The sequence below is a fragment of the Rutidosis leptorrhynchoides genome, chromosome 8 (genome assembly GCF_046630445.1).
Source record: "Rutidosis leptorrhynchoides isolate AG116_Rl617_1_P2 chromosome 8, CSIRO_AGI_Rlap_v1, whole genome shotgun sequence".
In the NCBI taxonomy this organism is placed as follows: domain Eukaryota; kingdom Viridiplantae; phylum Streptophyta; class Magnoliopsida; order Asterales; family Asteraceae; genus Rutidosis; species Rutidosis leptorrhynchoides.
This window is the reverse complement of record NC_092340.1, coordinates 321,022,487-321,094,575: the sequence shown is the minus strand read 5'-3', so window position 1 is coordinate 321,094,575 and position 72,089 is coordinate 321,022,487.

The window sequence follows — 72,089 nt, the reverse complement described above, 5'->3', positions numbered from 1 at the left end:
TTGAAAGAAGTGAAAGTAGAGATCGTTTATTACAAAAATGCAATTCGCATTATATGTGACGATCCGGAAATTTCCGACCAAATTTAAACTTTAATCTTTATATTATTCAGACACGATAAGCAAAGTTTGTTAAGTTAAATCTCAAGAATTTTAAACTGTGTTCATACATTCATTATAACCTCGACCAAATTCCGACGATTCACGAACCGTTATATATAAATAGATATGTATATGTATATATATATTATAACTTGAGAATATTAATAAAGTATTAAACGTATAATACTTTACACGAACGTATTTGTTTCAATATGATTTTCGACGAAAAAAAAATATATTAAATGATTGAATTATCAGAAACATTGAATTATGATTACAAGTCTCTGTTGAGAGGTCCACTATGATTTGAGAAAATCTATTTCTCTTAACGATATTCAGAATAATTTGTAAAGCTATTTATAAATAAAAACAAAAAGTGTCATTTACGAAAGTTAGACAAAAGTTAGTGGAGAATTGGTTTCCATAATATTCTATTAATCTATTTTCAAACGTACAAAGACGTTTTCAGTTTAAAAAGAACTTTATTATTAAAACGTATATAACTCTTATAAATATCTAGAATCACTTTTGACAACTCATTACTTAACCAGTATAATAAATATAACGATATTTATATTTTATTTCATTAAATATATATAACGATTTAAATTAATATTATATATATTTATACGCGTATTATACATACATAGTTTTTTATACTTTTACTATACTTTAACTTTACCTTTACTTTAACTTTAATAATTCACTTTAATAATTCATACTTTAATAATTCACTTTAATAATTCATACTTTAATAATTCATACTTTAATAATTCACTTTAATAATTCATACTTTAATAATTCACTTTTATAATTCAAAAATCTATTATAAATAGAATTCAATAGGTTTCATTATTTCATAGAAACTTGAAAATATATTTCTCTAAACTCTCTCAATTGATATATATATATATATATATATATATATATATATATATATATATATATATATATATATATATATATATATATATATATATATATATATATATATATATATATATATATATATATATATATATATATATATATATATATATATATATATATATATATATATATTTGTTCTGTATTATTTCAAGATATTATTAGTATACATAAAATATTACGACGGAGTGCTGTCCGAGTGATTTCAAAATAGTTTTTTTGAATGAGTCGAAGCTAAGGAAATTATGGGTTATAGCTATGGAGGTGATGGGTATGGTTCATGGGTATGCTCGTGAGGTCAATCTAGTGTTTATCATCTCCGTTGCGTCTACGTACTTTCCTGCAATATTGAATCTCAATATTGATACGTTCGTGAATCCGAGGCCAACCTTGCACTTATTAAATGACGTTATATGTATTTTTACTACGAAATACAGTATTGTGAGTTTCATTTGCTCCCTTTTATCTATATTTTTGGGACTGAGAATACATGCGCTGTTTTTATAAATGTTTTACGAAATAGGAACAAGTACTAAAACTAATTCTACGTGGGTTTAAACCAGAAATATACCCTTAGCTTGGTAACATTAAACTACTTGTCTATGTACGGTAGGCGCGAATCCTAAAGATAGATCTATTGGGTCTGACAAACCCCATCCTGACTATGGGATGCTTTAGTACTTCGAGGTTATTTTAAACACACCTGATCTGGTGTACTTCAGAGGGTAAAACATGAACATTAAGGCTTGTTACCGGGTGCCTACAACTTATAGAATACTTTTATACACTTGCGAGTGTACATATATTTATAAACGAAAATCTTGTGGTCTATTAATATATTGAAATGATTGTTATGATAAACCTGTGAACTCACCAACCTTTTGGTTGACACTTTAAAGCATTTTATTCTCAGGTATTAAAGAAATCTTCCGCTGTGCATTAGCTCATTTTAAGGATATTACTTGGAGTCATTCATGGCATATTTTGAAAGACGTTGCATTCGAGTCATTGAGTTCATCAAGATTATTATTAAGCCAATTATAGTTGGATGTATTATGAAATGGTGTGCATGCCGTCAACTTTCGTTGTAAAGAAAGTTTGTCTTTTAAAAACGAATGCAATGTTTGTAAAATGTATCATATAGAGGTCAAATACCTCCCGATGTAATCAACTATTGTGAATCGTTTATAATGTATATGAACGGGTCCTTTCAGTTGGTATCAGAGCGGTGGTCTTAACGAACCAGGTCTGCATTAGTGTGTCTAACTGATAGTCGTTAGGATGCATTAGTGAGTCTGGACTTCGACCGTGTCTGCATTTCAAAAGTTTTGCTCATCATTCTTGTCGGAAATTACCTGCTTATCATTCTTAGTCTAGACACATTTTATTGCATTGATTGCATGAATAGTGTATAGATAAAATTCATATCTTAGCGTATCTGCTAATTCATATCTTAGCGTATCTATTACTGTAAACTTTGCCTGACATATTCCGTAAATTCCTCCGTAATCTACGAAACCTTTTGCTCTATATAATTAGAATACCACCCGATAGCCGGAAAATCATTTCATATCGAAAAATTCTTTATTCAATCGTACGAAATGGAATTCGTCATTATTTCAAGTCCCTCGGATTCCGAAATAGAATCCCACTCAAGTTTCAAAAGCAGTGTGACTGGAATGGATCAACCAATTAGTCATCATCTATTCTGGATGAATTGGGGATGGGTTCGTAGCCTCCTTAATCATTGGAGACAAGAAGAAGGTGACCCCTTCCATCCACCACATTGCCCTCTTGGCGAAGAACCTGAAGCACTTACCGGCGAACCTATCCGAAACACCATTTTCTCTCTTATTTATAGAGTCTCTCGTCACGATTACATACTACATCATATTCTAGATTTTATTTATCCGCTCGTCCGAACCGACAATCACCCCGGTGTAATAGAAGAAGTCAACGAGCTTCGCGCTCGGGTAGTGGCTTTGGAGAATATGGTGCAAAGGTTACAAACACCGGCAGCAGCACCAGCAGCATAAACAGTACCACCATCAGCAACACCAACAGTACCATCACCACCACCAACAACAACATCCACATCCCACACCGCAACATCACAATATGTATCTCAAACATCAACGTCATACGCCCTGTAAATATCCAGGAATATCAACAACAACAAACGATGAAGTATTAATTCATAAACTTCATTGAAGAGATATCTCTGCGGCAGTTATGTAATCTCCAAAATCTTAGAGATTATTTAATTCTGACCGTAAATCGGATGAATGAACGGAGATGGTAGAGTAGAAACTTTGATCGAAAATGGTGTATGATTTACAAGCTAGAATTGTTTTACCAACAGCATCAACAGGACCGTAGCATCATCAACACAGTCAGTGCCGTCAGTATCGTCAGAATCAACAGCACCTGTAACATCACAAACTCTGTCAGTTCAAGAATCATTGTGGACATCATTACGAATCAACAACAAATATATTGTATCAACGAGTTATGAAGTATTAACTCATTTCCAATCGAAAGATTTATATATATATATTATATGTATAAATTTTTAAACCATAATAAATCTTCCCGTACTAAGCTATTATGTGTGAATCTTAACTACTCAGTTAATTCATATTACAAATATGCAATGATGTACGTCCTTCGTCCGCAACTTAACCATCGTTAATTACAATCTCTGTCTCAATTCAATAAAAAAATCCAATTTATAATAAATCAAGTGTATTATTCGAATATATGTTTGATTTTACGCTTTCATCATCGATGTACTCGAAACTTTTCAAATAACATCATTCGTACCTTGCGAAGTTCACAAGAATTTCACGAAAACCAACAAATAACAAAGTAATGATTCATAATTTCAATATTATTGAAGAAATACTTATGCAATTTATAAAGTTTTAGGGATTACTCAATTCTAGTTCCAACCATAAAACAAATGAGTTTAATTTAATATTAACTCATTAAATCTATATTACATCTAAAGAAAATATACACATATATTTTCATAAAGACTATAATAAACTTCTTTTGTACAAAATATTAATTGTGAATTTTTTTTTAACGGGTAGGTAATACCCGAGAGATATATAAATTCACAATTAATATATTACATTTTTCGAAACTGATTCAGCAATCATCAACTATACTCCCTACTTTCACAACAATATCCATTCTTTCATATAAATCAAAACAATCATACTCATTCAAATTTAATTACATATTCTGATTTTGAAATCGCATAATTCAATTCGAAATATAACCAGTATCATCACTCTTAGATTCCTATATCTTTCAAAGCTATACTTTGACTTCAAAACTGTGTTAGAACATCATATGTATTAACGATTACAATATGTGCTCAAACCCTTCGAAATTCCTGAAGACACTTCAACTAAGGAACAATCGAGATGATGATCCAACCACATGTTACCCACAGTTATACACCTGAAAAACTCTCAAAACCCAAGTCATAGTTCGACACGTATCCGTGTTAGACCCTTTGGCATTTACTAGCTAAAATAACTTTTCAATTCCGTTTCAAAATAGACAGTTTTGTCACAGCTCCAGCAAGTCATCTTCGACTTCTCAATCAAAACAGTCTTATTATAACCTCGATAGATACGTTGCCCTTTCGCCAACATTACCGGGGAATCATTTATATTCACCACATTAGCAATAAACTTACCAACAACTTCATTGATCTTTGACTTTCCAAAAAAAATCATTATAATTATCGAAACCCTATCATATACTCATTCATACCTTATAACAAGAATTGCCATACCAATTATTGAGAATCAGCAATCAGTATTTTGAAACCTCGCAGCATGTCTACATCAACAATTACATATACACACAACATCTACCTCCAAGACTTACATTCTTTGAATGAGAAATTTCTGAAAAACACCCTAAACTGCGAACCAGTTCTCGAAATTTTGAAAAATGCTGATGAAGCAGCAAAAACTGTAAACGACCTTAACAGTAAAAAGTTGGATGATAAAGGATAGTATATTGGCAAAGCTCAGAAAAAGAGAAGCTTTGGAACTGGAAAATGGATTGAGCAAAGTATGAATGAGGCTGTGGACAAATCACAAAGGCTGAACCTGCCTTCAAAGAATCCAAATGATTCAGTACTTGCTGAAGTCATTAACGAATACCTTGCTCCTGACTCTAAACCATTGCGGACAATATCCCTCATCATCCTCTGATATTAGACATTCTAAGATATCATCGTATCTTTCATTATAAATATCATCCATACTTCTGAAGATATTTTTATAATTATTCTTATCTGAAATCATTTACCTCTTCGCGCTATCTGTATTATATCATAAAAGAAACTATTTTAGTTTCTAAATTCTGAAACATTCGAGTTTAAAATAGGAATATTCTTGAAGAAGTGTTGGGAGCTGAAGCATGAGTTAGTATAATATAATGACACTTGATCAACGTGATTATATTACAGTAATTCATGCTGAGTTTCTAAATGAAACATGATGATTCACAGATCATAACGTCATCATGCGCTATGTTACACGACTCTTGTATTCTCTTTGATATCTAAATATCAAGAAAATATTTCTTGATGATTCGGCCTTTTCCGAGGTATTCTGGTAATTTGACAAGTCAAGATCGTGTCATTACAATTTCCTTCCTAGAACATTAACAATGTTCATTCCGAAATTTATATCTGCGAATTCTGGACCATTACAAGCGGTGCTTAATCGCAAGAAGAAGAAACGGAAGGACAAAGCTCCGAACTAGAAATGGGAGTATAAATCATAGAAAATAGAAGAGAGCATTAACTGTGGATGACAATGATTATAGAAGAAGCAAGGACTTTGAAATATAAGGGAAGATATAAAACCCAACAACAACCCAGAAATCACAAACCGTATATATCAATGCATATAGCAATATAAAGACACGGGAGAACTAAAAACACTATAAAACCAAGAGTATAGTAGAAGTAAATAGATTCTTCCGGAGGCAGATGAAAAAGAAGAGCGACATATATGAAAGTGAGGAGTATATCAAGAATCAGTACTGGATGAAGCATATTGACAAATACTTTAAAATATGAGTTGAGAAGGTGTGAGTTGTAAGAAAACAAATGAGGTGGATTTATAGTGAAATATCCGACAGAGAAATCAAAATGGATTATCGCATTAATTCGAAGAGGATCATAATTTCCTTAATCGCCGAATAATCAAATCCAATATAGATTACAAAGATTTTCTTTTCGGAGATCAATCGTGATGACGTCAAAAGATACGACGAATCACTATTATCTTATTTCATTCATTTACGATAACTTCACTCATACGCTTCGAGTAATCGAATTATTTTATCCATTCTTATTGAACATGATAAAACTCTATAATCGTTATAATAACATTCTCATTGTTAGTCATGACGACCTCTATCAAATTTCGGGGACGAAATTTCTTTAACGGGTAGGTACTGTGACGACCCGGAAATTTCCGACCAAATTTAAACTTTAATCTTTATATTATTCAGACACGATAAGCAAAGTTTGTTAAGTTAAATCTCAAGAATTTTAAGCTGTGTTCATACATTCATTATAACCTCGACCAAATTCCGACGATTCACGAACCATTATATATAAATAGATATGTATATGTATATATATATTATAACTTGAGAATATTAATAAAGTATTAAACGTATAATACTTTACACGAACGTATTTGTGTCAATATGATTTTCGACGAAAAAAAAATATATTAAATGATTGAATTATCAGAAACATTGAATTATGATTACAAATCTCTGTTGAGAGGTCCACTATGATTTGAGAAAATTTATTTCTCTTAACGATATTCAGAATAATTTGTAAAGCTATTTATAAATAAAAACAAAAAGTGTCATTTACGAAAGTTAGACAAAAGTTAGTGGAGAATTGGTTTCCATAATATTCTATTAATCTATTTTCAAACGCACAAAGACGTTTTCAGTTTAAAAAGAACTTTATTATTAAAACGTATATAACTTTTATAAATATCTAGAATCACTTTTGACAACTCATTACTTAACCAGTATAATAAATATAACGATATTTATATTTTATTTCATTAAATATATATAACGATTTAAATTAATATTATATATATTTATACGCGTATTATACATACATAGTTTTTTATACTTTTACTATAATTTAACTTTACCTTTACTTTACTTTTACTTTACTTTAATTTTAATAATTCACTTTAATAATTCATACTTTAATAATTCACTTTAATAATTCATACTTTAATAATTCACTTTAATAATTCATACTTTAATAATTCATACTTTAATAATTCACTTTAATAATTCATACTTTAATAATTCACTTTTATAATTCAAAAATCTATTATAAATAGAATTCAATAGGTCTCATTATTTCATAGAAACTTGAAAATATATTTCTCTAAACTCTCTCAATTGATATATATATATATATATATATATATATATATATATATATATATATATATATATATATATATATATATATATATATATATATATATATATATATATATATATTTGCTCTGTATTATTTCAAGATATTATTAGTATACATAAAATATTACGACGGAGTGTTGTCCGAGTGATTTCAAAATAGTTTTTTTGAATGAGTCGAAGCTAAGGAAATTATGGGTTATAGCTATGGAGGTGATGGGTATAGTTCATGGGTATGCTCGTGAGGTCAATCTAGTGTTTATCATCTCCGTTGCGTCTACGTACTTTCCTGCAATATTGAATCTCAATATTGATACGTTCGTGAATCCGAGGCCAACCTTGCACTTATTAAATGACGTTATATGTATTTTTACTACGAAATACAGTATTGTGAGTTTCATTTGCTCCCTTTTATCTATATTTTTGGGACTGAGAATACATGCGCTGTTTTTATAAATGTTTTACGAAATAGGCACAAGTACTAAAACTAATTCTACGTGGGTTTAAACCAGAAATATACCCTTAGCTTGGTAACATTAAACTACTTGTCTATGTACGGTAGGCGCGAATCCTAAAGATAGATCTATTGGGTCTGACAAACCCCATTCTGACTATGGGATGCTTTAGTACTTCGAGGTTATTTTAAACACACCTGATCTGGTGTACTTCAGAGGGTAAAACATGAACGTTAAGGCTTGTTACCGGGTACCTACAACTTATAGAATACTTTTATACACTAGCGAGTGTACATATATTTATAAACGGAAATCTTGTGGTCTATTAATATATTGAAATGATTGTTATGATAAACCTGTGAACTCACCAACCTTTTGGTTGACACTTTAAAGCATGTTTATTCTCAGGTATTAAAGAAATCTTCCGCTGTGCATTAGCTCATTTTAAGGATATTACTTGGAGTCATTCATGGCATATTTTGAAAGACGTTGCATTCGAGTCATTGAGTTCATCAAGATTATTATTAAGCCAATTATAGTTGGATGTATTATGAAATGGTGTGCATGCCGTCAACTTTCGTTGTAAAGAAAGTTTGTCTTTTAAAAACGAATGCAATGTTTGTAAAATGTATCATATAGAGGTCAAATACCTCGCGATGTAATCAACTATTATGAATCGTTTATAATGTATATGAACGGGTCCTTTCATTATACGAGAAAAAGGAAAACCCTTAATGGTGTACGGAGAAAAGGGCAACACGAAGCTACATCTTATTAGTAATTTGAAGGCACAAAAACTAATAAGAAAAGGTTGCTATGCTGTTCTAGCACACATCGAGAAAGTACAAACTGAAGAAAAGAGCATCAATGATGTTCCCATCGCAAAAGAATTTCCCGATGTATTTCCGAAAGAATTACCGGGATTACCCCCACATCGATCCGTTGAATTTCAAATAGATCTTGTACCAGGAGCTGCACCAATAGCTCGTGCTCCTTACAGACTCGCACCTAGCGAGATGAAAGAACTGCAAAATCAATTACAAGAACTTTTAGAACGTGGTTTCATTCGACCAAGTACATCACCGTGGGGAGCTCCTGTTTTGTTTGTCAAGAAGAAAGATGGTACATTCAGATTGTGTATCAACTACCGAGAGTTGAACAAACTTACCATCAAGAACCGCTACCCACTACCGAGAATCGATGACTTATTTGATCAACTACAAGGCTCGTCTGTTTATTCAAAGATTGACTTACGTTCCGGGTATCATCAAATGCGGGTAAAAGAAGATGATATTCCAAAGACTGCTTTTAGGACGCGTTATGGTCATTACGAGTTTATGGTTATGCCGTTTGGATTGACTAATGCACCAGCTGTGTTCATGGACCTTATGAATCGAGTGTGTGGGCTATATCTTGACAAGTTTATCATTGTTTTCATTGATGACATACTTATTTACTCAAAGAATGACCAAGAACACAGTGAACATTTGAGAAAGGTGTTAGAAGTATTGAGGAAGGAAGAATTGTACGCAAAGTTTTCAAAGTGTGCATTTTGGTTGGAAGAAGTTCAATTCCTCGGTCACATAGTGAACAAAGAAGGTATTAAGGTGGATCCAGCAAAGATAGAAACTGTTGAAAAGTGGGAAACCCCGAAAACTCCGAAACACATACGCCAGTTTTTAGGACTAGCTGGTTACTACAGAAGGTTCATCCAAGACTTTTCCAGAATAGAAAAACCCTTGACTGCATTAACGCATAAAGGTAATAAATTTGAATGGAAGGATGAACAAGAGAAAGCGTTTCAGTTATTGAAGAAAAAGCTAACTACGGCACCTATATTGTCATTGCCTGAAGGGAATGATGATTTTGTGATTTATTGTGATGCATCAAAGCAAGGTCTCGGTTGTGTATTAATGCAACGAACGAAGGTGATTGCTTATGCGTCTAGACAATTGAAGATTCACGAACAAAATTATACGACGCATGATTTGGAATTAGCCACGGTTGTTTTTACATTAAAGACTTGGAGGCACTACTTATATGGGGTCAAAAGTATTATATATACCGACCACAAAAGTCTTCAACACATATTTAATCAGAAACAACTGAATATGAGGCAGCCTAGGTGGATTCAATTGTTGAATGATTACGACTTTGAGATTCGTTACCACCCGGGGAAGGCAAATGTGGTAGCCGACGCCTTGAGCAGGAAGGACAGAGAACCCATTCGAGTAAAATCTATGAATATAATGATTCACAATAACCTTACTACTCAAATAAAGGAGGTGCAACAAGGAGTTTTAAAAGAGGGAAATTTAAAGGATGAAATACCCAAAGGATCGGAGAAGCATCTTAATATTCGGGAAGACGGAACCCGGTATAGGGCTGAAAGGATTTGGGTACCAAAATTTGGAGATATGAGAGAAATGGTACTTAGAGAAGCTCATAAAACCAGATACTCAATACATCCTGGAACGGGGAAGATGTACAAGGATCTCAAGAAACATTTTTGGTGGCCGGGTATGAAAGCCGATGTTGCTAAATACGTAGGAGAATGTTTGACGTGTTCTAAGGTCAAAGCTGAGCATCAGAAACCATCAGGTCTAATTCAACAACCCGAAATCCCAGAATGGAAATGGGAAAACATTACCATGGATTTCATCACTAAATTGTCAAGGACTGCAAGTGGTTTTGATACTATTTTGGTAATAGTTGATCGTCTCACCAAATCAGCACACTTCCTGCCAATAAGAGAAGATGACAAGATAGAGAAGTTAGCACGACTGTATTTGAAGGAAGTCGTCTCCAGACATGGAATACCAATCTCTATTATCTCTGATAGGGATGGCAGATTTATTTCAAGATTCTGGCAGACATTACAGCAAGCATTAGGAACTCGTCTAGACATGAGTACTGCCTATCATCCACAAACTGATAGGCAGAGCGAAAGGACGATATAAACGCTTGAAGACATGCTACGAGCATGTGTTATTGATTTCGGAAACAGTTGGGATCGACATCTACCGTTAGCAGAATTTTCCTACAACAACAGCTACCATTTAAGCATTGAGATGGCGCCGTTTGAAGCACTTTATGGTAGAAAGTGCAGGTCTCCAATTTGTTAGAGTGAAGTGGGGGATAGACAGATTACGGGTCCGGAGATAATACAAGAAACTACCGAGAAGATCATCCAAATTCAACAACGGTTGAAAACCGTCCAAAGTCGACAAAAGAGCTATGCTGACATTAAAAGAAAAGATATAGAATTTGAAATTGGAGAGATGGTCATGCTTAAAGTTGCACCTTGGAAAGGTGTTGTTCGATTTGGTAAATGAGGGAAATTAAATCCAAGGTATATTGGACCATTCAAGATTATTGATCGTGTCGGACCAGTAGCTTACCGACTTCAGTTACCTCAACAACTCGCGGCTGTACATAACACTTTCCAAGTCTCGAATTTGAAGAAATGTTTTGCTAAAGAAGATCTCACTATTCTGTTAGATGAAATCCAAATCAACGAAAAACTTCAATTTATCGAAGAACCCGTCGAAATAATGGATCGTGAGGTTAAAAGACTTAAGCAAAACAAGATACCAATTGTTAAGGTTCGATGGAATGCTCTTAGAGGACCCGAGTTCACCTGGGAACAAGAAGATCAGATGAAGAAGAAATACCCGCATTTATTTCCAGAAGATACGTCAACACCTCCAACTGCTTAAAATTTCGGGACGAAATTTATTTAACGGGTAGGTACTGTAGTGACCCGAACTTTTCCATGTTTATATATATATATATATATATATATATATATATATATATATATATATATATATATATATATATATATATATATATATATATATATATATATATATATATATATTAAATGAAATTGTTATTTTACATGATCAAGTGTTTCCTACATGTTAAGCAATCAAACTTGTTAAGACTTGATTAATTGAAATAGGTTTCATATAGACAATTGACCACCCAAGTTGACCGGTGATTCACGAACGTTAAAACTTGTAAAAACTATATGATGACATATATATGGTTATATATATAGTTAACATGCTATTATGATAAGTAAACATATCATTAAGTATATTAACAATGAACTACATATGTAAAAACAAGACTACTAACTTAATGATTTTGAAACGAGACATATTTGTAACGATTATCGTTGTAACGACATTTAATGTATATATATCATATTAAGAGATATTCGTACATCATAATATCATGATAATATAATAATTTAAAATCTATTTTGATATTATAAACATTGGGTTAACAACATTTAACAAGATCGTTAACCTAAAGGTTTCAAAACAACACTTACATATAACGACTAACGATGACTTAACGACTCAGTTAAAATGTATATACATGTAGTGTTTTAATATGTATTCATACACTTTTAAAAGACTTCAAGACACTTATCAAAATACTTCTACTTAACAAAAATGCTTACAATTACATCCTCGTTCAGTTTCATCAACAATTCTACTCGTATGCACCCGTATTCGTACTCGTACAATACACAGCTTTTAGATGTATGTACTATTGGTATATACACTCCAATGACCAGCTCTTAGCAGCCCATGTGATTCACCTAACACATGTGGGAACCATCATTTGGCAACTAGCATGAAATATCTCATAAAATTACAAAAATATGAGTAATCATTCATGACTTATTTACATGAAAACAAAATTACATATCCTTTATATCTAATCCATATACCAACAACCAAAAACACCTACAAACACTTTCATTCTTCAATTTTCTTCATCTAATTGATCTCTCTCAAGTTCTATCTTCAAGTTCTAAGTGTTCTTCATAAATTCTACAAGTTCTAGTTTCATAAAATCAAGAATACTTCCAAGTTTGCTAGCTTACTTCCAATCTTGTAGAGTGATCATCCAACCTCAAGAAATCTTTTTTATTTACAGTAAGATATCTTTCTAATACAAGGTAATACTCATATTCAAACTTTGATTCAATTTCTATAACTATAACAATCTTATTTCGAGTGGAAATCTTACTTGAACTTGTTTTTCGTGTCATGATTCTGCTTCAAGAACTTTCAAGCCATCCAAGGATCCTTTGAAGATAGATCCATTTTTCTCATTTCCAGTAGCTTTATCCAGAAAACTTGAGGTAGTAATGATGTTCATAACATCATTCGATTCATACATATAAAGCTATCTTATTCGAAGGTTTAAACTTGTAATCACTAGAACATAGTTTAGTTAATTCTAAACTTGTTCGCAAACAAAAGTTAATCCTTCTAACTTGACTTTTAAAATCAACTAAACACATGTTCTATATCTATATGATATGCTAACTTAATGATTTAAAACCTGGAAACACGAAGAACACTGTAAAACCGGACATACGCCGTCGTAGTAACACCGCGGGCTGTTTTGGGTTAGTTAATTAAAAACTATGATAAACCTTGATTTAAAAGTTGTTCTTATGGAAAAATGATTTTTCTTTTGAACATGAAACTATATCCAAAAATCATGGTTAAACTCAAAGTGGAAGTTTGTTTTCTAAAATGGTCATCTAGACGTCGTTCTTTCGACTGAAATGACTACCTTTACAAAAATGACTTCTAACTTATATTTCTGACTATAAACCTATATTTTTTCTGTTTAGATTCATAAAATAAAGTTCAATATGAAACCATAGCAATTTGATTCACTCAAAACGGATTTAAAATGAAGAAGTTATGGGTAAAACAAGATTGGATAATTTTTCTTGTTGTAGCAACGTGAAAATTGGTAACAAATCTATATTAATCATATCCTAGCTAACTTATATTGTATTATACATATATTCTAATATATTATGTAATCTTGGGATACCATAGACACGTATGCAAATGTTTTGACATATCATATCGACCCATGTGTATATATTATTTGGAACAACCATAGACACTCTATATGCAGTAATGTGGGAGTTAGCTATACAGGGTTGAGGTTGATTCCAAAAATATATATACTTTGAGTTATGATCTAGCCTAAGACGTGTATACACTGGGTCGTGGATTGATTCAAGATAATATATATCAATTTTTTTCTGTACATCTAACTTTGGGCAACTAGTTGTAGGTTACTAACGAGGACAGCTAACTTAATGAACTTAAAACATCAAAATGTATTAAAAGTGTTGTAAATATATTTTGAACATACTTTGATATATATGTACATATTTGTTATAGGTTCGTGAATCGACCAGTGGCCAAGTCTTACTTCCCAACGAAGTAAAAATCTGTGAAAGTGAGTTATAGTCCCACTTTTAAAATCTAATATTTTTTGGATGAGAATACATGCAGGTTTTATAAATGATTTACAAAATAGACACAAGTACGTGAAACTACATTCTATGGTTGAATTATCGAAATCGAATATGCCCCTTTTTATTAAGTCTGGTAATCTAAGAATTAGGGAACAGACACCCTAATTGATACGAATCCTAAAGATAGATCTATTGGGCCTAACAAACCCCATCCAAAGTACCGGATGCTTTAGTACTTCGAAATTTATATCATATCCGAAGGGTGTCCCGGAATGATGGGGATATTCTTATATATGCATCTTGTTAATGTCGGTTACCAGGTGTTCACCATATGAATGATTTTTATCTCTATGTATGGGATGTATATTGAAATATGAAATCTTGTGGTCTATTGTTACGATTTGATATATATAGGTTAAACCTATAACTCACCAACATTTTTGTTGACGTTTTAAGCATGTTTATTCTCAGGTGATTATTAAGAGCTTCCGCTGTCGCATACTTAAATAAGGATAAGATTTGGAGTCCATGCTTGTATGATATTGTGTAAAAACTGCATTCAAGAAACTTATTTCGTTGTAACATATTTGTATTGTAAACCATTATGTAATAGTCGTGTGTAAATAGGATATTTTAGACTATCATTATTTGATATTCTACGTAAAGCTTTTTAAACCTTTATTGATGAAATAAAGGTTATGGTTTGTTTTAAAATGAATGCAGTCTTTGAAAAACGTCTCATATAGAGGTCAAAACCTCGCAACAAAATCAATTAATATGGAACGTTTTTAATCAATAAGAACGGGACATTTCATCATTGCTGGACACCGTCAAGCCATTTTGGACGCCGTCCAGATGAACTGCAAAGGGCTGTCCAACTTTGTAAATTTTCGTTTAATTCTAACTATCCTACGCACCTCCGATTAACATGTAACTTATTCTAACATGCTCATATATGATTATGAAACTTAGAAAAATTGTTCGAGACCCGACCCGAACGTGTTGACTTTTTTGTTGACTTTGACCAAAGTCCACTTTTTGTCCAACTTAACCAAATACTTAAGCAATCGTTCTAACGTGCTTTTATACTTGTATCTTGCATGAAACTTGACAACTTGACTCACATGTTATATAATCGAGTCGTAACGAGCCATATGACTAATTGAACACATTTCGGCCGACCTTGTGTCGTAACCGGTAATTGATACGACTTATTTGTTTAGGTCAAGGCTAAGCAACTTTTATTTGCACAATGTTTAATTTCAAGTACTTTGGCATGCAACTACGGTGAGATCATAGTCCCATCTTTTCAACAACTTTTATACTTTTAAAACATGGGATGAGAAACATATACGGTTTATACTTTTATACTTTGAACACAAATATGAAAGCAAAGATACATACGATTTAGAACATAAATCCTCAAGTCCAATTATCATTAGTTACACTTATAGGGTGTAAGCGAGAACTTATGTTGTGTGGTCATACGGGTTTGATAAACCCTCATTCGGACGGTTCGCTACCGTTAGCAGATGAAACGTATTTTTGGTATATAGTGTAGGTTCTAACACTATTATGCAGAGGTAAGATTCAGTTAAGCTTTGGTAATTGGGTGCTCGTGATACCAACAACATCTTTTGAGATGTATACGCTTGGTACTAAATCTTGTGGTTCAAAAACATACTTTATAAATACACCTATGATTTCACCAACGTTTTTCGTTGACAGTTTTCTATATGTTTTCTCATGTTCATACTTGGCTACTTGATACATGCTTCCGCATACTTTGAATACTTGCTTGGGGTCAAGCATACATGCATACGCTAGTGATAGCACCTTTGGATTCAAACTCAAAGCGTACATACTTACGCTATTTATAGCAACCGTGATTTTCAAACTTATTATATCGCAAGATATTTCACAACAACAACAACAACAAAACCCAATACCACATAAGTGGTGTATGGGGGAGGTGAGATGTAGACAATCCTTCCCCTATCCGAGAATAAAGACAAGTCATTTCTCCACCCAAAGTGGAAACACTCTCAAACGCAGAGAAAGGCATCCCTGTCTCTATCCGACGGATAGAGAGATTGCTTCCGAGTAGACCTCCGGCCAATAAGTAGGAAAAATTTTTAAAAAAATAAAATTAAATTAAAAATAAAATTGAGACGCCATGAAAATGGTAAAATCAAATTTCCATGGGTTTTAAATCCTGCCTGAAATTTAATTTAGGCTCTAAGAGTCAGTCAAGTCGCCAATAAATCGACGCTTGCTGTCGACTCAATAACTAGAGCCGTTAATGTTGTTGTTATTGTTGTTGTTGTTGTTGTTGTTGTTGTTGTTGTTGTTGTTGTTGTTGTTGTTGTTGTTGTTGTTGTTGATATTTCAATTATACTTTATTACTTTTGTAAACTTAAACTTGTTGTCGAACCGTTTGGTAAACTAAACTTTGCAGTCTTGTACGTTTCAAATGAACGCGACATAATTTTGGTCAAACACGTCTCATGTAGGGACTATGACCACGTAACGGGACCTAAGTTAACGACGCCGTCAATGACGATTTAGCTGGGTCGTTACAGTTGGTATCAGAGCGTTGGTTGTAGGGATCTAGGATATGCATTAGTGTGTCTGGCAGGATCGTTAGGACGCATTAGTGAATCTAGACTACAACCCGATAGTTAGCCATTGCATTCTGACATACATTTGCTATAGATAGCACTTACTTGACTACTTGTGCATTAATACTTGAAACTTTCTACAGTGAACTTCTTAATTGTACCTAATTCTCATGCGAAACCGTATTCTGCCGTTTTCTAGTAAAACACGTAAACTCAAGATTCATACGCGTAAGGATGACGCAACTTCATTCGTTAAACTAGTTTGGAAATTCTATCTTCCCATGCTATTCGCCGTCGTCCCGGCTTACTACCTACCAGTGTGGTAAAACTTTCACGACCATTGCGGTCACTACTCACTATTCACTACTGACATTTTACTAGTGCTCCTCACTATATATCACTATTCGTTACTCCTGTCACTACTATTGAAGAGTATCGTCAACACTACCTATCACTACTGTTGTGTACTACTCGTTACCATGATTCATTACTCTCTTTATACCTGGGATACCACTAATCGACTTTAAATGTTTTGACATGAACAATAGGTTATACATTTCCCGCAGGAAATACATTCTCAAGAGATTGCACTAGCTCTATCGATTAAATACGAGTCTCGTTAAAGATGTCGTTGCACCTTGTTCATTTGCAATCTCCACGATTACACAAACTTAACCATATGGAGAGGTGCTGGAATGGAGGTATGAACTAACAAAATATAACGACACTTGATCGACGTAGTTATTGTGACGACCCGGAAATTTCCGACCAAATTTAAACTTAATCTTTACATGTTGTTGACACGATAAGAAAAGTCTGTTAGGTTGAGTCTCAAAAAATTTGAACTGTTTCATATATTCTATGACCTTCGACTATTCCCGATGATTCACGAACCACTATCTGTAAATAAATACATATATATTTAAATAAATATATAAATTTGAAATAGAAACTTATATGATTTAATTCATATGTGTAAATAAAATAATATATGATATTACTATATATATATATATATATATATATATATATATATATATATTGAATATATATATATATATGAAAAGTATATTGAATATATATATATATACGTATATATATATATATATATATATATATATATATATATATATATATATGATTTAGAATTTATTTAATAAACGCTCGTAGTACACGTTTGTCATCTTGATAGTTATTAATTAAGTTAAAAACGAACTTATGTGATTTTAAAATAAACAGTGATCCGAAAATGAGTTATATGAATTTAAGGCTTATTAAAAATATATTTATGAACTAAGTATTGAAATTTGAAACTTTTTATATTTTATTTGGGGTTGGGAGTGAATAATTAATGAAATTTTTATTTAATAGATAAGGATGGAATTTTATACCATAATGACCAAAATAAATAAATATAGTATATAAAAATTTGGGATTTTTCGGAGTACTTTTAATTCGCAACTAATTAACACTGAAGCATGAAATCCAGTCCGTGAAATGAATAGTAAACGACGGCTAATATATTCACACGTTTTTATTTTTATATTATTATATATATTTTTGATTGCAACTGATTCAGTGATTTGAGGAACTATGATTAGATATTACTGTACTTAATTGATTAAATCCATTAGATAATTGTGCATAAAGTGATCACTGTTTTCCTTTTCTGATTCCATCAATCTATCTATTTCTTTATATATATATGATATAATGGATATCCATACACATCCTTATAGGTCCACAACCCACCATCACAAACACACCTTTCCTTCCTTCCTTCTAATTGCTTCTATCGACACCATTAACAACATGCACATAATATTTTTTTTATTCAAATGACAACAACCGCCACCATTACTATCGTGAATAACCACCATATCGGCCACCACCTGCATTTAAACTACCATATTCACCACCACCTTTCTTTTATCCTGTTTCCGTCGACCCAAATTCACCACCACAATCCATCATAAATTTTCTCTTGTTTCTTCATAAACTCACATATACACTAACAACGTACCACCATCAAAACCCATTTATGAACAACAAACCTTCTTTGTTAGACAGGTTACGAACCACAGTTAAAAAGATTACAATTCTTGAGAGTTACAACATAAACCGATGGTAACTTGCTTGGTATATCATTGGTGGTCGTGCTTTGAGTAGTAGATGATTGTGTATTAATGAAAGATTTGGTTTAACGTCAATTATTTCATCACCTTTGGACCACCATGTCATCGAATAACAATCCTCATTGAACACCCCATAGAACACACTCTTCTCCTTCATCAATAATCACCATCAAAAACCAACCATCACTACACCCATTTATATAGTTGTGATTCCCGAGTACCACCACCAAACTCGATCGAACAAATAGCATAAACAATTCAATGCTACTGCTTGCATACTGTTTCTGTTTTGCTCAAAACCCACTTGTGGCTACTCATCTACTTTACATCAATTATTGTCAAACCTTGCTTGCTTCTTCTACTCTTCCGATTCTAAAACAGCAACATAATAACGATAATAAGATAATAACGTAGATGATGATACAGTCAATAATGAACTGTGATCGTGATTATAGATTATTAGGATGATGATGATGTTTTTCTAAGAAGATAAACAGTGATTAGAATGATGGGTGATGATTCTGATCGAACTAGATGATCACGATTATGTTGTTAATAGGATCACGATGATATTAAAGGTTGAAGTATGATGATAATGGTGGATATGGCTACCCCACTTCTCAAACCCTTTTTCGTTTCATTTTTTTTAAACCGAACCTTTTTCTAATCTGTTGTATGGATCTTATTCGATTGGGGCTAGTTTGAGTGTTGGGTCGTATTATATTTGTTGTGCCGTGATCCAAGTGTTGTTGGGCTACTAGGATGATTGATATTATGATAATGAAACCGAAAACGGTTAAGAAATTTAGTTTGGGTATAAAATCATATAGGAAGTAACAGTGGAGTGGTTTGGTGTTGCCTGTGTTAGGCGAGAGGTCACAGGTTCAATCCTGATCTGTGGCATATTTTTTTAGAAAAGAAGAAGGAGAAATAGAAATAGAAGGAACGGTTTAATCATGTTTGGGTTATGATTAAATACAGGATAACATAATCAGACGAGTGGTAGAGGGTGTGGCTGGTGAGCGAGAGATCTCGAGTTCGAGCCCGGTTCTGGGCATTTTTTTAGAAAAGCTTTGGAAGGTAGTTTTCTTTATTAAAATTATTATTATTATTATTATTATTATTATTATTATTATTATTATTATTATTATTATTATTATTATTATTATTATTATTATTATTATTTTTATTATTATTATTATTATTATTAGTAATATAGGTGTTATTATTATTATTACTAATAAATGTATTAGTAATTATTATTTTTATCCTTATTATTATTATTAAGTATTAGTATTATAATTAGTATTATTATTATCAAGTAATATGGATATCATCATTATTTTTATTACTATTATTTTTGTGAATATTACTAATATTATTAATATTATAACTATTATTATTATTATTATTATTATTATTATTATTATTATTATTATTATTATTATTATTATTATTATTATTATTATCATTATTATTAGTAGTAACAATATTTTTATTATTATTTTTAACATTATTATTTTTAACATTATTATTATTATTATCTTTATTTTAGTATTATTATAATTATTAATTTTACAAACAAAAGAGATCTATATATAAATAAAAATATATTACGTACTATATTTTGATATAAAATGTTATTAACTAAATTACATATAGTGTATAAATGTATTTTAATATATTATAAGTAATAATAGAAACATATATATATATAAATATAAATACTAAATTTTAATACATTATATATACATAACATTAAGTTATAATATATTATACCAATATATAATTTTGTTCGATTACAATTATATGTGTTAATATATATATAAATGATATAGGTTTGTGAATCCGAGGCCAACCCTGCATTGTTCAGTTCCGTCATATGCATATTTTTATTACAAAATATCGTATTGTGAGTTCATTTGATTCCCTTTTACTCTTTAAATTTTTGGGACTGAGAATACATGCGTTACTTTTACAATTGCTTTATTAAATGCTTTTGAAATATATTTTTGAACTGCGAATACATGAAATGCTTTTATAAATGTTTGACGAGATAGACACAAGCAAAACATTTCTCGAATGAATTATTATGCAGACAGAAGTTCTGTGGATTATTATTGAATTATGTGGACATGATAATTTCCACCAATTGATGTGAATATTTTTTCCCTGATTATTATTGCTTGGTAACCTAAGAATTAGAATCGAGTATGGCTCTAATTCACGCGAATCCTAAAGGTAGCTACCGGCTTTAACAGCCCTTCCCAGAATGTTCACTAGACGGAAGAGCTAGTGGGCGTGGTGTTTAGTACTTCGAAGTTTATATATTATTACAGACGAGAGGTTTTTTTTATTTTGGGGATATTATTGATGCGCATTATATGTTAAGGTTGGTTACCAAGCCAAGCTATGAAAGCAAAGTGAATGTTATGTATCGAGAGAATGATTTTTATACACAGGTTATGTGTATTATTTTTGTGCACGAGATATGTGTACGGTTATTAAAAATCACGAGGCAACCTACGGGGGAGAAAAGGATACGAACCTACTCTGCCTAGCATTATGAAAAATGGTTTTGTACACGAGCTTTGTGTATTGTGTTTAAATCTTGTGGTCTATCAAAATAATGAATTTTATTGTTTATGATAAACTTATGAACTCACCAACCTTTTGGTTGACACTTGAAGGCATGTTTATTCTCATGTATGAAAGAAATCTTCCGTTGTGCATTTGCTCATTTTAGAGATATTACTTGGAGTCATTCATGATATATTTTAAAAGACGTTGCATTCGAGTCATTGAGTTCATCAAGAATATTATTAAGTCATTTATAGTGGGATATATTATGAAATGGTATGCATGCTGTCAACTTTCGATGTAAAGAAAGTTTGTCTTTCAAAAGCGAATGCAATGTTTGTAAAATGTATCATTTAGAGGTCAAATACCTCGCAATGAAATCAACTATTGTGAATCGTTTATAATCGATATGAACGGGGCATTTCAGTTATATTGCGATAAGTCATACCAAAGTCCCAATGGCTCAAAATGATGGTGAGTAAAGAATTCAAAATCTATTTAATACCTCTAGACCTAGAAAACTTTGATGTAATTATTGGTATGGATTGGTTAGCCAAGAAAAAATCCAACATTCCTTGTGATCTCAAAAACCATTCGTATCCCTAGCGAGAACGGAAAACCCTTGATCGCTTATGGTAAAAAGAGTTGCACCGAGCTCAACCTCAGTTCGTGCCTCAATGTTGAAAAGTATTTTCGTAAAGGTTGTTTTACAATTCTAGCTAATGTTAAGAAAGTTGAAACCGATGAAAAGCGTATCGAAGATGTACTGGTTGTTAGTGACTTTTCCGATGTTTTCCCCGAGGAATTTTCGGGACTTCCACCTCATAGGCTGTTGAATTCCAAATCGATCTTGTACCAGGAGCCGCACCTGTAGCACTTGCATCGTATAGACTCGCTCCATCCGAAATGCATAAATTGTAAAGTCAACTCCAGGAACTACTTGATCGTAGTTTTATCCAACCTAGCTGTTGAAATGTCCCGTTCATATCGATTATAAACATTCCATATTAATTGATTTCGTTGCGAGATTTTTGACCTCTATATGAGACGTTTTTCAAAGACTGCATTCGATTTTTAAAACAAACCATAACCTTTATTTTATCGATAAAGGTTTAAAAATATTACGACGATTATCAAATAATGATAATCTAAAATATAGTGTTTTCACACGATTATTACATAATGGTTTACAATAATATTATACATTGATAATGCTAAAAACGAACATATATTTTATAGCATTATTCCTCAAGAAAGACAAGCTTTTGGTTGCAATTGTTCTATTTACAAGTGATATTCGTTTAAATAATAAAAGGTGAAGACAAAAGACAGATTCGACGAATTGAAGACGCAAACGACCAAAAATCTCAAAAGTACAAAATACAATCAAAGAGGTTCCAATTATTGATAAGAAACGTCTCGAAATTACAAGAGTACAAGATTCAAAACGCAAAGTACAAGATATTAAATTATACGCAAGGACGTTCGAAAATCCGGAACCGGGACATGAGTCAACTCTCAACGCTCGACGCAACGGACTAAAAATTACAAGTCAACTATGCACATAAATATAATATAATATTTAAATAATTCTTATAATTATTTAATATATTATATTATTTATAAAACCGTCGGCAGAAGAAAACAACCAAATATGAGCCTCCCCAGCTGGCCATGCGATCGCATGGCCTGGAAGGTATAAATCCATGCGATCGCATGAGCCCCAGTTCCAGCCCACATGCCTATAAAAATCGAGCTTTGGTGCACCACAAATCCATCTATCTTTCTCTTTTCTCCATTCATACGATATATTTATATTTATAATTTATATTTTAATTTTAATTTTAATTTTAATTATAATTCTAATAATAAGGGTATGTTAGCGAATATTGTAAGGGTGTAAGTCGAAATTCTGTCCGTGTAACGCTACGCTATTTTTAATCATTGTAAGTTATTTTCAACCTTTTTACATTAATGTCTCGTAGCTAAGTAATTATTATGCTTATTTAATCCGAAGTAATCATGATGTTGGGCTAATTACTAAAATTGGGTAATTGGGCTTTGTATCATAATTGGGGTTTGGACAAAAGAACGACACTTGTGGAAATTAGACTATGGGCTATTAATGGGCTTTATATTTGTTTAACTAAATGATAGTTTGTTAATGTTAATATAAAGATTTACAATTGGGCATCCCTATAAATTACCATATACACTCAATCGGACACGATGGGCGGGGTATTTATATGTACGAATAATCGTTCATTTAACCGGACACGGAAATGGATTAATAGCCACTAGAATAATTAAAACAGGGGTGAAATTATGTACAAGGACACTTGGTATAATTGATAACAAAATATTAAAATCTTGGGTTACACTCAGTCGACATCCTGGTGTAATTATTAAACAAAGTATTAAAATCTTGTTACAGTTTAAGTTCGCAATTAGTTGGAATATTTAACTTCGGGTATAAGGATAATTTGACGAGGACACTCGCACTTTATATTTATGACTGATGGACTGTTATGGACAAAAACCAGACGGACATATTAAATAATCCAGGACAAAGGACAATTAACCCATGGGCATAAAACTAAAATCAACACGTCAAACATCATGATTACGGAAGTTTAAATAAGCATAATTCTTTTATTTCATATTTAATTTCCTTTATTTTATATTTAATTGCACTTCTAATTATCGCATTTTTATTGTTATTGTATTTAATTGCACTTTTAATTATCGTACTTTTTAATTATCGCAAGTTTATTTTATCGCACTTTTATTATTCGCAATTTCATTATCGTTATTTACTTTATGCTTTAATTTAAGTCTTGTATTTATTTTTAATATTTTACATTTGGTTTTAACTGCGACTAAAGTTTTAAAATCGACAAACCGGTCATTAAACGGTAAAAACCCCCCATTTATAATAATAATATTACTTATATATATATTTGTATTTTTATAAAAGTAAACTAATATAGCGTTAAGCTTTGTTTAAAAAGATTCCCTGTGGAACGAACCGGACTTACTAAAAACTACACTACTGTACGATTAGGTACACTGCCTATAAGTGTTGTAGCAAGGTTTAAGTATATCCATTCTATAAATAAATAAATATCTTGTGTAAAATTGTATCGTATTTAATAGTATTTTCTGTAAAAATATAAGCTATTTTATATACTACTCTGCTAAAATATCAAGTAGATTTGGCGCCGCTGCCGGGGAACATCATTCTAGCTTAAAAGCCGGAAGCGCAACGCTAATATAAAAAAAAAAGATTTTTATTTTTAGTACGCTTTTGTAAAAATACGTTTTAAATATTCAAAAATATTAAAAGAAAAACAAAAATATAAATATTTTTTTTAAGAGTTTGGTAAATATTTAAGTTTTATAAAGTTTCTTTATTTCTATTTTTTTTAGTTTGTAAAAATTTAAGTTTTATTTAATTTATAAATATATTTTATATTTTACAGCAAAAACAGAAAAAAAAAAAATTTATTAATTCGGCCTGTACTGTAGCAGCCCACTCTGTGGCCCGAAACCCTAGCCCATGCGATTGCATGGCTGGGCAACTGAGGACTCATGCGATCGCATGAGCCCATCTGACACGCCCTACTGAACATGCCGACAGCATTAATTACGGAATATTATTAATTATTATTAATATTAAACCCTAATTAGGTTTAGTTATTATATTAATTAATTTTAGATATTAATTAATTTGTATTTTTAGTTTAATTAGTTTATTTAAATTGTAAAATTAATAGTTTTTTAAAATAAATAATATAAAAATAATATTTTTATAAAAATTGTACTTTTTACAACTTTTTATATATTTTTATATTTTTTTTCCTTTTTAATCGTTTTAGCGTAATATTTGTATTTTTAGCTCATATTTAGTTTTAATTCATAAGTTTTTGCCATAATTATTTTTATTTCTAGATTTTTAGGCTTTGCCGTAGAATTCCTTAAGTTTTTTTTTTTAGACTAAGATTTTGAAGGTATTTCATATGCCTGAGAGACATAATTAATTAATGTGGCCAATATGTTATGATCCAAGTCGGGTCATACCCAATAACAAACCGTCAACACTTTTATGTATTTGTTTTAATGAGTGGATCTTTAAAATGAATACTTGACACTTAGACTTTAGAAATTGGTTTTCTAAAGATGAAATGCAAGAAATAATTATTTGGATGATTATAAGTACAAGTTTAATTATTAATGATTAAACTTATATGTGTGTTATAATTTTATAAAGTGGTTTATAAAATTATACATACATATATATATATATATATATACACATGTGCAAGTAATATATTTAACCTTATAAGTGGTTTATGAAGGTTAAAACATGTACATGTATTTATATTAATAATGTGCAAGTAACATGGGGTTTTAACTAGACAAGTTTATAAAATGGAAAACAAACAAAAAAAAAACAAAAAAAGGGGGGGAAGGTGGCGGTTTTGGGGACTCCAAGAGAGCCTCCCCATGCTTGCCTTTTGTTATTACTACACTCCACCTACTTGCACATTCCAACACACAACATTATTACTTGCAAAATTTGAAATCAAAACTCTCTCCTTGTTCATCCTTTGGCCGAAATTTTGGGGAGGAAGAAAGGGATTCTTCAATTGATTTTTCCTTGCATTTGGTGTCTTAAATCCTAACCAAAGAAGGGTGTTGATACATAAAGGTTTGTGGGTATCAAAGGCTTGAGGTTTCAAGTGAGAAACTAGCTAGTTCATCATCTTCATCTTGCTTCTTCAACCTCCATTATAGAAGAAGGTATAAACACCCTTAACTAGCATTTTTAATTTTGAGCATATTTTCTAGATTTTATTTATCATGGAATTCATGTTTAAAAGGTTAAACACATATATATAAGTTTTTCATGCTATCAAATGCTTCCGCTTTAAATCTAATAACATGCATGTTTATAAAACTTGTTTATGTGATGAATTCCATCAATGGTATCTAGAGCCAAAGTCTTGTTAATATGCTTCTTGTATATGGCTTGGAAACCCATTTACTTTACAATCTACTAACATGCATAAAAGTAGAATGTAAAAAATTATGGGTTTTGGTGGGTGTGGGTTCTTGGCCGAAAATATGGGGTCCCAAAAGTGGGTTTGGGACTTCAAGTTTGGTCAAGATTTGTTGTATGATATTGTTCACAATCAAGCCTAGACCATGTGGTTGGATGTTTGAATGATTTGGTTATTATTCATGGTTGTAATATTCATTCATTTGGTTTGTAATAATTTGTAATTATTTTGTAATTTGGTGTTGTAATTTTTTCTATTTTGGCATGTAAAAATAGAATAGGTTGTAATTTCCTTTTCTAGAAAAATGTAGTAGGTTATTTTTTTTGTAAAAAGAAATGAAGATGCATGAAGATGAAGGAAGAACACAAGATGGAGCATTTGGATGCAAGGTTAAGTGGGAGATTTTGAAAAATCTCTTACTTTGTGTTTAACCCTTTACCGGTGACATTTGTTTTGGCTCAACAAATGTCCACCATATTGGCTCTTGATTGTGAACAATTTTGTTATGCTTGCATGTTTGTTTACTATGTTTGTATGTTTGGTTGCTACAACTATATCACATGTTAACAACTTTCAAAATACATTATAAATGGTTATAATAAAACATAACACAACGACACTAATAATTGGTTATTAGAACTAAATAAAATGGTTTATTTTAAAAGGTAATAAATTGGTTTATGACTAGTAATTGGTTTTACTAAAAGGACATGAAAATAGGTTTTTCATAATATACTACACACCAAATGCATGTTGGTGTATAGTATTTTGTTTTCTAAAACTAGAATGTAGAAAACTTAAAATCCCTTTATCTATAACAAGGTAAACAAGTTAAACGCCATCCTTTTGTGGAAACACTTAGACATATTAAGAAACTCTTGACGGGATAAAGGTCACCTAACCGTCATGAGCGGACTAATATGAATAAGGTAAATTTCGCACACTAGTGGGATAAAGGTCACCTAACCACTTGTTTGTTAATTTTACATGTTAACACAAGTAGGACGACTTGATTTGGGAATCATGAACTTAGGGTTACCGAAGCATGAGGAACAAATAGGCGTTGATGGGATTAATATGCCATGCAAAAGGATTGCATGATCCCATAACTTAGAAGTTGCAAAAGGATTGCAATTGTCATGTAAATGACTACCTAGCTAAATCAAATGACGGGATAAAGGTCACCTAACCGAAATTTGATTTACCGTTGGATTCTAAGATTTAATTAAACAATTATAATATAAAAGGGTATTGTTTATTAAATTTAAAATCAATACTTAAATGAACTTTGTTAATTTTGTAGATGGCCGCTAATAACAACAACAACATGCAAAACGCACCACTTAACATGAACAACCTATCGTTATGGTCTCTCCTCGAGAAAGACAAACTCAACCATACCAACTTTATGGATTGGTTCCGCAATCTTCGGATTGTCCTCAAACAAGAGGATAAAGCGTATGTACTTGAGGACCCCATTCCCGATCAACCGGATGAGAATGATGCGGAGGCAATGGCCTCTTACGATAAGTATTGCCACGACTCCCTTCAAGTCTCATGCTTAATGCTTGGGACTATGATACCCGAACTCCAAAAGGATTTCGAGCACCATAGTGCATACGACATGATAACGCAATTGAAGGAGATGTTCCTTCAACAAGCGTGTGTCGAGCGCTTCGAAACGGTTCGGGCGCTACATGCTTGTCGTATGGACGATACCCAATCGGTTTCATCTTATGTACTTAAGATGAAAAGCCTTATCGATCGTGCTAACCGTCTTAACCTAAACATATCTAATGAGTTAGCCACCGATCTTATCCTTAACTCCCTATCAAAAAGGTTTGATCAATTTGTAATTAATTACAATATGAATGGGATGGATAAGAGCATAGGTGAGCTTCACGGTATGCTTAGAACGGTGGAAACTAGCATGGGTAAAAGGGCTTTACCCGTGTTAGCAATCGATCAAGGTGGATCCAAAGGTAACACCTCTAAGCCTAAGGTGGCTAAGAGAAAAGGACCCGCCCATCAAGGCAAAGGGAAGGGGAAGATGGTTACCCCAACCATCAACAAGGCTAAGAAGCAAAAGGTAGCCGAGAAGGCAAACCCCAAGGAAGACCCATGTTTCGGTTGCGGTGAGATGGGTTATTGGAAACGATACTGTCCGGTCTACCTTAAGGAGTTGAAGGACAAGAGGGATGCAGGGCAAACCTCAGGTAATATATATATATGGTATATATAGAGCTTAGTATTACTTCTTCTAATACATGGGTATTAGACACTGGATGTGGAACTCATATTTGCAATTCTTTGCAGGGGTTCAAAAGAAGTGATCATAAGGCGAGAACATCAAGTCTCTATATGGGCAATGGTGCAAAGGTGCATGTTAAAGCTCAAGGAGATTTTATTTTGAAGCTTCCAAGCGGATTGGAACTTATTTTAGAAAATGTTTTGTATGCTCCGGATTTGTGTAGAAACATTATTTCTATTTCTCGCTTAAAACAATGTGGTTACGTTGTTAATTTTATTGATGATGATATTCATGTTTCTAAAGATAATGTATTCTATTTCAAGGCTTCGCCTTCAAATGGAATTTATGAATTGGTTCATGATGACGCATCATCGAGCTCTATATACCATACTAGCACCAAGAAACTCAAAAGGGATTTGAGTGATTCCTATTTATGGCATTGTCACCTTGGTCACATAAACAAGAACCGAATGCATACACTTCAAAAGAATGGACTTTTGAAATCAAATGAAATGGATTCGTTTGATGTATGTGAATCTTGTTTACAAGGCAAGATGACTAAAGCACCTTTCAAAGGGACTTATGAAAGGGCTAAAGATTTATTGGGATTAATACATTCGGATGTATGTGGACCCTTTAAACCCATGACTAGGAATGGTGAAAGATACTTTGTTACTTTCATTGATGACTTTAGTCGTTTCGGATATGTCTACTTATTAAGACACAAGGACGAAACGTTTGAAGCACTCAAAGAATATCAAAACGAAGTACAAAATCAACTCAATAGGATAATTAAGGTACTTCGTACCGATAGAGGAGGTGAATACCTAAGCGATGCCTTCCAAGATCATCTTAGGAGTTGTGGGATTATCTCACAACTTACTCCACCCGGAACACCCCAACTTAATGGAGTTTCCGAAAGGAGGAACCGAACCCTAATGGATATGGTTCGATCTATGATGGCAAGAAGCTCGTTACCTCTATCATTTTGGGGTTATTGTCTAAGCTCCGCGGCTCGTATTTTAAATATGACCCCAACCAAGAAAGTGGAACGAACTCCTCATGAGATGTGGTTTGGAAAACCACCTTCTCTTTCATACTTAAAAGTATGGGGATGTGAAGCTTATCCTAAGCGTTATGTAGCTAATAAGCTACATGCTCGATCCACAAAGTGTATCTTCATAGGATATCCCAAAGATGACATGGGATATTACTTCTATGATCCATCCGAGCAAACGGTATTTGTTGCTCGAAAAGCGGAATTCCTTGAAACCAAATTCCTTATGGAAGGTGATGGTGAAAGGAAGATAGATCTTGTAGAGGTACAAGATCAAGCCGATGATACACAATTGGTTGGCACTAGTACTCAACATGAGGATGTTGAAAATGCTCAAGTGGATGATCAAGGTACACAAGACGTTCGAAGATCTAGTAGGATTAGTAATCCTCCCGAGAGATATGGGTTTCTCGTGGATGGTTGCTATACGGTTGATTTGGATGAACCGACAAACTACAAAGATGCTTTATCAAGGATTGATAAAGATAAATGGCAGGAAGCCATGAACGCCGAGATGCAATCCATGTATGAAAACCAAGTTTGGGAACTTGTTGTGCAACCTCCTAGCTCTAAGCTAGTTGATTGCAAATGGCTTTTCAAGAAGAAAACCGACATACATGGAAACTTGGATACATACAAAGCTAGACTTGTAGCAAAAGGTTTCACTCAAACTCAAGGGGTTGACTATGATGAAACTTTCTCGCCAGTGGCAATGCTAAAGTCTATTAGGATATTATTTGCCATTGCTGCTCACTATGACTATGAAATATGGCAAATGGATGTCAAAACCGCTTTCCTAAATGGATATCTTGAGGAAGATGTCTATATGGTACAGCCCGAAGGTTTTGTTGATCCGAAAAATCCTAAAAAGGTATGCAAGTTAAAGAAATCAATCTACGGATTGAAACAAGCATCTAGAATGTGGAATCATCGTTTTAATGAAGAGGCAAAGAAATTTGGCTTCATTAAAAATGGTGATGAAGCTTGTGTATACAAGAAGGCTAGTGGGAGCTCTATAATGTTCCTTGTGCTATATGTGGATGATATTTATTGTTTGGTAATGATATTACCACAATGCAAGAAGTCAAAACTTGGCTAAAGAGTTGCTTCTCCATTAAGGATCTTGGAGAAGCACAATACATATTGGGGATTGGGATCTATAGGAATAGATCTAAGAGATTGATAGGTTTAAGTCAAAGTACATACATTGATAAAATCTTGAAAAGGTTCAAGATGGAAAACTCTAAGAAAGGTTTGGTACCTATTCAAAAGGGAACCGTTCTCAGTTCATCCCAGTGTCCTACCACGAAAGATGAACAAGAGAGAATGAAGAAAGTCCCATACGCATCTGCTATTGGGTCTATCATGTATGCAATGATATGTACTAGACCGGATGTGTCATGCGCTTTAAGCTTGACAAGTAGAAACCAGAATAACCCAGGAAATAGTCATTGGACTGCGGTTAAATGTATATTGAAATACCTTAGAAGGACTAAGGATATGTTTCTAATATATGGGTCTGGTGAGGAGGAACTCGCTGTAAAAGGTTACGTGGATGCGAGTTTCCAAACTGATCGAGATGACTCTCGATCACAATCCGTTTATGTCTTCATGTTAAATGGTGGTGCAGTCTCTTGGAAGAGCTCAAAACAGGAAGTTGTTGCGTTATCCACTACAGAGTCGGAGTACATTGCCGCCTCATTGGCAGCCCAGGAAGCTGCATGGATGAAGAAATTCATCGACGACTTAGGAGTGGTCCCTTCCATTCAGGACCCTCTTGAGATCTTTTGTGACAACGAGGGTGCGATTGCTCAAATCAAGGAACCTCGTGCTCATCAAAAGACTCGTCACATTGAGCGGAGATTCAACTACATTAGGGATGAGGTTGAAAAGGGAAAGATATGTATTCACAAAGTTCACACAGATCATAATGTTGCGGATCCACTCACGAAGCTTTTACATGGGCCAAAACATGAGGGACATGTTTGTGCATTAGGGCTTCGATATTCTAGTGATTGGAAATGATCTATTTTATGTATTGTAACGGAACGAATTAGTTCAAACTCATTAATATAATTATGGTATTAATTTATTTATGAGTCATGTTCCAATTTTGCATATTTTATCCATGAATAAACTATTATTCTGAATTCCGTAGTTGATCACATTTGTGGGAACAAGTGTGAGGTCTAGACTATTATGAACTTGGATTGGTTAGCATTCAAATGGTGAATGTGGGGAAAGGTTGCGACCAAGGTTCATAGATATTTGTGGGACACAAATATTGGAAGACCCGCTCTCAAGATTTACTATATGGAGCCTTTTGGTTGATCACATGTAATCTTGAGTAAAGGAGAATATCATTATATCCTCTTACCTGAGACACATATTGGGTTCAGATATTCACCAAATATTGTGCCTTGATTCTTTCCTTTGCTATTCTGAAAAGGTAGCTCATAAGGGAGGCTTCAGGTATGGTACAAGGTGTAGTGTCTGGAACGTATGTAGTCAAGATGGAATTTGTCCCTCTTATTCGTTGAGAGTCGGATGTCTAAGGCCTGATAAAGTTAAATCTATATGAGAGTGATCATTCTATGTCTCTTGGATTTAACATGACATCTAGGACGAAAGGATATATTGAAAGATTCACCTAAATCATATTCGAGATGGGAACTCGAAAGGGATGATGTTATTGAATGGCACCAAGTCATAACACATTGGGGGTGATGGACGGTCGTTAGGTGGTATCCGTCACTTGCATTAATTCCTTATGTTTCTCGTGCAAGTGGGAGATTGAAGGTATTTCATATGCCCGAGAGACATAATTAATTAATGTGGCCAATATGTTATGATCCAAGTCGGGTCATACCCAATAACAAACCGTCAACACTTTTATGTATTTGTTTTAATGAGTGGATCTTTAAAATGAATACTTGACACTTAGACTTTAGAAATTGGTTTTCTAAAGATGAAATGCAAGAAATAATTATTTGGATGATTATAAGTACAAGTTTAATTATTAATGATTAAACTTATATGTGTGTTATAATTTTATAAAGTGGTTTATAAAATTATACATATATATATATATATATACATGTGCAAGTAATATATTTAACCTTATAAGTGGTTTATGAAGGTTAAAACATGTACATGTATTTATATTAATAATGTGCAAGTAACATGGGGTTTTAACTAGACAAGTTTATAAAATGGAAAACAAACAAAAAAAAGGGGGGGAAGGTGGCGGTTTTGGGGACTCCAAGAGAGCCTCCCCATGCTTGCCTTTTTTTATTACTACACTCCACCTACTTGCACATTCCAACACACAACATTATTACTTGCAAAATTTGAAATCAAAACTCTCTCCTTGTTCATCCTTTGGCCGAAATTTTGGGGAGGAAGAAAGGGATTCTTCAATTGATTTTTGCTTGCATTTGGTGTCTTAAATCCTAACCAAAGAAGGGTGTTGATACATAAAGGTTTGTGGGTATCAAAGGCTTGAGGTTTCAAGTGAGAAACTAGCTAGTTCATCATCTTCATCTTGCTTCTTCAACCTCCATTATAGAAGAAGGTATAAACACCCTTAACTAGCATTTTTACTTTTGAGCATATTTTCTAGACTTTATTTATCATGGAATTCATGTTTAAAAGGTTAAACACATATATATAAGTTTTTCATGCTATCAAATGCTTCCGCTGTAAATCTAATAACATGCATGTTTATAAAACTTGTTTATATGATGAATTCCATCAGATTTAAGTGCTTTAGAATTTTGCGACGCCTTTTTAAGTTTTAGTTTCTTTTTAAGTTAATTCCATTTGGGATTTAGTTTTTCCTGTAAGCTTTAATATTTTTAGACACCTTTTACAATGTATCAATTATCATTCCAATTAGTAATCTCAATTTGCGATTATAATTTTAAGTTAGTTGTAGTAATAAGGTTAGGTTAGTCAAGTACTTTTAAGTTTTATAAGTTTCTTTAATTTTTCCATCACCTTTTATTTTTCAACCATTTTTCTTTTTCGACATTTTTCCGACGAACTCTTTTTCTTTCTTATTTCTCGTTATTCTAGTTTTAGGACATAGATTTTTGTTCTACTCCTTATCTAAATTTCTTAAAATTACGAAAATTTATTTTAAGTGGTTAAATTGATAGACATCAAAATTTTCTGGTTCGTAGTAATAGTTGGATTTGTACGTGGACCGGGTTATTGGAGCCAAACAGTCCTCAATTATATTGAGACCAAACGAATCATGCCCCTCTGCTGCATCTTTTGGCTATTCGAAACGTGGGCAAAATCAGAAAAGTCTATTGATTGGATAACTTATTATAATTTTTCTTTCCTTTTTAAAACTAATAGGATATTCAGTGAATGCACCGAGCAAGACGTTCACCACCTTTTGTACGTTCACCACCTGTAACTAGATCAAGACATTTAGCAAATATAACCGCCGTTGATTTCTCTTTAGAATCGTCATCCAGTCGACCAAGTACTTCAGTTCAAATTTCCGATAATCCATTTTTTGAACCCGACCTCACAATTGAGAATCCGGAGAATATTCAGGAACAGTTCGTAGATCCTGAACCACTAAACTTTCCCCCGGAAGCACCAATCATTCAAACAGAGATTGTTGAGGAACGAACCATTAAATCAGAATCCTCTAGTGATTCCGATTCAACAAATTCAATTATGGAGAATCTGGAACCTTTAAGTATGGAAGACCGAATGAGAGCTAAACGCACTGGCCAAGGTCACGCAATTACTCATCCAGACATTAATGCGCCAGATTATGAAATCAAAGGACAAATTCTACACATGGTGACTAATCAATGCAAATTTAGTGGTGCGCCGAAGGAAGATCCAAATGAACATCTACGTACCTTTAATAGGATCTGCACACTATTTAAAATTCCTAGAAGTGGAGGATGAACAGATATATCTCATGTTATTTCCCTGGACTTTAAAGGGAGAAGCCAAAGATTGGTTGGAATCGTTACCTGAAGGGGTGATTGATACATGGGATGTTTTAGTTGACAAATTTCTTAAACAATTCTTTCCTGCATCTAAAGCCGTAAGACTTCAAGCAGAAATTGTTACGTTTACACGGAAGCCAAATGAAACTCTATATGAGGCATGGACAAGATATGGAAAGTTGTTAAGAGGATGTCCGCAACATGGTTTAGACACCTGTCAAATAGTACAAATATTCTACCAAGGATGCGACATCACTACAAGGAAAGACATAGATATAGCAGCTGGTGGTTCTATTATGAAGAAAACCGAAACTGATGCTTACAAAATTATTGATAACACTGCTTCCCACTCACATGAGTGGCACCAAGAAAAAGATATCATTAGATCATCTAAAGCAGCTAGAGCCGATTCTAGCCATGACTTACATTCCATTTCCGCAAAGATAGATGTTGTGGAGAGACGAATGGAAAAGATGACTAAAGATATTCACTCAATACGAATTAGTTGTGAGCAGTGTGGAGGACCACATTTGACAAAAGATTGTCTCAGTATTGAATTAACAATGGAACAAAGAGAGAATATTTCATACATAAACCAAAGGCCTGGAAATAATTATCAGAATAATTATCAACCGCCAAGACCGATTTACAATCAAAACCAGAATTATAACCGAAATATTCCATACAACAACCAACAAGGTCCTAGCAATCAACAAGTATCCAATAATAATTACAATCAGCAAAGACCGAATTTTCAAAACAAACCACCACAACAAACCGATGATAAAAAGCCGAATTTAGAAGATATGATGACGAAGCTAGTTGAAACTCAAACGCAGTTTTTCACCTCTCAGAAACAAACCAATGAACAAAATGCTCAAGCATTTAGAAATCAACAAGCTTCTATTCAAAATCTGGAACAAGAAGTAAGTAACCTAGCAAGGTTAATAGGTGAAAGAAAACCGGGAAGTCTACCTAGTGATACAAATGCTAACCCCCGGAATGAAACAGCTAAAGCCATTACCACAAGAAGTAGTACAACACTTAAACCACCGGAAATACCTGTAACTTCTGATGAAACTATTCCTACTCCACAAGAACCACAACCTGATCAAAATAAGGAAAAAGAACCGGCAGTTGAAAAGGTTAATGAAGATAACACAGTTAAGGATAAACCTTATGTTAAACCATACCAACCACCACTTCCTTACCCAAGTAAAATGAAGAAAGAGAAACTTGAAGCCGAGCAATCCAAATTCTTGGATATGTTTAAACAGATAAATGTAAATCTTCCTTTCATTGATGTGATTTCAGGAATGCCTAGATATGCTAAATTCTTGAAAGATCTAATCTCAAATAGAAAGAAAATGGAAGAGCTCTCGGCTGTTACTATGAATGCTAATTGTTCAGCAGTGCTGTTGAATAAGATACCAGAAAAATTATCTGATCCAGAAAGTTTCACAATTCCATGTTTTCTGGGTAGTCTTAGTTCAATAGAAGCATTGGCAGACTTAGGTGCTAGTATAAATTTAATGTCGTATTCACTATACACTAAACTAGACCTTGGAGAATTGAAACCAACCAGAATAAGCATACAACTAGCCGATAGATCAATAAAATATCCTAGAGGGATAATGGAGAACATGCTAGTTAAAGTTGGTACTTTAGTATTTCCAGTAGATTTTGTTGTTTTGGACATGGAAGAAGATTCTCAAGTTCCTCTCATATTAGGAAGACCATTCTTAAACACGGCTAAAGCAATGATAGACGTGTTCGGTAAGAAATTGACCCTAAGTATAGAGGATGAGAGTGTTACCTTTTCAGTTGATAGAGCAATGCAACAACCACAATCTGCAGATGATACATGTTATTATATTCAAACTATAGATGCACATGCAGAATTATTAGAAGAATTTCCAGAATTACAAGGAACAGGAGAATGTTCTTTAGGAGAAGGTAATGAACCAATTGATGAAGCTGAAATGTTAGCTACACTTATAGCTAATGGATATGAACCAACAACAGAAGAAATTCAAATGCTAAAAGAAGAAGACAGATATCGATACAAATCATCGATAGAAGAACCTCCGAAATTAGAGTTAAAGCCACTTCCAAACCATTTGGAATACGCTTATTTACATGGTGAATCTGAATTACCTGTAATAATATCGTCTTCTCTTACTGAAAATGAAAAATCACAACTCATTTCTGTGTTGAAAGCTCATAAACCAGCCATTGCATGGAAGATTCATGATATTAAAGGAATAAGTCCTTCGTATTGCACACATAAAATCCTTATGAAAGAAGGTCATAAAATGTATGTGCAACGCCAACGAAGACTAAATTCTAATATGCAAGATGTAGTTAAGAAAGAGATTATTAAACTGCTAGATGCAGGTCTAATTTATCCAATCTCTGATAGTCCATGGGTAAGCCCAGTTCAATGCGTACCTAAGAAGGGTGGCATGACTGTCATTACAAATGAGAAAAATGAGCTTATTCCTACTAGGACTGTAACAGGATGGCGTGTATGTATTGATTATAGAAAATTAAATGACGCCACCAGAAAAGATCACTTTCCCTTACCTTTCATAGATCAAATGTTGGAAAGATTAGCCGGAAATAGTTACTATTGTTTTCTAGATGGATTTTCCGGATATTTTCAAATTCCAATAGCACCCGAGGACCAAGAGAAACCCACATTCATGTGCCCTTATGGTACTTTTGCTTACAAACGCATGCCATTTGGACTTTGCAACGCCCCTGCAACCTTTCAAAGGTGTATGATGGCGATTTTTCACGACATGATAGAAGAATGCATGAAAGTTTTCATGGATGACTTTTCAGTCTTCGGTGATACATTTGAATCATGTCTAGTTAATCTGGAACGAATGCTCCTTAGATGCGAACAATCAAACCTAGTTCTTAATTGGGAGAAATGCCATTTCATGGTTAAAGAAGGCATCGTTCTTGGTCATAAAATTTCAAAAGAAGGAATTGAAGTGGATAGAGCTAAAGTAGATGTAATTGCTAAACTTCCACATCCCACCAATGTTAGAGGAATTAGGAGTTTTCTAGGGCATGCCGGTTTTTACCGACGTTTCATAAAAGATTTTTCTAAAATTGCCACTCCTATGAATAAACTCCTAGAAAAGGATGCGCCATTCATCTTTTCAGATGAGTGTATCAAATCTTTTAATATTCTTAAAGAGAAACTCACTAATGCGCAGATCATGATAACACCAAATTGGAATCTACCATTTGAACTAATGTGCGATGCAAGTGATTTTGCAATGGGAGCCGTTTTAGGACAAAGGATTGAAAAACGATTTCAACCTATATATTATGCTAGTAAGACGTTACAAGGAGCACAAACAAACTATACAACTACTGAAAAAGAACTCCTTGCTATTGTCTTTGCTTTTGACAAATTTCGATCATATCTCGTTCTAGCAAAAACGGTGGTCTATACCGACCATTCTGCTCTTAGATACCTATTTTCAAAACAAGATGCTAAACCAAGATTAATCCGTTGGATCTTACTCTTACAAGAGTTTGATATTGAAATCCGAGATAAAAGAGGAGCATAAAATCTCACCGCTAATCATCTTTCTCGTCTTGAAAATCCCGAATTAGAAGTTCTAAATGAATCGGCCATACAAGACAACTTTCCTGATGAATATCTATTGAAGATAGATTATAAAGAAATCCCATGGTTTGCAGACTATGCAAACTACTTAGTTTGTGGATTCCTTGAAAAAGGATTATCGTACCAAAAACGAAAGAAATTCTTCAGTGATATAAAACACTATTTCTGGGAAGATTCACATTTGTTTAAAAGTTGTCCCGATGGAATAATACGCCGATGTGTATTTGGAGATGAAGCTAGTAAAATTTTAAACCATTGTCACACAGGACCAACAGGAGGGCATTATGGGCCTCAACTAACAGCAAGAAAAGTTTATGATGCTGGATTCTATTGGCCTACAATTTACAAAGACGCACACCTTCTTTGTAAATCCTGTGATGCTTGTCAAAGAGCCGGAAAAATAAGTCAACTTGATGAAATGCCACAAAATGTCATCCAAGTATGTGAAGTATTTGACATTTGGGGTATTGACTTTATGGGTCCATTTCCAAAATCTCATAATAATCTATATATACTCGTAGCCATTGATTATGTATCTAAATGGGCGGAAGCACAAGCTCTCCCAACTAACGATGCACGAGTTGTAGTCAACTTTTTAAAACGTCTTTTTGCAAGGTTTGGAACACCGAAAGCTTTGATAAGTGATCGGGGTACTCATTTCTGTAATAATCAACTTGAGAAAGTTCTTAAAAGATATGGAGTAACTCATAAAATCTCGACCGCATATCATCCACAAACAAGTGGACAAGTTGAAAATACCAACCGAGCTTTAAAACGTATTCTAGAGATAACCGTAGGATCAAATCCAAAGGAATGGTCCATTAAATTGGAGGATGCACTCTGGGCTTTTAGAACAGCCTACAAAACTCCAATTGGAACCACACCTTTTAGACTTGTTTATGGAAAAGCATGTCATCTTCCAGTAGAAATTGAACACAAAGCATTTTGGGCTTTGAAAACATGTAATCTTGATTTACATGAAGCTGGACGTCTACCATTAAGTCAACTAAATGAATTAGAAGAATTAAGACATGAAGCATACGAAAATTCGTTAATCTATAAAGAAAGAACGAAGAAAGGGCATGATAAAAGAATCAGAAGTTCAAAAGAATTTAAAGAAGGAGACAGAGTTCTTCTTTTCAATTCACGATTCAAGCTATTTCCTGGAAAATTGAAATCAAGATGGTCTGGACCATTCATAGTCAAAAGAGTTTTCCCATACAGAACGATAGAATTAATAAATTCAAATGGGATTGAATTTAAAGTTAATGGTCACAGAGTTAAACATTACATACATGGTCCGATGGAAGTCGACAACGAAGTTAATCACAATTTCGACACCACAGCTAACTAAGTGTGGGGAGAATCAAGTCTTTAAAGGATAATATGCATTTCTGTTAGAGTTAGATTGTCTGTTTTCGTGTAGTTCTCGAAAATGGAACCCGAATGGTCTTTCCCTAGCAGACCCTAAAGAACTAGTCTTCTCCCCCCATTCTGAATTTTTATTTTTTTTAGGTTTTTAGGAAATGAAGACTGCCTGTGAACTAAACCATGGTCTAATGCTACACGCTTTGATCACTAAACGTAATAATGGCATACTACCGAGTGAATTAGTATCAGTAATCAGAGAAAGAATGGACGGAGTTAGAAAAGAATCTAGATGCGAAGATAATAAGTTACAATTTGGTAAAGGAAAATCAAAATCCGCAGCGAAAAGAAGAGCACGACACCTAGAAAGATGTCACAAATGCGGAAAATGGTCACATGGAGGTAAATGTTCAAATAATCAAACCTATTCAAATACCGAATTTGTTACTTTATGCAGAGACGGACCGTTCATATGTTTAGAAGAAAAGACACTGAATGCTCGAGGTTACGCCTATGTAGCTATGGAAAACCAATTAAACCGACTATCTTATGAATGGGATAGATCATATAACTAAGAAATCTATCTCACAGGTAAGTCTGTACAGTTTTTATTTTATTTTTTTTATTTTTAACCTTTTGATAATAAACGCTAATTTGTTCGCTATAAAATATTAAATTGGTATTGAATAAAATTAGGTTTGGCGACCGAAATTATTGATATCATTCAAAAATTTATTACATCACTGCGAAATTTAATGTTTATTCTTAAGGTATAAATATCTTTAATCAATCAACCCAAAATATTTCAAAAATTCGTCATGAGTTAAATTAGGTCTTGGAACCGAAATTACTTTACCGAAAAGAGGGGCGTATATTTTTGATAATATTTGATTGATTAAAGTGGGATAAAATGCCAAAAAGATTTTTAATTTTATTTTTACCATGTTTTTAAAATTAATATTTAAATCTTAAATTAATATTGTAAACTTTGTAAAAACAATATTTTTAAAATTGTAAATATTTGAATTTTTAAATTAAGTTTGGTGTGAATTTTTAATTTTTAAAATATGAATTTTTAATTTTATGCATTTCAAATTTTAAGTTTGGTGTGAATTTTTAATATTAATTTTGAATTTTATATTTAAGTTGTGTGAATTTAAAAACAAAAATTTACTTTATCTCATTAAGTTAAAAATAGGATTTTTAAATTTCTTCGTAAGTTGAAGACTAGGTCTTTGAACCGAAATTGCTTTACCCGAGGAAGGGACGAGAACTTTTATTATCATTATTTTTAATCTTATTGAATTAAAGTATGCCAAAAACATTAAAAAACCCAAAAATCTTTACTTTTAAAAAAAACCGCGCTTTGATTTGACAAATTTTAAAATTTTGTCGAGGGACAGACTAGGACAACGATCCGAAACGCCCTCGCTCCTAAAGGAAAACAAAATTTTTAAAATTTAATTAATTATAAGTTTTATAAAGCATAAGGTTTTATTAAAAAAAAAAAAAAAAAAAAAAAAGCTGAAAACACTGTAGCCGGCACCCCATGCGATCGCATGGGGTTTGCACTTGGAACCCATGCGATCGCATGGGGACCAAATGCAGGTCAGAAACAAATACAGCAGCGGGTCTGTTCTTCACACAAAACACACACATACACCCGAAAAAACTCTCAAATCTTCACCAAATTTCGCCAAAATTCACCGTAATTCGTCATTTTTCTTGCTCTAATCATGCCTAGATTCTCATTCTTCAGCAAATTGGTAAAAATTACACCCCTAAACTCTATAAATTCCTAGTTTTTGTGATAATTACCAATTTTTTACCTAATGCAATTTTGTTAATTTCTAGTGTAATTAGTGTTAAATTGTTAGTATTTTATGCATGTATAACCTAGATTGATGCTATTTAACATGATTTGAAGCCAAAAACTTCAAAATTTTTAGAAATCTAGGGTTTGTGTTCTTGAGCAATTTGGGGCTTTTTGATATAAACAGGTTATGGCCGATTTTTGTCATGAATTATTGCTAAATTGAGTAGTGTAACATGTTTAGATAGTTAAATGATCCAAACAATGATCCTAAATATGATTTTTGGAGATTAAAGTGGACTTTTTAAGTCCAAAATTCATGAACTTGATTAATTTGATATATTTGCCATTTGAGACTTGTTTAATTATTAATAATGAATATTTTGACATGTTATTTGAGTTAAATGCTTATGAATTTTGTATACATTTTCATATGTGCTTATTTGAAAAGTGTAGAATTGTGAAAAATTGTGAAAATGTGTATAAGTTTAATTTTGATTTAACATGTTATAGTGATTGTTTTAAGTTGTTATTTTGCTAACACTAATGCATATTTGGATGCACAATTTTTGTATTTAATGTGTTTTACAGAGAGCCGATACTGGAGGTTCAGGAGCATCATCATCTAGACGACCAGCACCAGCACCAGAACCAGAACCAGAAATGCAACACGAACAAGAACCACAACAGGAACAACAACAGCCTAATCAGCACATACCTTATTATGATCCAGTACAGTTTGTTGATGAATTCATAGTATTCCCAATGAGGCCGCCAGTAGAATTCCCAATGATTCCTGAGCACACTCTACATCCTAATCTGAGATTTGATAGAAGATGGAGAGATTACGAGACATATCAAAGGAACAAATTCAAATTGGTAACAAAAAATGTAGAGGTGCCAAGGGTAATTGATTGGGCCCCTTTGGAAACGATCCATCTAGCTGACCGTGTTAGACAGCTTTTAGTTCAAAGGTATGGCAGTTCTTCTTTTACAGATTGGGAACGTCTTTTCACCATTCGTAGACCTGTATATAAGGAATGGTGTGTTGAGTTGATGAGTACTGTATCACTTGATACAAATATAGTTAGGATAAATGATAGAAGATTTCTTAGGTTTATCCTTGGCGGTAGGATGTACAGAATGTCCATGCTGGACATGGCCAGGGCCTTACAGATATATACTCCTGGTGAGTTGCTATTACCCGATTGTACAAACTTGATTCATTATGGTGAACGGGTAGATAGTAACTTTGACGCTGACGCCATTTGGAGGCGTATGTCACATTTTGATGTTTTTACACGAGCAGGAGGACACTCCTATACACATATTGACAGAGCCGAGCTTCGTATTATTCATAGATTTTTGGCTAACTCGATTACACAAAGAGGTCATAATAAAGAAAAAATTACCTTATATGATTTATTCTACCTAAAGTGTATTCGGGATCCTAGAAGCTTTGTCAATATCCCTTACTGTGTTGCTTTTTATTTATCTAAAATGGTAGAGGGAATGCAGGACGGGAGTATAATAGGAGGAGGTATTTTTGTTACTCTCATTGGAGAGTATTTAGGTGTTGATAGGAACCAAGGGGGTCCATTACAGATTTGTAGAGAACAGGTTGAGCCCTTAGGATTGAAAGTTTATGTGGGTGCTAAGGTATTGAAAAGTAGACGTAACCAGGCAGTACCCTATGAGGGATCTCATCCTCAGGTAGAGAGAGGCTCAGACGAGGAAATGGAGGAGGCGGAAGACATTAGGGATGTCTTTCGAGATGCTATTCTTGACGTCCACGTTCGTATAGATGAGGAAGCAATGACGAAAGCGGCAAGACATAGTATGTATGAGCAGTGGAACTCCGAGCGAGTATACGAGGATTATAGGCGACGCCAACACGATAGCTGGTTAGTTCATCAGCACCAAATCATGAGCCAGCTATCATATCAGGTACCAAATAACTATGTACCTACTCGACCTGCTCATTTTCCGCCACATAGCCCCGATATCCGACCACCCTTTAACCGGTATGACTATAACCAAGCCTATCAGAACACCTATAACCAACAATGGAACCCACCCGATGAGATGAACTGGAACCCCTATCCAGACTGATTTAGTTCCTTTTGGTTATTTTTATGATTATTATGTTTTTATCTTTTGACTTTTTCATGTTTAAACTTATGTTATTGGATAAATTTGTGTAATTTTTATCATTTTATTATTATTGTGTACTAATATTTCATATTTAGAATTTGAAAGTGGGATATTAAGTCCCATTTCAAATTGCCATGCATGATTATACTTGTATGTATGTATATTGTCGATTGTTCAAAACAGGGTAAAACAGCGCATTTTCAAAGACTGGCATTAAGTTCAGCAAAAGCTACTAATTTTGACGACAAGATGACAAATAAATGTGATGTAACAACAGACGAAATGAACAAATGCTATGCACCATTTATCATTCAGCAAACAAACGCCAATATATTTGGAAACTTTGGTAAAATTTAATCATTTCTACGCTAATCACCCTCAATAATTTAAATTGTACTGATTTCTTGCAAATGAGGGCATTGCAAGATCTTAAGTGTGGGAAGGGGTTAAATTCTTTCGGATTTTTAAAATTTTTATCTTTATACACTTGGTTACCATTAAAAATACTAGTAACGTAGTAGTTGTATTAGAATCTAGTGCTCTCTGATAATAAAGAACAGCCCTAGTCTTATATACTGACTACCCAATTCTAGTAAAATTTTTCAAAATTTTCAATTAAATGAACTCAAAATCATGTTTATACATATTTATGAACGATAAAACTAGGTGTTAACACCGAAATTATTGTAACCTCGGAAAGGACATAAATTGAGAAACAAACCAAAATGTTGAAATTCATTTAAAATGGAATAGAGGACGATAAAAAGGAAAATAAAAGCCAAGTGTGGGAAAATTTACCAAGTTATCTTAAACATATGTCACATATATCTGTAACAAATAACTGAAAATACTTTTGCTTTGGACTAAACTAAACCATTTTACCCGATGAAAGAAAAGAAGAGACGGATCTACACGATGAATCAATTCCATCATTAAAAGGAAGTAAAGTCTTCCGAAAAAGACACGCGCTTCTTGATTTAGGTCAAGAAGTTGTCGTCTAGATCAGCTGTAGGTTGACGAAAAATCTAGAAAAGTCATCTCTAAAATCAGCAGGAAATCCACGGACCTCAGCATCAAACAGGGTCGCCAAGTGGTCAGATTTATCCTAACCATGAGAAGGATTTATCTCGTACAATGGGGGGGCACCGTGCAAATTAGCTTGATAAGACTAATGAATCAGATCTCCAGAAAGGATAATCTCCTTAAAAGATCAAAAATCAGCTTTTAAGACTGATATTACTCAATCCTTGAGATTGACTTTAAAGATTGAGAATTACAAACTCATGGAATTCGATGATATCTAAACTCGAGCTTGAACGAGAAAATATTTTGATCAAATTAAAACCGATTTGTTTTCTGAAAACCCATTTTCAATGCGTTCATTACCATTGAACGTAAAATCCTAGGAATTCACCTGGAATTCATTAGGTCACCTGAACCAAATCGGGTGTCAACCGTAAGAACGGTGGTTGCATAGTGGTCAAAGACAGGACCTTGTGCCAGACCGAAAAATCATAAGGGTGAGCTTTACTATTGCTCCTACCAAGGATAGTAATTGCATCCGACACGTTATAGACCATAATTAAAAGCATGTCAGGGGACATTGCCTTAACAGTTGCTTGTTCAACGCTTTCCTTTACAACCGGACGGTAGTTTATCGAAAGGTAATATACGGGACAAGTAAACTAGACGTGTTGCTTTCCAAATACAAGGTTAGCAAGTGGGTGACACAAAACCGCAAGTTTTGAGCTAAAATTTTCAAATCTGAAACCCACCAAACCCACAAAAATATTTTGCAAACACCTGTGAAGGGTTATTCCGGAAAATTTATCTAGGGTAAAAGCTAGATTGAATTTTCAAAAGATCAAATATTTTCATAAAGATCCAATTTCCTTAAGGATCTACATTTTCATAGTCATGTGGGACTGTAAATCGCCTTTCAAATGTGCACTTTGCTTTGGAAACCGAAAGTAAATCGGCTATTTGATTGCAAGTGTCGTTGACCTAAACCCGAGGCAACTGTGGATGACACACCCACCTTTAACCATGGTTCTATCGTTACTATCATTGTTTATACCGCCGTATAGAAATCACTGATGTACAAAGTGTGAAGAATAAAGAAGTGATTCTAGTATTTCAAGACGATATTGCTTGAGGACAAGCAACGCTCAAGTGTGGGAATATTTGATAATGCTAAAAACGAACATATATTTCATAGCATTATTCCTCAAGAAAGACAAGCTTTTAGTTGCAATTGTTCTATTTACAAGTGATATTCGTTTAAATAATAAAAGGTGAAGACAAAGACAGATTCGACGAATTGAAGACGTAAACGACCAAAAAGCTCAAAAGTACAAAATACAATCAAAGAGGTTCCAATTATTGATAAGAAACGTCTCGAAATTACAAGAGTACAAGATTCAAAACGCAAAGTACAAGATATTAAATTATACGCAAGGACGTTCGAAAATCCGGAACCGGGACATGAGTCAACTCTCAACGCTCGACGCAACGGACAAAAAATTACAAGTCAACTATGCACATAAATATAATATAATATTTAAATAATTCTTATAATTATTTAATATATTATATTATTTATAAAACCTTCGGCAGAAGAAAACAACCAAATATGAGCCTCCCCAGCTGGCCATGCGATCGCATGGCCTGGAAGGCATAAATCCATGCGATCGCATGAGCCCCAGTTCCAGCCCACATGCCTATAAAAATCGAGCTTTGGTGCACCACAAATCCATCTATCTTTCTCTTTTCTCCATTCATACGATATATTTATATTTATAATTTATATTTTAATTTTAATTTTAATTATAAATCTAATAATAAGGGTATGTTAGCGAATATTGTAAGGGTGTAAGTCGAAATTCTGTCCGTGTAACGCTACGCTATTTTTAATCATTGTAAGTTATTTTCAACCTTTTTACATTAATATCTCGTAGCTAAGTAATTATTATGCTTATTTAATCCGAAGTAATCATGATGTTGGGCTAATTACTAAAATTGGGTAATTGGGCTTTGTATCATAATTGGGGTTTGGACAAAAGAACGACACTTGTGGAAATTAGACTATGGGCTATTAATGGACTTTATATTTGTTTAACTAAATGATAGTTTGTTAATGTTAATATAAAGATTTACAATTGGACGTCCCTATAAATTACCATATACACTCAATCGGACACGATGGGCGGGGTATTTATATGTACGAATAATCGTTCATTTAACCGGACACGGGAATGGATTAATAGCCACTAGAATAATTAAAACAGGGGTGAAATTATGTACAAGGACACTTGGTATAATTGATAACAAAATATTAAAATCTTGGGTTACACTCAGTCGACATCCTGGTGTAATTATTAAACAAAGTATTAAAATCTTGTTACAGTTTAAGTCCCCAATTAGTTGGAATATTTAACTTCGGGTATAAGGATAATTTGACGAGGACACTCGCACTTTATATTTATGACTGATGGACTGTTATGGACAAAAACCAGGCGGACATATTAAATAATCCAGGACAAAGGATAATTAACCCATGGGCATAAAACTAAAATCAACACGTCAAACATCATGATTACGGAAGTTTAAATAAGCATAATTCTTTTATTTCATATTTAATTTCCTTTATTTTATATTTAATTGCACTTCTAATTATTGCATTTTTATTGTTATTGTATTTAATTGCACTTTTAATTATCGTACTTTTTAATTATCGCAAGTTTATTTTATCGCACTTTTATTATTCGCAATTTCATTATCGTTATTTACTTTATGCTTTAATTTAAGTCTTGTATTTATTTTTAATATTTTATATTTGGTTTTAACTGCGACTAAAGTTTTAAAATCGACAAACCGGTCATTAAACGGTAAAAACCCCCCATTTATAATAATAATATTACTTATATATATATTTGTATTTTTATAAAAGTAAACTAATATAGCGTTAAGCTTTGTTTAAAAAGATTCCCTGTGGAACGAACCGGACTTACTAAAAACTACATTACTGTACGATTAGGTACACTGCCTACAAGTGTTGTAGCAACGTTTAAGTATATCCATTCTATAAATAAATAAATATCTTGTGTAAAATTGTATCGTATTTAATAGTATTTTCTGTAAAAATATAAGCTATTTTATATACTACTCTGCTAAAACATCATACATCAATTTAAGTCTTCGAATGCAGTTTTTAAACAATATTATACAAGCATGCTGACTCCAACTCTTGTCCATAAATTAGCATGCAACAGCGGAAGCTCTTAATAATCACCTGAGAATAAACATGCTTTAAACTTCAACAAAAATGTTGGTGAGTTATAGGTTTAATCTATATATTTATCAAATCATACAAATAGACCATAAGATTTTCATTTCCATTTCCCAATAACATGCAATCTGCATAAAAATCATTCATATGGTGAACACCTGGTAACCGACATTAACAAGATGCATATAGAATATCCCCATCATTCCGGGACACCCATCGGACATGATAAACTCAAAGTACTAAAGCATTCCAAATTCCAGAATGGGGGTTGTTAGTTCCCATAGATCTACCTTTAGGATTCGCGTCAATTAGGGGCCAGTTCCCTAATTTTTAGGCTACCAAGCTAAAAGGGGCATATTCGATTTCGATCATTCAACCATAAAATGTAGTTTCACGTACTTGTGTCTATTTTGTAAAACATTTATAAAACTGCATGTATTCTCATCCCAAAAATATTAGATTTTAAAAGTGGGACTATAACTCACTTTCACAGATTTTTACTTTGCCGGAAATAAGACTTGGCCACTGGTCGATTCACGAACCTATAACAAATATGTACATATATATCAAATTATGTTCAAAATATATTTACAGCATTTTTATTACATTTTAATGATTTGAGTTTGTTAAGTTAGCAGTCCTCGTTAGTAACCTACAACTAGTTGTCCACAGTTAGATGTACAGAAATAAAGCAATATATATTATCTCGAATCAATCCACGACCCAGTGTCTACAAGTCTCAGACTCGATCACAACTCAAAGTATATATATTATTTTGGAATCAACCTCAACCCAGTATAGCTAACTCAAGCATTACTGCATATAGAGTGTCTATGGTTGTTCCGAAATATATATATAGATGGGTCGATATGATATGTCAAAACATTGTATTCGTGTCTATGGTATCCCAATATTACATAATATATGTTAGAATACATGTATAATACAATATAAGTTAGTTAAGTTATGATTTGTATAGATTTGTTACAAATTTCACGTAGCTACAACAAACAAAATTATCTAATCTTGTTTTACCCATAATTTCTTCGTTTTAAATCCGTTTTGAGTGATTCAAGTTGCTATGGTTTCATAATGAACTAAAATTTATGAAACTAAACAGAAAAAGTATAAGTTTATAGTCGGAAATACAGGTTACAAGTCAATATTGTAAGAGGTAGTCATTTCAGTCGAAAGAACGACGTCTTGATGACCATTTTGAAAAACATACTTTCACTTTGAGTTTAACCATGATTTTTGGATATAGTTTCATGTTCATAAGAAAAATCATTTTCCCAGAAGAACAACTTTTAAATCAAAGTTTATCATAGTTTTTAATTAACCAACCTAAAACAGCCCGCGGTGTTACTACAACGGTGTATGTCCGGTTTTACGTTGTTTTTCGTGTTTCCAGGTTTTAAATCATTAAGTTAGCATATCATATAGATATAGAACATGTGCTTAGTTGATTTTAAAAGTCAAGTTAGAAGGATTAACTTTATTTGCGAACAAGTTTAGAATTTACTAAACTATATTCTAGTGATTACATGTTTAAATCTTCGAATAAGATAGTTTTATATGTATGAATCGAATAATGTTATGAACATCATTACTACCTCAAATATAGTAGGTAAACCTACTATAAGTGACAAAAATTGATCTAGCTTCAAAGGATTCTTGGATGGCTTGAAAGTTCTTGAAGTAGAATCATGACACGAAAACAAGTTCAAGTAAGATTTCCACTCGAAATAAGATTGTTATAGTTATAGAAATTGAATCAAAGTTTGAATATGAGTATTACCTTGAATTAGAGAGATAACCTACTGTAAATAACAAAGATTTCTTGATCCTAGATGATTGCTTGGAATGGATTAGAAAGCTTGGAAGTAGACTTGCAAACTTGAAAGTGTTCTTGAAGTTTACTTGAGTAGTTGTTTTGAAGGTTGATATATGTTAGGATTTATGAACTAGATTGAGCTTTATTTTATTGAATATGATGAAGAACACTTAGAACACTAAGAGAGAACTTGAGAGAGAGTAGTTTGATGCATAAAAGTTGGAATTAAAATGTGTTTGTGATGGGTGCATGAATTTGTGAATGAGGGAGTCAAATATAGGCTCCATTAGTTTGATTTTTAGTGTAATCTTTCATGCTAGTTGCCAAATGGTTGGTTCCACATGTTTGTTGACTATCTAGGGCTGCTAAGAGCTGAATTATTATGTGTATATACCAATAGTATATACGTCTAGGAGTTGGGTATTGTACGAGTACGAATACGGGTGCATACTAGTAGAATTGTTGATGAAAATGAATGAGAATGCAATTGTAAGCATTTTTGTTAAGTAGAAGTACTTTGATATGTGTCTTAAAGTCTTTCAAAAGTGTACTAATACTTCTTAATATACTACATGTATATACATTTTAACTGAGTCGTTAAGTCATCGTTAGTCGTTACATGTAAATGTTGTTTTGAAACCTTTAAGTTAACGATCTCATTTAATGTTGTTAACTCATTGTTATTATATCTAATGAGATGTTAAATTATTACATTTTCATGATATTAAGATGTATAAATATATCTTAATATGATATATATATATATATATATATATATATATATATATATATATATATATATATATATATATATATATACATTAAAATGTCGTTACAACGATAATCGTTACATATATGCCTCGTTTCGAAATCCTTAAGTTAGTAGTCTTGTTTTACATGTGTAACTCATTGTTAACATACATAATGATATATATAATTATCATTTTATCATGTTAAATATAGTGTAACAATACCTTAATATGGTACATATGTATTTAGTAAGGCGTTGTTATAACGATAATCGTTATATATATCGTTTCGAGTTTCTTAATTTAGTAATCTCATTTTTTATGTATATAACTCATTGTTAAAATACCTAGTGAGATACTTACTTATCATAATATCATGTTAACTATATATATATATATATATATATATATATATATATATATATATATATATATATATATATATATATATATATATATATATATATATATATATATATATATATATATATATATACATATGTATATATATATATATATGTATATATATATACATATGTATATATATATACATATGTATATATATATATATATCCATATATATATCCATATATATATCATCATATAGTTTTTACAAGTTTTAACGTTCGTGAATCGCCAGTCAACTCAGGTAGTCAATTGTCTACATGAAACTCATTTCAAATAATCAAGTCTTAATAAGTTTGATTGCTTAACATGTTGGAAACATTTAATCATGCAAATATATTTTTCATTTAATATATATATAATCATGGAAAAGTTCGGGTCACTATAGTACCTACCCGTTAAATAAATTTCGTCCAGAAATTTCAAGCTGTTGGAGGTGTTGACGCATCTTCAGGAAATAAGTGCGGGTATTTCAGCTTCATCTGATCTTCACGCTCCCAGGTGAACTCGGGTCCTCTACGAGCATTCCATTGAACCTTAACAATCGGTATTTTATTTTGCTTAAGTCTTTTAACCTCACGATCCATTATTTCGACGGGTTCTTCGATGAATTGAAGTTTTTCATTGATTTGGATTTCGTCTAACGGAATAGTGAGATCTTTTTTAGCAAAACATTTCTTCAGATTCGAGATATGAAAGGTATTATGTACCCCAGCGAGTTGTTTTGGTAGGACAAGTTGGTAAGCTACTGGTCCGACACGATCTATAATTTTGAATGGCCCAATGTACCTTGAATTTAGCTTCCCTCGTTTACCAAATTGAACAACACCCTTCCAAGGTGAAACCTTAAGCATGACCATCTCTCCAATCTCAAATTCTATATCTTTTCTCTTACTGTCTGCGTAGCTCTTTTGTCGACTTTGGGCGGTTTTCAACCGTTGTTGAATTTGAATGATTTTCTCTGTGGTTTCTTGGATGATTTCTGGACCCGTAATCTGTCTATCCCCAACTTCACTCTAACAAATCAGAGACCTGCACTTTCTACCATAAAGTGCCTCGAATGGTACCATCTCAATACTCGAATGGTAACTGTTGTTGTAGGAAAATTCTGCTAACGGTAGATGTCGATCCCAACTATTTCCGAAATCAATAACACATGCTCGTAGCATGTCTTCAAGCATTTGTATCGTCCTTTTGCTCTGCCCATCAGTTTGTGGATGATAGGCAGTACTCATGTCTAGACGAGTTCCTAATGCTTGCTGTAATGTCTGCCAGAATCTTGAAATAAATCTGCCATCCCTATCAGAGATAATAGAGACTGGTATTCCATGTCTGGAGACAACTTCCTTCAAGTATAAACGTGTCAACTTGTCCATTTTATCATCTTCTCTCATTGGCAAAAAGTGTGCTGATTTGGTGAGACGATCGACTATTACCCAAATAGTATCATAACCACTTGCAGTCCTTGGCAATTTAGTAATGAAATCCATGGTAATGTTTTTCCATTTCCATTCTAGGATTTCAGGTTGTTAAAGTAGACCTGATGGTTTCTGATGTTCAGCTTTGACCTTAGAACACGTCAAACATTCTCCTACGTATGTAGCAATGTCGGCTTTCATGCCCGGCCACCAAAAGTGTTTCTTGAGATCTTTGTACATCTTCCCCACTCCGGGATGTATTGAATATATCGTTTTATGTGCTTCCTTAAGTACCTTTTCTCTCATGTGATGACCCGAGAATTTTCGACCAAATTTAAACTTAATCTTATATGATTTCGACACGATAAACAATGTATGTAATGTTGAGTTTAGAAGATTTCGAAACGATGTTCATATATTCAATTGACCTTCGACCGTTCCCAACGATTCACGAACAATTGTTTGTATATAAATAAATGTATATATGTATATATAGATAAATATATATAATTATAAATATAAGTATTAGAAGTTATAAAATGTTAATAATTCATTAAAAATATTAAATCTGCAAAATATTATACAAAATAAGTTATTACTAAAATAAATCTATGTATAAATACAATTGATTCTATAATAATTATTATCACAGGTATATTGGAATATATATAATTAATATAGATATTATATGTCGAAATGTATTTTTTTAAGAATGTAACATATCAAGTAAATATATATATATATATATATATATATATATATATATATATATATATATAACAATTATATTTAACACACAAACACATCTCATATAATGTAATAAAAATGAATAAATAATATTCCATATGTGATATATGTGGTACAATTAAAATACATAATATTAATATCTTAAATATAATTACATAGTAAGAATATGACTTGCTATATTAATATTCATATTGTTACTTTCATTATTACTATTAATGTTAATATTAACATTAAAATTTATATCATTAATATTATTATCTCTAATATAAGATATATATATATATATATATATATATATATATATATATATATATATATATATATATATATATATATATATATATATATATATATATATATATATATATATATATATAAGGATATGTACATACATAGTGATATATAGATACAAATAAAAATATACAGATATATATATGTCGTTATATACAGTTATATTTATTAGGAAATCAGTATTATTATTATTATTTATTATTATTATTATTACTGTAATTATTATTAAAACTAATATATTTATTAATTATATAATCTATAAATAAGGATAAAGGGAAACCATTATACACTTCAATACTGTGATCGAGCAGTAATATCTTGTTTATATCTGAAATTTAGTTAGAAGTCGATCTCATAACACAGTTACAGACAAAATCTATTTAACGTATCCTAGTGCTTTTAAATTTTTATTTATTTATGCTGTCCTTGCAAATATTTTTTCTGTCGACTCATTTTGACTTTATAATCGATACAAATCAGAGATTAATATTACCAATAGACTCACATTGTCAATTATCAATTCCAATTATCATTTACAACAATCAAATTATCGAATTTTGCAAGAAAAAGGGAAGAACACAAGAAAACTGCCCTGTTCTTGTGTAATTCTCCAAAAGCTCGATTTTAAAATAAAATTCAAATTGTGTTAATACAGTCTTGTTAGGATTTGTTTACTTAATCTAACTGCAAAATCCTAAACTCCAATTCTTACTAACGAAGCCCAATTTCGAGGTCAAAGTTTCTGGAATAAAAGTCAACTGGTTGTTCTTCAATCAAATTCGGTTTTCCTGTTATGTTTTAAGTTTAATTGAGCAAAAATGATATAGTTAATAAATTTAAATATATAAATATATATATTATTCGATTTCGATTATGTGTATTAATAAACAAACAACTGATATAGGTTCGTGAATCCGAGGCCAACCCTGCATTGTTCAGTTGTTCAATATAGTCATATGTATTTTTACTACAAAATACATTAGGTGAGTTTCATTATTCCCTTTTTATATATATTTTTGGGACTGAGAATACATGCGTTGTTTTTATAACTGTTTTACGAAATAGACACGAGTAAATGAAACTACATTCTATGGTTGGATTATTAAACTGAATATGCCCCTTTATAGTCTGGTAATCTAAGAATTAGGGAACAGACACCCTAATTGACGTGAATCCTAAAGATAGATCTATCGGGCCCAACAAGCCCCATCCAAAGTACCGGATGCTTTAGTACTTCGAAATTTATATCATGTCCGAAGGAGGATCCCAGAATGATGGGGATATTCTTATATGTATATTGTGAATGTCGATTACCAGGTGTTAAATCTATATGAATGATATTTTTGTCTCTATGCATGGGACGTATGTTTACAAGAAGTGGAATTATGAAATCTTGTGGTCTATTAAAATTATGAAATGATTATTTATGTTAAACTAATGAACTCACCAACCTTTTGGTTGACACTTTAAAGCATGTTTATTCTCAGGTATGAAAGAAATCTTCCGCTTTGCATTTGCTCATTTTAGAGATATTACTTGGGGTCATTCATGACATATTTCAAAAGACGTTGCATTCAAGTCGTTGAGTTCATCAAGATTATTATTAAGTCAGTTATAGATAGATATATTATGAAATGGTATGCATGCCGTCAACTTTCGATGTAATGAAAGATTGTCTTTTCAAAAACGAATGCAATGTTTGTAAAATGTATCATATAGAGGTCAAGTACCTCGCAATGTAATCAACTGTTGTGAATCGTTTATAATCAATATGGACTTCGTCCGGATGGATTAGGACGGGTCATTACAGTTGGTATCAGAGCGATGGTCTTAGCGAACCAGATCTGCATTAGTGTGTCTAACTGATAAGTCGTTATGATGCTTTAGTGAGTCTGGACTTTGACCGTGTCTACATGTCCAAAGTTTTGCTTATCATTTCGTGTCGAAAATTACCTACTTATCATCCTTAGGAAATTATCTGCTTATCATTCCTAGTCTAGACACATCTTGCTGCATTGATTGCATGAATAGTGTATAGACAAATTCATATCTTATCGTATCTGCTAATTTACATATTAGCTTATCTGTTATTGTTACTTTTGCCTGACAGCTTCCGTAGATTCCTCCGTAACTTATGGGATTTTAGTATTATATATGCATATGTAAATTATGTACTGCAGGGTACTAATCTATATCCTATAATCTATTTCTTATCGAAAATCCTTCATCTGATCGTACGGGATGAATCCCTAAACCAGTTTGAGTCCCTCAGATTCCGATAGCTATTCCGATAGTTATTCCGAAAGCTATTCCGACATAGATGTTCACCTAAGCTCCGAAAATAGCGTCATCGGCATGAATCAACCAATCAGCCATTATCAATTCATCTGATGGGTTCGTAGTCGACTTAATTAATGGAAACGCAGAGAAAGGCAATCCCTTCCACCAACCGAATTCACCTCGTGACAACGAACCTGAAGCGTTTACCGGCGAACCTGTTCGAGACACCATTTTCAGTCTCATTTCCAGGGTAACTCGACAAGATTATATTCTATCCACAATTCTGAACCTTATTCATCAGCTCATTCCGACCGACAATCATCCTGAAGTAATAAGTCAACGAACTTCGCGCTCGAATAATCAATTCGGAGAATATGGTGCAAAATGTACCAGCTTCAGCAACATCACCGGCACCAACAGTACCATCAATAATAGCACCAGTACCATCAACAATCCATGCTTCAATATCATCATCTGTACTTTGAGTATAATCTTAGTTCGACATGTCGAATATGTAATCTCTAAAGTTTTAAAGATTATTTATTCTAGTTCCAACCGAAAAGCAAATGAGTTTAATATTATATTAACTCATTAAATCCATGAATACATCTGAAGAAAATATATATGTATATATGTTTTCATAAAGATTGTAATTAAAAATTCTCTTGTACAAACTTTTAATGGTGAAAATATTTTAACGGGTAGGTAATACCCGAGGACTATTTAAATTTCACATTAATAAGTTACATTGTACGTTCTTCGAATCTGTTACAATAGTCATATACTATCCTACTTACATCCACCGATATACAAATCCGTTCACCACAGAATAACCATATTCATCCAATTACATATTTGGATTTTGACCTATCAGAATTCAACAAGTGGCATAATGAAGAAATAATGGACACAATAAAAATTGATTAGAAACAGATTAATTAACAATATGAAATTCTATTAAGAATCCACGCTAACAAAATCCTAGCTAACTGTTCCTAGCTAACTGTTAATTCCGTATTATCATTTAACTATTGCAATTTATTTATCGCAGTTTATTTATCGCAATTTACATTCTCGCAATTTTATTTATCGTCATTTAATTTTTGTTATTTACTTTACGCACTTTAATTATCATCATTTAATTTCTGTTATTTATTTTACGCACTTTAAATATCGGGACACGTATACAAGGTTTTGACATATCATATCGACGCATCTATATATATTATTTGGAATCACCATAGACACTCTATATGCAGTAATGATCGAGTTCTCTATACAGGGTTGAGGTTGATTCTCAAATAATATATATACTTTGAGTTGTGATCGAGTCTGAGACATGTACACGGGTCACGATATTTATTAATTAATTCGAATATTATATATTAAACTATATATGAATTACTGGACTGTTACTGTGGACTATCAACTGTGGACTACCAACACTGGACAATTAAAATGAATTAAAATATTGATTATAACATATGAAACTAAACAATTCTTCAAGTTGCTACTTGATTTCATCTTAAACCTCATTTGTATCTTGACAATTCTAATCTGTGTTCAAACCTTTCATGATTCTTAAAAACACCTCAATTAAAAGGATGAACCAACCGCACTTCATCTATGGAAGAAAAGATTGACGCATATAGTTGTGCACCTGAAAACTCTCGGGCCCCAAGTAAAAGTTTAACACGTAGCCGCGTCAAATCCTTTGGCATTTATTTTCAAAAATAACTTGCGATCCCTTTTCAAGGTAGCCAATTTTGTCACAGCTCCAGCAAGTCAATTTCGACTTTTCATTCGAAGTAGCCTTACTCTAATCCTGATATATACGATTACCCTTTTGATACCGGAGAATTCTTTTATATTCCACCATATTACCAGCAGACATACCAGCAACCTCATTATTTCTTGCCTTAAATCTCTCTGACAAATCATTATATTTATTCATTAAAACCCTATCATATACTCATCTGTATCTTGTAACGAGAACTGCCATACTAATTACCGGGAATCAGCAATCAGTACTTTGAAAACTCACAGCATATCTACATCAACAGTTATATGTATGACATATATCGCTTAGAATTATGATCTCTCATTCTGAAATTCTGAAAAGCACTCAGTCACAAATCAATACCCTGAATGTTGAAAAAGCTGAATGAAGCAGCAGAAACCATAGACAACCGTAAACGACCTTAGTCATCGGAAGCTTGATGATAAAGAATAATATGTTGAAAAAGCTCAGAAACGTTGGAACTGGAAAATGGATAAAGTTAACCGTGAAGGAGACCAAGGACAAATACAAGGACCATACCCTATATTCAAAGAATCCAGATAATTCTGGATCCGTTGAAATCTTTAGAGAATATATTTATTCCGAAGTCATGTTAAAATCTTGCGGAAAATCTTTCTCCATCAACCATCGAACTTAGAAATTCCAAAATATCATCATCAATGTCTTCGATATTTCTGAGGATATTTTCATAAATATTCTCGTCTGAAATTATATACCTCTTTGTGTTTCCTGTGTATCATTATATTGAAAACATTCAATAGGAAATTTAGTACCGAAAAGAGGATTATGCGAAACTATGAAGGAAGCCGTGGACAAATCACAAAGAATAAGTTTGACTTCAAAGAATCCAAATGATTCTGTTTCTGATGAAATCTTTAGTGAATACCTTGCTTCCGAATCTAAACCCTTACGGATAAATCTTTTTCATCACCCATCGATATTAGAAATTCCAAGATATCATCATATCTTTCATTATAAATATCCTCCATATTTCTGGAGATATTTTTATAACTATTCTTATCTGAAATCATTAACCTCTTCGTGCTATCAGTATTACATCATATAGAAACTGTTAGTTTCTATATTCTGTAAACTTTCGAGCTTAAAATATGAATGTTATTGAAGTAATATTGGGAGCTGATGCATGAGTTAGTATAATATAATGACACTTGATCAACGTAATTATATTACAGTAAGTCATGCTGAGTTTCTAAATGGAACATGATGATTCACAGATTATAACGTCATCATGTGTCATGTTACATAACTCTTTCATTCTGATTAACTTTTGAACATATCAAGAAAATATGTTCTTGATAGTTCTATTCTCAGTGATTCTGGTAATTTGACAAATCAAATCGTGCTAATACGTTCTTTCTTGTTTAGAACATTAAGCTCATTCGAAACTCCACACCTATGAATTCTAGACCGTTACTTGCAAAAAGAAAACAAAAGCATGAAGCTTCGAGATAGAAAGGGGGTATAAATCACAGCAAATAAGAGAGAGCATTAACTGTGAATGACAATGATTATAGAAGACGGAAACAGGTATTCCAAAATATAAGAGAAAATATAAAACCCAATAACAACACGGAGGTTTCAAATCGGGGATATTAATACGGATAGCAATAAAAAGACATGGTATAATTAAGAATACTATCACCCCAAGGTAATAGTAGAAGTAAACAGATTATTCTGGAGGAAGATTGAAAAGAAGGATGACATAAGTGATAATTAGGAAAATATCAAGGATTAGAACGGAATTAAGTATTTTCACGATCTTTTGGATGTAGTAACTAAGAAAGAAAGTATAAGAATGGTGAGAGTAATGGAACGGAAGAGTTTAATTTATAGTGGAAATACCAGACAGAGTAATCAAGGCAGATCACCGTATTTAATTTTGGAGATCTTAATTTCCTTACTAGCCGAAGAATCAAATCTTTTAGATTTCGAAGATTTTCTTTAAATCCCTTGAATTTCGGAATTCAACCCTGATTCTGTCAAAAGTTAAGATGAATCTTTACTTTCCTATTTCATTCTTTGATGATAGCTTCATTCGTACTCTTCGAATAAACGAATTAATTTTATCCATATTACTCAATGATGATAAAACTCTATTTATCAACTCATATTCGTCATGAAAACAATTTTATTGTTAACCATGACCACCTCACTCAAATTTCGGGACGAAATTTCTTTAACGGGTAGGTACTGTGATGACCCGGGAATTTCCGACCAAATTTAAACTTAATCTTATATGATTTCGACACGATAAGCAATGTATGTAATGTTGAGTCTAGAAGATTTCGAAACGATGTTCATATATTCAATTGACCTTCGACCGTTCCCAACGATTCACGAACAATTATTTATATATAAATAAATGTATATATGTATATATAGATAAATATATATAATTATAAATATAAGTATTGGAAGTTATAAAATGTTAATAATTCATTAAAAATATTAAATCTGCAAAATATTATACAAAATAAGTTATTACTAAAATAAATCTATGTATAAATACAATTGATTCTATAATAATTATTATAACAGGTATATTGGAATATATATAATTAATATAGATATTATATGTCGAAATGTATTTTTTTAAGAATGTAACATATCAAGTATATATATATATATATATATATATATATATATATATATATATATATATATATATATATATATATATATATATATATATATATATATATATATATATATATAAAACAATTATATTTAACACACAAACACATATCATATAATGTAATAAAAATGAATAAATAATATTCCATATGTGATATATGTGGTACAATTAAAATACATAATAAAAATATGTTAAATATAATTACATAGTAAGAATATGATTTGCTATATTAATATTCATATTGTTACTTTCATTATTACTATTAATGTTAATATTAACATTAAAATTTATATCATTAATATTATCTCTAATATAAGATATATATATATATATATATATATATATATATATATATATATATATATATATATATATATATAAGGATATGTACATATATATATATATATATATAAATATATAAGGATATGTACATACATAGTGATATATAGATACAAATAAAAATATACATATATATATATATGTCGTTATATACAGTTATATTTATTAGGAAATCAGTATTATTATTATTATTTATTATTATTATTATTACTGTAATTATTATTAAAACTTAATTATATAAGCTATAAATAAGGATAAAGGGAAACCATTATACACTTCAAAACTGTGATCGAGCAGTAATATCTTGTTTCTATCTGAAATTTTATTAGAAGTCGATCTCATAACATAGTTATAGATAAAATCTGTTTAACGTATCCTTCTGCTTTTAAATTTTTATTTATTTATGCTGTCCTTGCAAATATTTTTTCAGTCGACTCATTTTGACTTTATAATCGATACAAATCAGAGATTAATATTACCAATAGACTCACATTGTCAATTATCAATTCCAATTATCATTTACAACACTCAAATTATCGAATTTTGCAAGAAAAGGGGAAGAACACAAGAAAACTGCCCTGTTCTTGTGTAATTCTCCAAAAGCTCGATTTTAAAATAAAATTCAAATTGTGTTAATACAGTCTTGTTAGGATTTGTTTACTTAATCTAACTGCAAAATCCTAAACTCCAATTCTTACTAACGAAGCCCAATTTTGAGGTCAAAGTTTCTGGAATAAAAGTCAACTGGTTGTTCTTCAATCAAATTCGGTTTTCCTGTTATGTTTTAAGTTTAATTGAGCAACCAGAAAGTTTCTATGAGTAATTTAGGACCTGAGTCATGTAGAAATTAGAAGCTAAAACCCTCTTAATTTCAAAATCATCTGAGGAGTTGTTCATCGACTTTTCTTCTTGTTACAGCAGGTTTTGTTTTCTTTTTCTGTTTTAATTAATCTCATTTATCATCTGTAAATGTTTATGCTTCGTGTGATAATCCTAAAACTAAATAAATAATTGGTAGACAACCCTGATTTGATTCTGTTCGATCGATGTTGTGAAGAAGGAGATGTGATAAGAACAGAAATAATATAAAGCAATTAAATTATAAATTAAATCAAAAAAACTGGAGCAGTGCCATGGTTGTGGCTGTTGTCGGGTTTTCAGGAGGTCAGGGGTTCGAGCCTCGTATGAGGCATATTCTTTTTGAGAAGCCTTTTCCAAGGTAGTTTATTTATTAACTTACTTTTATTATTATTATTATTATTATTATTATTATTATTATTATTATTATTATTATTATTATTATTATTATTATTATTATTATTATTATTATTATTATTATTATTATTGTTAATGTTAATGTTATTATTATGATTATGATTATAATTGTAATTGTTATAGTTAGTATCATAAGTGATATCAATGTTATTATTATTGTAGTTTATCAATTAAGTATTATTATCATTATTATAATTATTATGATTATTATTATTATTATTATTATTATTACTAGTATTATGAAAATAATATAAATTAGTATTATTTCCATAAACATTCGTACTAGTAATATTCTATAATTATTAGTATTATTATTAAGTAGTATTATTATTATTATCGTTTTTTTTAATGTTAACAAATCATTAAAAGTATTGTTATTAATATTATCATGAGTATCGTTATTAGATATTTATTAAAAATTTTATCACAAACATCTTTAATAGTAAAATCAGTATTTTTACAATAATTATTATTAATATCATTACATTTATCACTAAAAGGATTTTTAACATTGGTATTTATATTAGTAATAATAAGTATCATCAATATTATTATTTTACCATTATAAATATCATTGTAACATTAATACACTTATTAGTTTTAACAAACAAACGATATATATATATATATATTATACATTAAACATAACAAATTAATATTTTCACATACAAAATAAATACATGAAACATATATATATATATATATATATATATATATATATATATATATATATATATATATATATATATATATATATATATATATATATATATATATGTATATATATATGTATATATATATATAAATGATATAAAAATGATATAGTTAATAAATTTAAATATATAAATATATATATTATTCGATTTCGATTATGTGTATTAATAAACAAACAAATGATATAGGTTCGTGAATCCGAGGCCAATCCTGCATTGTTCAGTTGTTCAATATAGTCATATGTATTTTTACTACAAAATACATTAGGTGAGTTTCATTATTCCCTTTTTATATATATTTTTGGGACTGAGAATACATGCGTTGTTTTTATAACTGTTTTACGAAATAGACACGAGTAAATGAAACTACATTCTATGGTTGGATTATTAAACTGAATATGCCCCTTTATAGTCTGGTAATCTAAGAATTAGGGAACAGACACCCTAATTGACGCGAATCCTAAAGATAGATCTATCGGGCCCAACAAGCCCCATCCAAAGTACCGGATGCTTTAGTACTTCGAAATTTATATCATGTCCGAAGGAGGATCCCGGAATGATGGGGATATTCTTATATGTATATTGTGAATGTCGATTACCAGGTGTTCAATCCATATGAATGATATTTTTGTCTCTATGCATGGGACGTATGTTTACAAGAAGTGGAATTATGAAATCTTGTGCTCTATTAAAATTATGAAATGATTATTTATGTTAAACTAATGAACTCACCAACCTTTTGGTTGACACTTTAAAGCATGTTTATTCTCAGGTATGAAAGAAATCTTCCGCTGTGCATTTGCTCATTTTAGAGATATTACTTGGGGTCATTCATGACATATTTCAAAAGACGTTGCATTCAAGTCGTTGAGTTCATCAAGATTATTATTAAGTCAGTTATAGATAGATATATTATGAAATGGTATGCATGTCGTCAACTTTCGATGTAATGAAAGATTGTCTTTTCAAAAACGAATGCAATGTTTGTAAAATGTATCATATAGAGGTCAAGTACCTCGCAATGTAATCAACTGTTGTGAATCATTTATAATCGATATGGACTTCGTCCGGATGGATTAGGACGGGTCATTACATCTCACATCTCTAAACTTTGGTACCCAAATTCTTTCAGCCCTAAACCGGGTTCCGTCTTCCTGAATATTAAGATGTTTCTATGATCCTTTGGGTATTTCATTCTTTAACTGTCCTTCTCTTAAAACTCCTTGTTGCGCCTCCTTTATTTGAGTAGTAAGGTTAGTATGAATAATTATATTCATAGCTTTTACCCGTATAGGTTCTCTGTCCTTTCTACTCAAGGCGTCGGCTACCACATTCGCCTTCCCCGGGTGGTAACGAATCTTAAAGTCGTAATCATTCAACAATTCAATCCACCTACGCTGTCTCATGTTCAGTTGTTTCTGATCAAATATATGTTGGAGACTTTTATGGTCGGTATATATGATACTTTTGACCCCATATAAGTAGTGCCTCCAAGTCTTTAATGAAAAACCAACAGTGCCCAGTTCCAAATCGTGAGTCGTATAATTTTGCTCGTGAATCTTCAATTGTCTGGACGCATAAGCAATTACCTTCGTTCGTTGCATTAATACACAACCAAGACCTTGCTTCGAAGCGTCACAATATATCACAAAATCATCATTCCCTTCAGGCAATGACAATATAGGTGCCGTAGTTAGCTTTTTTTTAACAATTGAAACGCTTTCTATTGTTTATCCTTCCATTCAAATTTCTTCCCTTTATGCGTTAATGCAGTCAAGGGTTTTGCTATTTTGGAAAAATCTTGGATGAATCTTCTGTAGTAACCAGCCAGTCCTAAAAATTGGCGTATGTGCTTCGGAGTTTTCGGGGTTTTCCACTTTTTAACGGTTTCAATCTTTGCCGGATCTACTTGAATACCTTCTTTGTTCGCTATGTGACCGAGGAATTGGACTTCTTCCAACCAAAATGCACACTTTGAAAACTTAGCGTACAGTTTTTCTTTCCTCAAAAAATCTAGCACTTTTCTCAAATGTTCCTCGTGCTCTTGATCATTCTTTGAGTAAATAAGTATGTCATCGATGAAAACAATGACAAACTTGTCAAGGTATGGTCCACACACTCGGTTCATAAGGTCTATGAACACAGCTGGTGCGTTAGTCAAACCAAACAGCATAACCATAAACTCGTAATGACCGTAACGCATACTGAAAGCAGTCTTCGGAATATCATCCTCCTTCACCCGCATTTGATGATACCCATAACGTAAATCGATCTTCGAATAAACTGACGAGCCTTGTAGTTGATCAAATAAGTCGTCGATTCCCGGTAGTGGGTAACGGTTCTTGATGGTAAGTTTGTTCAACTCTCGGTAGTCGATACACAACCTGAATGTACCATCATTCTTTTTGACAAACAAAACAGGAGCTCCCCATGGTGATGTACTTGGTCGTATAAAACCACGCTCTAAAAGTTCTTGTAATTGGCTTTGGAGTTCCTTCATTTCGCTGGGTGTGAGTCTGTATGGAGCACGCGCTATTGGTGCAGCTCCTGGTACGAGATCTATTTGAAATTCAACAGATCGGTGTGGAGGTAGTCCCGGTAATTCTTTTGGAAATACATCGGGAAATTCTTTTGCGACGGGAACATCATTGATGCTCTTTTCTTCGGTATTGACTTTCTTGACGTGTGCTAGAATGGCATAGCAACCTTTTATTATTAGTTTTCGCGCCTTCTGGTTACTAATAAGATTTAACTTCGCGTTGCTCTTTTCTCCGTACACCATTAAGGGTTTTCCTTTTTCGCGCATGATGCGAATCGCATTTTTGTAACAAACGATCTCTGCTTTCACCTCTTTCAACCAGTCCATGCTGATTATCACATCAAAACTCCCTAACTATACTGGTATCAAATCAATCTTAAACGTTTCGCTAATCAGTTTAATTTCTCGATTCCGACATATATTATCTGCTGAAATTAATTTACCATTTGCTAATTCGAGTAAAAATTTACTATCCAAAGGCGTCAATGGACAACTTAATTTAGCACAAAAATCTCTACTCATATAGCTTCTATCCGCACCCGAATCAAATAAAACATAAGCAGATTTATTTTCAATGAGAAACGTACCCGCAACAAGCTCCGGGTCTTCCTGCACTTCTGCCGCATTAATATTGAAAACTCTTCCACGACTTTGCCCATTATTTTTCCTTGGGTTCGGGCAATTACTCTTAATGTGGCCCAGTTTTCCACATCCATAACAAACAAAGGTGGCATTACTTGTTCTGACATTATCTGTTCTTTTATTTCTGTTATTCATTGGGCCGTAGACCTCACACTTTCTCGCACCATGGCCAGTTCTTTTACGCTTGGTGCAAAATGTCGTGCAGAACTCATTCTGGTGGTACTCTTCACATGTTTGGCATTTTTGGTTTTTGTTGCCATTGTTGTTGTTGAGATTGTTGTTGAGATTTTTATTGTTGTTGAAATGATTGTTGTAGTTGTTGATGTTGTTGTTGTTGGGACGTTTGTTGTAGTTATTGTTAGGATTGCGGTTATTGTTGCGATTGTTGTTGCGGTTGTTATGATTGTTATTGTGATTCTGGTTATGATTGTTGTTGTTGTTGTATTGGTGACCCTTGTCACTGGTTTCTTCCCACTTTCTCTTGACCTGTTTCATGTTGGCCTCTTCGGCTGCCTGCTCCTTAATCCTTCCCTCAATATGGTTTACTAGTTTGTGAGCCATACGTCTTGCCTTTTGTATGGAGGCGGGCTCGTGTGAACTCACATCTTTTTGAATCCTTTCCGGTAACCCTTTTACAAATGCGTCGATCTTCTCTTCTTCGTCTTCGAACTTTCTGGGACACAATAGGCACAACCCTGTGAATCGTCGTTCATACATGGTGATATCGAAACCTTGCGTTCGTAATCCTCTAAGCTCTACCTTGAGCTTATTGACCTCGTTTCTAGGACGATACTGCTCGTTCATCAAGTGCTTGAATGCTGACTACAGTAATGCGTAAGCAGTATCTTGTCCTACCTGCTCGAGATAGGTATTCCACCATGTTAATGCAGTACCTGTGAAGGTGTGCGTAGCGTACTTTACTTTGCCTTCTTCAGTACATTTACTTATGGCAAACACCGATTCAACCTTCTCGGTCCACCGTTTCAATCGGATTGGACCCTCGATTCCATCAAATTCCAAAAGGTTTGCAGGCAGTGAATTCTTTGTAGGAGCATCCTACACGATTTCTTGTGGAATTAGTTCCACTGCTAGAACCAGAGTTATTGTTGTTATTTTCGCAGCAAGAAAAACACGAAAGTCTTTCTCGCTCATGTTCAAGTTCTGACGAGTAGTCGGTGCCATTTCCTTCAAAAATAGCCAAAAGAATTAAGTTAATCATATAGAATATTAAGAGTAGTCAATAGTATTTCGTAGCATAATATAAACTTATTTATAAAAGCTTTTTCTTCATATTAGCGTTTTATAAGTTTTAATTCGGGTAGTACCTACCCGTCCATACTTAGTAGCTAACATACAATTCAACTACTACAATTCTATATGAAAAAACTGATAATAATATCTCGCGTTCAAACTTTTATACAATATTTTACAAACTTACAATACCGTTATTTTACATATAGCATGAAATATAGCACACAATAACTTTGCTACACGGCAGCTATAAAAGCAATTCTAGTTAATACGCAAGTCGTTCAGCAAAAGAAATAAAGACACGTAATTCATAAGTCCAGAAACAAGTCATGCATTCGGGTTTTACTAGTATTATTTCTCATCCTTGGTCTTGTGGAAAATAACCGTTGTGACCGTTGGCTAGGCAGCATGTTGTAACGTCGTCAAAAGGACGGGGGTTACGTAATGCCCAACAACCCCGTAACAATCTAAAAACCTTGTTTCTCACCCCAACTACCGAATCCGTCACTTGTGAGAATGTTTTATTTAGTAGTTGCAATCCTATATTCTTTTTCTCAATTTAGTGAGAAGCGAACATTACTAACCTGTAAGCATAACATGCTTCTTTATGTTGCGTGTTAGAAGCTCTTTCTAAAGAACGGAGTCCTATGTTGGGATATGTTGAGTCAAAATAGGTTCGTAACCCGTAGCGTAAAATTGCATCTGGGTTTCCCGCACTAAATGCCTTAAAGAAAACTTGGCGTAACTTAAAGTCTCCCCAATGTGATATACCCCATCTTTCAAAGGAAAGCCTTTTATAAACTAAGGCATGCCTAGAATATCTTTCAAATGTTCGACAAACTAATTTTGCCGTAAATACTTGTGCTGATGAATTCTGCCCGACTCTAGACAAGATTTCATCAATCATATCCCCTGGTAATTCTTCTAAAATTTTTAGTTGTCTATCCTTAACGTCCATTTTTGTTTTTATACTGTAAAATAAACAAGGATTAGATTCGTAAAAGATAATTAACAAAAATACAAGCAATTCTTATATATAACATAAAATGTAAACACATTACAATACATAAATTACACAACATGATTACAACTCTTTATTCCGACTCACTCATTTCTTCTTCTTCGGACTTGGTTCGTTTCGCTAATTTCCTAGGGATATATGGTGCTCCCCTAATACGAACTGTCGTTTTCACAATTGGTTTAGAAAAACCTGGTGGCTTAGAGGTTCCCGGGTTATTGTTAAAATTTAAGAAGTACGGGTGTTTACGATACATATAAAGTTCATCGGGGTTGTAATCAGGTTTCTCTATTTTGATACCTTTTCCCTTATTGTTTTCTTTTGCTTTTTCAAATTAGGTCGAGGTAATTTCTATAACATCATCAAAATCCTCATCAGGATCCGATTCATCAGAAAAGAAAACTGTTAATTTTCCTAATATTTTGCTTCCTTGGCAGAAACACCATTGACCATTTTTAACTTTGGTCCATTGGTTGAGGATTTTCTTTTATTTAATCGTTTTTTTGTAGTTATTAATATTTCATCCTCCGAAACCTCTTCTTCTTTCGGTTCCTCTTCTTCCGGTTCCTCCTCTTCCGGTTCCTCCTCTTTCGGTTCTTCCTCTTCCGGTTCTTCCTCGGAAATTTGTGAATCTTCCCAAAATATATTCGACTCTTCATTATTATTAGGTGAGTCGATGGGATTTGTACTAGAGGTAGACATCTATCACACAATATCAAACACGTTAAGAGATTAATATATCATATAATATTTACATGTTAATAATATATAGTTTCCAACAAAAAGTGTTAAGCAATCGTTTTTGAAGAAAACACGGTCGAAGTCCAGACTCACTAATGTATCCTAACAAACTCGGTAAGACACACTAATGCAAAATTCTGGTTCTCTAAGACCAACACTCGGATACCAACTGAAATTTCACGTTCATATCGATTATAAACGTTCCATATTAATTGATTTCGTTGCGAGGTTTTTGACCTCTATATGAGACATTTTTCAAAGACTGCATTCGATTTTTAAAACAAACCATAACCTTTATTTTATCGATAAAGGTTTAAAAATATTACGACGATTATCAAATAATGATAATCTAAAATATAGCATTTTCACACGATTATTACATAATGGTTTACAATAATATTATACATCAATTTAAGTCTTCGAATGCAGTTTTTAAACTATATTATACAAGCACGCTGACTCCAACTCTTGTCCATAAATTAGCATGCAACAGCGGAAGCTCTTAATAATCAGCTGAGAATAAACATGCTTTAAACGTCAACAAAAATGTTGGTGAGTTATAGGTTTAATCTATATATTTATCAAATCATACAAATAGACCACAAGATTTTCATTTCCATTTTTCAATAACATGCAATCTGCATAAAAATCATTCATATGGTGAACACCTGGTAACCCACATTAACAAGATGCATGTAGAATATCCCCATCATTCCGGGACACCCATCGGACATGATAAACTCGAAGTACTAAAGCATTCCAAATTCCAGAATGGGGGTGTTAGTTCCCGTAGATCTACCTTTAGGATTCGCGTCAATTAGGGGCCAGTTCCCTAATTCTTAGGCTAGCTAAAAGGGGCATATTCGATTTCGATCATTCAACCATAAAATGTAGTTTCACGTACTTGTGTCTATTTTGTAAAACATTTATAAAACTGCATGTATTCTCATCCCAAAAATATTAGATTTTAAAAGTGGGACTATAACTCACTTTCACAGATTTTTACTTTGCCGAAAATAAGACTTGGCCACTGGTCGATTCACGAACCTATAACAAATATGTACATATATATCAAAGTATGTTCAAAATATATTTACAACATTTTTATTACATTTTAGTGATTTGAGTTTGTTAAGTCAGCAGTCCTCATTAGTAACCTACAACTAGTTGTCCACAGTTAGATGTAGAGGAATAAAGCAATATATATTATCTCGAATCAATCCACGACCCAGTGTCTACAAGTCTCAGACTCGATCACAACTCAAAGTATATATATTATTTTGGAATCAACCTCAACCCTGTATAGCTAACTCAAGCATTACTGCATATAGAGTGTCTATGGTTGTTCCGAAATATATATATAGATGGGTCGATATGATATGTCAAAACATTGTATTCGTGTCTATGGTATCCCAAGATTATATAATATATGTTAGAATACATGTATTATACAATATAAGTTAGTTAAGTTATGATTTGTATAGATTTGTTACAAATTTCACGTAGCTACAACAAACAAAATTATCTAATCTTGTTTTACCCATAATTTCTTCGTTTTAAATCAGTTTTGAGTGATTCAAGTTGCTATGGTTTTATAATGAACTGAAATTTATGAAACTAAATAGAAAAAGTATAAGTTTATAGTCAGAAATACAGGTTACAAGTCAATATTGTAAGAGGTAGTCATTTCAGTCGAAAGAACGACGTCTTGATGACCATTTTGAAAAACATACTTCCACTTTGAGTTTAACCATGATTTTTGGATATAGTTTCATGTTCATAAAAAAAATCATTTTCCCATAAGAATAACTTTTAAATCAAAGTTTATCATAGTTTTTAATTAACTAACCCAAAACAGCCCGCGGTGTTACTACAACGACGTATGTCCAGTTTTACGTTGTTTTTCGTGTTTCCAGGTTTTAAATCATTAAGTTAGCATATCATATAGATATAGAACATGTATTTAGTTGATTTTAAAAGTTAATTTAGAAGTATTAACTTTATTTGCGAACAAGTTTAGAATTTACTAAACTATGTTCTAGTGATTACAAGTTTAAATCTTCGAATAAGATAGTTTTATATGTATGAATCGAATGATGTTATGAACTTCATTACTACCTCAACTATAGTAGGTAAACCTACTGGAAGTGAAAAAAATTATCTAGCTTCAAAGGATTCTTGGATGGCTTGAAAGTTCTTGAAGTAGAATCATGACACGAAAACAAGTTCAAGTAAGATTTCCACTCGAAATAAGATTGTTATAGTTATAGAAATTGAACCAAAGTTTGAATATGAGTATTACCTTGATTAGAGAGATAACCTACTGTAAATAACAAAGGTTTCTTGATCCTAGATGATTGCTTGAAATGGATTAGAAAGCTTGGAAGTAGACTTGCAAACTTGAAAGTGTTCTTGAAGTTTACTTGAGTAGTTGTTTTGAAAGTTGATATATGTTAGGATTTATGAACTAGATTGAGCTAGATTTTGTTGAATATGATGAAGAACACTTAGAACACTAAGATAGAACTTGAGAGAGAGTAGTTTGATGCATAAAAGTTAGAACTAAAATGTGTTTGTGATGGGTGCATGAATTCATGAATGAGGGAGTCAAATATAGGCTCCATTAGTTTGATTTTTAGTGTAATCATTCATGCTAGTTGCCAAATGGTTGGTTCTACATGTTTGTTGACTATCTAGGGCTGCTAAGAGCTAAATTATTATGTATATATACCAATAGTATATACGTCTAGGAGTTGGGTATTGTACGAGTATGAATACGGGTGCATACTAGTAGAATTGTTGATGAAAATGAATGAGAATGCACTTGTAAGCATTTTTGTTAAGTATAAGTACTTTGATATGTGTCTTAAAGTCTTTCAAAAGTGTACTAATACTTCTTAATATACTACATGTATATACATTTTAACTGAGTCGTTAAGTCATCGTTAGTCATTACATGTAAATGTTGTTTTGAAACCTTTAACGATCTCATTTAATGGTTGTTAACTCATTGTTATTATATCTAATGAGATTTTAAATTATTACATTTTCATGATATCAAGATGTATAAATATATCTTAATATGATATATATATATATATATATATATATATATATATATATATATATATATATAC